General features: G+C 43.2%; 1 protein-coding gene and 1 long non-coding RNA gene across 3 annotated transcripts; both read right to left on the reverse strand.

The window, feature by feature from the left end:
• Positions 1–32815: 32815 nt before the first annotated feature.
• LOC127317514 (uncharacterized) lies at positions 32816–36667 on the reverse strand. 2 transcript variants are annotated; one of them, XR_007861240.2, is made up of 6 exons: positions 36205–36667; positions 34893–35063; positions 34632–34724; positions 34119–34188; positions 33481–33556; positions 32816–33017 (listed from the first exon to the last, which is right to left on the reverse strand). It is a non-coding gene; the product is annotated as an uncharacterized lncRNA (long non-coding RNA). The 2 variants fall into 2 exon arrangements; XR_007861239.2 differs by having other exon boundaries at positions 33957–34188.
• A 16005-nt stretch (positions 36668–52672) lies between these two features.
• Positions 52673–54304, reverse strand: LOC127316040 (F-box/LRR-repeat protein At4g14103-like). The gene has a single exon (XM_051346462.1). It carries the CDS (start codon positions 54302–54304, stop codon positions 52673–52675), a length of 1632 nt encoding a protein of 543 aa, XP_051202422.1.
• Positions 54305–72089: the final 17785 nt, after the last annotated feature.

The raw sequence follows: 72089 nt of genomic DNA on the forward strand, positions 1-72089 counted from the left end.
CCACCAAATCTTGCATGTGGGCCTATGCTATGTGTCAAAGTGTGATGCAAGGTGTAATTGTGCAAAAGTAGCTCCCCTAAACCCTATACCCTACCCCTAACCCTACGCCGAACCCTAATTAACCAGTTGATCAGGCAGCGCACCCTCGATCGTGTGATAATGGCTCGAGCTGCGGGTGTATGTGCCAAAGGGTCCCAATCTTGGTTCTCCATGTGTATATGTCCTAAACAAACCTAAAAGAATGAAAATGTACATTGGTGCACCCTCGCGCGGAGAAATCTAGGGGGGTAGACCCGCCGGGGCACACATTCCGCTGTTTTGGGGGGAGGAGGGGGAGAACGACCGCCGGAACACCGGAACCCCACCAAATCTTGCATGTGGGCCTATTCTATGTGTCAAAGTGTGATGCAAGGTGTAATTTTGCAAAAGTAGCTCCCCTGAACCCTAGACCCTACCCCTAACCCTACGCCGAACCCTAACCAGTTGATCAGGCAGCACACCCTCGATCGTGTGATAATGGCTCGAGCTGCGGGTGTATGTGCCAAAGGGTCCCAATCTTGGTTCTCCATGTTTATATGTCCTAAACAAACCTAAAAGAATGAAAATGTACATTGGTGCACCCTCACGCGGAGAAATCTAGGGGGTAGACCCGCCGGGGCACACGTTCTGCTGTTTTGGGGGGAGGAGGGGGAGAACGACCGCCGGAACACCGGAACCCCACCAAATCTTGCATGTGGGCCTATTCTATGTGTCAAAGTGTGGTGCAAGGTGTAATGGTGCAAACGTAGCTCCCCTAAACCCTAGACCCTACCCCTAACCCTACGCCGAACCCTAACCAGTAGATCTCAGGCACACCGTCGATCGTGTGTTAATGGCTCGAGCTGCGGGTGTATGTGCCAAAGGGTCCCAATCTTGGTTCTCCATGTGTATATGTCCTAAACAAACCTAAAAGAATGAAAATGTACATTGGTGCACCCTCGCGCGGAGAAATCTAGGGGGGTAGACCCGCCGGGGCACACGTTCCGCTGTTTTGGGGGGAGGAGGGGGAGAATGGCCGCTGGAACACCGGAACCCCACCAAATCTTGCATGTGGGCCTATTCTATGTGTCAAAGTGTGATGCAAGGTGTAATTGTGCAAAACTAGCTCCCCTAAACCCTAGACCCTACCCCTAACCCTACGTCGAACCCTAACCAGTAGATCTCAGGCACACCGTCGATCATGTGATAATGGCTCGAGCTGCGGGTGTATGTGCCAAAGGGTCCCAATCTTGGTTCTCCATGTGTATATGTCCTAAACAAACCTAAAAGAATGAAAATGTACATTGGTGCACCCTCGCGCGGAGAAATCTAGGGGGTAGACCCGCCGGGGCACACGTTCCGCTGTTTTAGGGGGAGGAGGGGGAGAATGACCACCGGAACACCGGAACCCCACCAAATCTTGCATGTGGGTCTATTCTATGTGTCAAAGTGTGATGCAAGGTGTAATTGTGCAAAAGTAGCTCCCCTAAACCCTAGACCCTACCCTTAACCCTACGCCGAATCCTAACCAGTTGATCAGGCAGCACACCCTCGATCGTGTGATAATGGCTCGAGCTGCGGGTGTATGTGCCAAAGGGTCCCAATCTTGGTTCTCCATGTGTATATGTCCTAAACAAACCTAAAAGAATGAAAAGGTACATTGGTGCACCCTCGCGCGGAGAAATCTAGGGGGGTAGACCCGCCGGGGCACACGTTCCGCTGTTTTGGGGGGAGGAGGGGGAGAACGACCGCCGGAACACCGGAACCCCACCAAATCTTGCATGTGGGCCTATGCTATGTGTAAAAGTGTGGTGCAATGTGTAATGGTGCAAAAGTAGCTCCCCTAAACCCTAGCCCTAACCCTACGCCGAACCCTAACCAGTAGATCTCAGGCAGCACACCCTCGATCGTGTGATAATGGCTCGAGCTGCGGGTGTATGTGCCAAAAGGTCCCAATCTTGGTTCTCCATGTGTATATGTCCTAAACTAACCTAAAAGAATAAAAAGGTACATTGGTGCACCCTCGCGCGGAGAAATATAGGGGGGTAGACCCGCCGGGGCACACGTTCCGCTGTTTTGGGGGGAGGAGGGGGAGAACGACCGCCGGAACACCGGAACCCCACCAAATCTTGCATGTGGGCCTGATACGTCTCAAACGTATCTATAATTTCTTATGTTCCATGGTACTTTTATGATGATACTCACATGTTTTATACACATTATATGTCATTATTATGCATTTTCCGGCACTAACCTATTAACGAGATGCCGAAGAGCCAGTTGCTGTTTTCTGCTGTTTTTGGTTTCAGAAATCCTAGTAAGGAAATATTCTCGGAATTGGACGAAATCAACGCCCAGGGGCCTATTTTCACACGAAGCTTCCAGAAGACCGAGGGGGAAAGGAAGTGGGGCCACGAGGCGCCGACACAACAGGACGGCGCGGCCTGGCCCTTGGCCGCGCGGCCCTGGCATGTGGGGCCCTCGTGTGCCCCCCCGCATTGCCCTTCCGCCTACTTAAAGCCTTCATCGCGAAACCCCCAGTACCGAGAGCCACGATACGGAAAACCTTCCAGAGACGCCGCCGCCGCCAATCCCATCTCGGGGGATTCAGGAGATCGCCTCCGGCACCCTGCCGGAGAGGGGAATCATCTCCCGGAGGACTCTACACCGCCATGGTCACCTCCGGATTGATGAGTGAGTAGTTCACCCCTGGACTATGGGTCCATAGCAGTAGCTAGATGGTCGTCTTCTCCTCATGTGCTTCATTGTCGGATCTTGTGAGCTGCCTAACATGATCAAGATCATCTATCTGTAATGCTATATGTTGTGTTTGTTCGGATCCGATGGATAGAGAATACTATGTTATGTTGATTATCAATCTATTACCTATGTGTTGTTTATGATCTTGCATGCTCTCCGTTGTTAGTAGAGGCTCTGGCCAAGTTTTTACTCTTAACTCCAAGAGGGAGTATTGATACGTCTCCGACGTATCGATAATTTCTTATGTTCCATGCCACATTATTGATGTTATCTACATGTTTTATGCACACTTTATGTCATATTCGTGCATTTTCTGGAACTAACCTATTAACAAGATGCCGAAGTGCCGATTCTTTGTTTTCTGCTGTTTTTGGTTTCAGAAATCCTAGTAACGAAATATTCTCGGAATTGGACGAAATCAACGCCCAGGGTCCTATTTTGCCACGAAGCTTCCAGAAGTCCGAAGAGGAGACGAAGTGGGGCTACGAGGCGCCCAAACCCTAGGGCAGCGCCCCCCCCCCCTTGGCCACGCGGCCCTGTGGTGTGGGGCCCTCGTGCCGCCTCCTGAATTGCCCTTCCGCCTACTTAAAGCCTCCGTCGCGAAACCCCCAGTACCGAGAGCCACGATACGGAAAACCTTACTGAGACGCCGCCGCCGCCGATCCCATCTCGGGGGATCCAGGAGATCGCCTCCGGCACCCTGCCGGAGAGGGGATTCATCTCCCGGAGGACTCTACGCCGCCATGGTCGCCTCCGGAGTGATGTGTGAGTAGTCTACCCCTGGACTATGGGTCCATAGCTGTAGCTAGATGGTTGTCTTCTCCCCATTGTGCTATCATTGTCTGATCTTGTGAGCTGCCTAACATGATCAAGATCATCTATCTGTAATTCTATATGTTGCGTTTGTTGGGATCCGATGAATAGAGAATACTATGTTATGTTGATTATCAATCTATTGTCTATGTGTTGTTTATGATCTTGCATGCTCTCCGTTATTAGTAGATGCTCTGGCCAAGTTGATGCTAGTAACTCCAAGAGGGAGTATTTATGCTCGATAGTGGGTTCATGTCTCCGTGAATCTGGAGGAGTGACAAGAACCACTAAGGTTACGGATGTGCTGTTGCCACTAGGGATAAAACATTGATGCTATGTCTAAGGATGTAGTTGTTGATTACATTACGCACCATACTTAATGCAATTGTCTGTTGTTAGCAACTTAATACTGGAGGGGGTTCGGATGATAACCTGAAGGTGGACTTTTTAGGCATAGATGCAGTTGGATGGCGGTCTATGTACTTTGTCGTAATGCCCAATTAAATCTCACTATACTCATCATAATATGTATGTGCATGGTCATGCCCTCTTTATTTGTCAATTGCCCAACTGTAATTTGTTCACCCAACATGCTGTTTATCTTATGGGAGAGACACCTCTAGTGAACTGTGGACCCCGGTCCAATTCTCTATACTGAAATACAATCTCATCGCAATACTGTTTTACTGTTTTCTGCAAACAATCATCTTCCACACAATACGGTTAATCCTTTGTTACAGCAAGCCGGTGAGATTGACAACCTCACTGTTTCGTTGGGGCAAAGTACTTTGGTTGTGTTGTGCAGGTTCCACGTTGGCGCCGGAATCTCTGGTGTTGCGCCGCACTACATCCCGCCGCCATCAACCTTCAACGTGCTTCTTGGCTCCTCCTGGTTCGATAAACCTTGGTTTCTTTCTGAGGGAAAACTTGCTGCTGTGCGCATCATACCTTCCTCTTGGGGTTCCCAACGAACGTGTGAGTTACACGCCATCAAGCATATTTTCTGCCGCCATTGCCGGGGAGATCAAGACACGCTGCAAGGGGAGTCTCCAATTCTCAATCTCTTTACTTTGTTTTTGTCTTGCTTAGTTTTATTTACTACTTTGTTTGCTGCACTAAATCAAAATACAAAAAAATTAGTTGCTAGTTTTACTTTATTTGCTATCTTGTTTGCTATATCAAAAACACAAAAAAATTAGTTACTTGCATTTTCTTTACTTGATTCATCATGTTTCCTTTTAATTTTACCACGAAAGACATACTGGTAGGACGTGGGTCTATAGTTGGGAGAAATAATATAGAAGAATTTTTCAATCATGTTAGTACCATTGAAGACTTTGAAGATAGACACTTGGTAGACCTTGCGCCTACTTATGAAATTGCTGCTGCTTCTTTAGTTCACATGTTGGAAACTAAATTTGTTAATCTTAATCCTATAATCCAACACATGTTTCTCACACTTGGTGATATGGAAGAAGGGGAAAAGAAAGATTTTGTTTTAGAAACCCTTCTTAGAGAATTTGGTGGTATAGCAAGAGAGGCTAGAAAGGTCTTTGCTAAATATAATATGCTTGGTTCATATACCAATTTTGTTAGTCTCCTTGAAAAGATGGATATGGATAGAATAAAGTACACTAATAATATTAATGATGGAGGGGAGATCAAAGCACCAATACCATGTAAACTCTTAGCTATGAATGATGCACTAGAAAATAACTATGCTTGGCTTGTTCCTGAAAATTTGTTTGATGAGAGTAGCACGCCTAAGACTAATGAAAAGGGAGATGCTAAAACTTATGTATCTAATATACTATGCCTGGTTGAGAAAACTCCACACCCCGCTGAGAATGCACCACCCTTTGATAATACTTGAGACACACTTTCTGCGCCTAGCTGAAAGGCGTTAAAGAAAAGCGCTTATGGGAGACAACCCATGTTTTTACCTATAGTACTTTGTTTTTATTTTGTGTCTTGGAAGTTGTTTACTACTGTAGCAACCTCTCCTTATCTTAGTTTAGTGTTTTGTTGTGCCAAGTAAAGTCGTTGATAGAAAAGTTCATACTAGATTTGGATTACTGCGCAGTTTCAGATTTCTTTGCTGTCACGAATCTGGGCTAAATTATCTGTAGGTAACTCATAAAATTAAGCCAATTTACGTGAGTGATCCTCAGATATGTACGCAACTTTCATTAAATTTGGGCATTTTCATTTGAGCAAGTCTGGTGCCATTTTAAAATTCGTCAATACGAACTGTTCTGTTTTGACAGATTCTGCCTTTTATTTCGCATTGCCTCTTTTGCTATGTTGGATGAATTTCTTTGATCCATTAATGTCCAGTAGCTTTATGCAATGTCCAGAAGTGTTAAGAATGATTGTGTAACCTCTAAATATGTTAATTTTTATTGTGCACTAACCCTCTAATGAGTTGTTTCGAGTTTGGTGTGGAGGAAGTTTTCAAGGATCAAGAGAGGAGTATGATGCAACATGATCAAGGAGAGTGAAAGCTCTAAGCTTGGGGATGCCCCGGTGGTTCACCCCAGCATATATCAAGAAGACTCAAGCGTCTAAGCTTGGGGATGCCCAAGGCATCCCCTTCTTCATCGACAACATTATCAGGTTCCTCCCCTGAAACTATATTTTTATTCCATCACATCTTATGTGCTTTGCTTGGAGCGTCGGTTTGTTTTTGTTTTTGTTTTTTGTTTTGTTTGAATAAAATGGATCCTAGCATTCACTTTATGGGAGAGAGACACGCTCCGCTGTTGCATATGGACAAGTATGTCCTTAGTTTCTACTCATAGTATTCATGGCGAAGTTTCTTCTTCGTTAAATTGTTATATGGTTGGAATTGGAAAATGATACATGTAGTAATTGCTATTAATGTCTTGGGTAATGTGATACTTGCCAATTGTTGTGCTCATGTTTAAGCTCTTGCATCATATACTTTGCACCCATTAATGAAGAAATACATAGAGCGTGCTTAAATTTGGTTTGCATATTTGGTTTCTCTAAGGTCTAGATAATTTCTAGTATTGAGTTTGAACAACAAGGAAGACGGTGTAGAGTCTTATAATGTTTACAATATGTCTTTTATGTGAGTTTTGCTGCACCGGTTCATCCTTGTGTTTGTTTCAAATAACCTTGCTAGCCTAAACCTTGTATCGAGAGGGAATACTTCTCATGCATCCAAAATACTTGAGCCAACCACTATGCCATTTGTGTCCACCATACCTACCTACTACATGGTATTTCTCCGCCATTCCAAAGTAAATTGCTTGAGTGCTACCTTTAAAATTCCATTCTTCACCTTTGCAATATATAGCTCATGGGACAAATAGCTTAAAAACTATTGTGGTATTGAATATGTACTTATGCACTTTATCTCTTATTAAGTTGCTTGTTGTGCGATAACCATGTTTCTGGGGACGCCATCAACTATTCTTTGTTGAATATCATGTGAGTTGCTATGCATGTTCGTCTTGTCTGAAGTAAGAGAGATCTACCACCTTATGGTTAAGCATGCATATTGTTAGAGAAGAACATTGGGCCGCTAACTAAAGCCATGATCCATGGTGGAAGTTTCAGTTTTGGACAAATATCCTCAATCTCATATGAGAAAATTATTAATTGTTGTTACATGCTCATGCATAAAAGAGGAGTCCATTATCTATTGTCTATGTTGTCCCGGTATGGATGTCTAAGTTGAGAATAATCAATAGCGAGAAATCCAATGCGAGCTTTCTCCTTAGACCTTTGTACAGGCGGCATAGAGGTACCCCTATGTGACACTTGGTTAAAACATGTGCATTGCGATGATCCGGTAGTCCAAGCTAATTAGGACAAGGTGCGAGCACTATTAGTATACTATGCATGAGGCTTGCAACTTGTAAGATATAATTTACATGATACATATGCTTTATTACTACCGTTGACAAAATTGTTATGTTTTCAAAATCAAAGCTCTAGCACAAATATAGCAATCGATGCTTTTCCTCTATGGAGGACTATTCTTTTACTTTCAATGTTGAGTCAGTTCACCTATTTCTCTCCACCTCAAGAATCAAAAACTTATGTGAACTGTGCATTGATTCCTACATATTTGCATATTGCACTTATTATATTACTCTATGTTGACAATATCCATGAGATATACATGTTACAAGTTGAAAGCAACCGCTGAAACTTAATCTTCCTTTGTGTTGCTTCAATATCTCTACTATGAATTATTGCTTTATGAGTTAACTCTTATGCAAGACTTATTGATGCTTGTCTTGAAGTGCTATTCATGAAAAGTCTTTGCTTTATGATTCACTTGTTTACTCATGTCATATACATTGTTTTGATCGCTGCATTCACTACATATGCTTTACAAATAGTATGATCAAGGTTATGATGGCATGTCACTCCAGAAATTATCTGTGTTATCGTTTTACCTGCCCGGGACGAGCAGAACTAAGCTTGGGGATGCTGATACGTCTCCGACGTATCGATAATTTCTTATGTTCCATGCCACATTATTGATGTTATCTACATGTTTTATGCACACTTTATGTCATATTCGTGCATTTTCTGGAACTAACCTATTAACAAGATGCCGAAGTGCCGATTCTTTGTTTCTGCTGTTTTTGGTTTCAGAAATCCTAGTAACGAAATATTCTCGGAATTGGACGAAATCAACGCCCAGGGTCCTATTTTGCCACGAAGCTTCCAGAAGTCCGAAGAGGAGACGAAGTGGGGCCACGAGGCGCCCAAACCCTAGGGCGGCGCGGCCCCCCCCTTGGCCGCGCGGCCCTGTGGTGTGGGGCCCTCGTGCCGCCTCCTGACTTGCCCTTCCGCCTACTTAAAGCCTCCGTCGCGAAACCCCCAGTACCGAGAGCCACGATACGGAAAACCTTACTGAGACGCCGCCGCCGCCGATCCCATCTCGGGGGATCCAGGAGATCGCCTCCGGCACCCTGCCGGAGAGGGGATTCATCTCCCGGAGGACTCTACGCCGCCATGGTCGCCTCCGGAGTGATGTGTGAGTAGTCTACCCCTGGACTATGGGTCCATAGCTGTAGCTAGATGGTTGTCTTCTCCCCATTGTGCTATCATTGTCGGATCCTGTGAGCTGCCTAACATGATCAAGATCATCTATCTGTAATTCTATATGTTGCGTTTGTTGGGATCCGATGAATAGAGAATACTATGTTATGTTGATTATCAATCTATTGTCTATGTGTTGTTTATGATCTTGCATGCTCTCCGTTATTAGTAGATGCTCTGGCCAAGTTGATGCTAGTAACTCCAAGAGGGAGTATTTATGCTCGATAGTGGGTTCATGTCTCTGTGAATCTGGAGGAGTGACAAGAACCACTAAGGTTACGGATGTGCTGTTGCCACTAGGGATAAAACATTGATGCTATGTCTAAGGATGTAGTTGTTGATTACATTACGCACCATACTTAATGCAATTGTCTGTTGTTAGCAACTTAATACTGGAGGGGGTTCGGATGATAACCTGAAGGTGGACTTTTTAGGCATAGATGCAGTTGGATGGCGGTCTATGTACTTTGTCGTAATGCCCAATTAAATCTCACTATACTCATCATAATATGTATGTGCATGGTCATGCCCTCTTTATTTGTCAATTGCCCAACTGTAATTTGTTAACCCAACATGCTGTTTATCTTATGGGAGAGACACCTCTAGTGAACTGTGGACCCCGGTCCAATTCTCTATCTTGAAATACAATCTCTTGCAATCTTGTTTTACTATTTTCTGCAAACAATCATCTTCCACACAATACGGTTAATCCTTTGTTACAGCAAGCCGGTGAGATTGACAACCTCACTGTTTCGTTGGGGCAAAGTACTTTGGTTGTGTTGTGCAGGTTCCACGTTGGCGCCGGAATCTCTGGTGTTGCGCCGCACTACATCCCACCGCCATCAACCTTCAACGTGCTTCTTGGCTCCTCCTGGTTCGATAAACCTTGGTTTCTTTCTGAGGGAAAACTTGCTGCTGTGCGCATCATACCTTCCTCTTGGGGTTCCCAACGAACGTGTGAGTTACACGCCATCAAGTATTTATGCTCGATAGTGGGTTCATGCCTCCATTAAATCTGGGACAGTGACAGAAAGTTCTAAGGTTGTGGATGTGCTGTTGCCACTAGGGATAAAACATTGATGCTATGTCCGAGGATGTAGTTATTGATTACATTACGCACCATACTTAATGCAATTGTCTGTTGTTTGCAACTTAATACTGGAAGGGGTTCGGATGATAACCTGAAGGTGGACTTTTTAGGCATAGATGCATGCTGGATAGCGGTCTATGTACTTTGTCGTAATGCCCAATTGAATCTCACAATACTCATCATGTCATGTATGTGCATTGTCATGCTCTCTTTATTTGTGAATTGCCCAACTGTAATTTGTTTACCCAACATGCTATTTATCTTATGGGAGAGACACCTCTAGTGAACTGTGGACCCCGGTCCATTCTTTTAATCGAATACAATCTACTGCAATACTTGTTTTACTGTTTTCTGCAAACAATCATCATCCACACTATACATCTAATCCTTTGTTACAGCAAGCCGGTGAGATTGACAACCTCACTGTTTCGTTGGGACAAAGTACTTTGGTTGTGTTGTGCAGGTTCCACGTTGGCGCCGGAATCCCTGGTGGTGCGCCGCACTACATCTCGCCGCCATCAACCTTCAACGTGCTTCTTGGCTCCTACTGGTTCGATAAACCTTGGTTTCTTACTGAGGGAAAACTTGCTGCTGTACACATCATACCTTCCTCTTGGGGTTCCCAACAGACGAGTGCTTTACCGTCACAAGGAAGCTACTACGCCCACGTCAACTACACGCTAGCAGCATATTTTCTGGCGCCGTTGCCGGGGAGATCAAGACACGCTGCAAGGGGAGTCTTCACAATCCAATCTCTTTACTTTGTTTTTGTCTTGCTTTATTTTATTTACTACTTTGTTTGCTGCACTAAATCAAAACACAAAAAAATTAGTTGTTAGTTTTACTTTATTTACTATCTTGTTTGCTATATTAAAAACACAAAAAAATTAGTTACTTGCATTTAATTTATCTAGTTTACTTTATTTACTATTGCTAAAATGAATACTCCTGAAAATACTAAGTTGTGTGACTTCACAACCACAAATATTAATGATTTCTTATGCACACCTATTGCTCCACCTGCTACTACAGCAGAATTCTTTGAAATTAAACCTGCTTTACTGAATCTTGTTATGCGAGAGCAATTTTCTGGTGTTAGTTCTGATGATGCTGCTGCCCATCTCAATAATTTTTTTGAACTTTGTGAAATGCAAAAGTATAAAGATGTAGATGGTGACATAATAAAATTAAAATTGTTCCCTTTCTCACTAAGAGGAAGAGCTAAAGATTGGTTGCTATCTCTGCCTAAGAATAGTATTGATTCATGGACTAAATGCAAGGATGCTTTTATTGGTAGATATTATCCCCCTGCTAAAATTATATCTTTGAGGAGTAGCATAATGAATTTTAAACAATTAGATACTGAGCATGTTGCACAAGCATGGGAAAGAATGAAATCTTTGGTTAAAAATTGCCCAACCCATGGACTGACTACTTGGATGATCATCCAAACCTTTTATCCAGGACTGAATTTTTCTTCGCGGAACTTATTGGATTCAGCTGCTGGAGGTACCTTTATGTCCATCACTCTTGGTGAAGCAACAAAGCTTCTTGATAATATGATGATTAATTACTCTGAATGGCACACGGAAAGAGCTCCACAAGGTAAGAAGGTAAATTCTGTCGAAAAAACCTCTTCCTTGAGTGATAAGATTGATGCTATTATGTCTATGCTTGTGAATGATAGGACAAATATTGATCCTAATAATGTTCCGTTAGCTTCATTGGTTGCACAAGAAGAACATGTTGATGTAAACTACATTAAAAATAATAATTTCAACTACAATGCTTATCGGAACTATAGGCCATATCCTTATAATAATGGTAACGGTTATGGTAATTCTTATGGGAATTCTTACAACAATAATAGGAATACACCCCCTGGACTTGAAGCTATGCTTAAAGAATTTATTAGTACACAAACTGCTTTTAACAAATCTGTTGAAGAAAAGCTTGGGAAAATTGATATACTTGCTTCTAAAGTTGATAGTCTTGCTGCTGATGTTGATCTTTTGAAATTGAAAGTTATTCCTAATAGGGATAATGAAAATAAAATTGTTACTACAGCAAATGCCATCCAAGTTAGAATTAATGAGAATATAAGATTAATGGCTGAATTGCATGCTAGGTGGGAAAGAGAAGAAAATGAAAAACTAGCTAAAGAGAATAATATAGCTAAAGTTTGGACTATTACCACCACTAGCAATGCTAATGCTACACATGTTGCTGCACCTCCTACTAATAATGGTAAAAGAATTGGTGTTTGCAATGTTTCCACTTCTAATGCAAAGCGCCAAAAACTGCCTGAAGCTGCTAAAACTGCTGAAACTGCCTGTGATAAAACTGCTGAAATTTTTTCCAACATTGGGGATAATGATCCCATTGCTTTAGATCATAATGGTTTAGATTTTGATGATTGCCACATCTCTGAAGTTATAAAGTTCTTACAAAAACTTGCTAAAAGTCCTAATGCTAGTGCTATAAATTTGGCTTTCACGAAACATATTACAAATGCTCTCATAAAAGCTAGAGAAGAGAAACTAGAACGCGAAACTTCTATTCCTAGGAAGCTAGAGGATAGTTGGGAACTCATCATTAAGATGAAGGTCAATGACTTTGGTTGTAATGCTTTATGTGATCTTGGTGCAAGTATTTCCGTTATGCCTAAGAAAATCTATAATATGCTTGACTTGCCACCATTGAAAAATTGTTATTTGGATGTTAATCTTGCTGATAATGCTATAAAGAAACCTTTGGGGAGAGTTGATAATGTTCGCATTACCGTTAACAATGTCCCCGTTGATTTTGTTGTCTTGGATATTGAATGCAATGCATCTTGTCCCATTATATTGGGAAGACCTTTTCTTCGAACTGTTGGTGCTATCATTGATATGAAGGAAGGTAATATTAAATATCAATTTCCTCTCAAGAAAGGTATGGAACACTTCCCTAGAAAGAGAATGAAGTTACCTTTTGATTCTATTATTAGAACAAATTATGAGGTTGATACACCATCTCTTGATAATACTTGATACACACTTTCTGCGCCTAGCTGAAAGGCGTTAAAGAAAAGCGCTTATGGGAGACAACCCATGTTTTTAATACAGTAATTTTGTTTTATATTTGAGCCTTGGAAGTTGTTTACTACTGTAGCAACCTCTCCTTATCTTAGTTTTATTGCATTGTTGTGCCAAGTAAAGTCTCTAATAGAAGGATGATACTAGATTTGGATTACTCCGCAGAAACAGTTTTCTTTGCTGTCACGAATCTGGGTCTAATTCTCTGTAGGTAACTCAGAAAATTATGCCAATTTACGTGAGTGATCCTCAGATATGTACGCAACTTTCATTAGTTTTAAGTTTTCTCATCTGAGCAAGTCTGGTGCCTGTTAAAAATACGTCTTTACGAACTGTTTTTTTGACAGATTCTGCCTTTTATTTTGCATTGCCTGTTTTGCCATGCTTGATGGATTTTTCGATTCCATTGACTTTCAGTAGCTTTGTGCAATGTCCAGAAGTATAAAGAATGATTGTGTCACCTCTGAATATGTGAATTTTTATTATGCACTAACCCTCTAATGAGTTTGTTTTGAGTCTGGTGTGGAGGAAGTTTTCAAGGATCAAGAGAGGAGGATGATATACACTATGATCAAGGAGAGTGAAAGCTCTAAGCTTGGGGATGCCCCGGTGGTTCACCCCTGCATATATCAAGAAGACTCAAGCGTCTAAGCTTGGGGATGCCCAAGGCATCCCCTTCTTCATCGACAATATTATCAGGTTCCTCCCCTGAAACTATATTTTTATTCCATCACATCTTATGTACTTTGCTTGGAGCGTTGGTTTGTTTTTGTTTTTGTTTTGTTTGAATAAAATGGATCCTAGCATTCACTGTGTGGGAGAGAGACACGCTCCGCTGTTGCATATGGACAAATATGTCCTTAGGCTTTACTCATAGTATTCATGGCGAAAGTTTCTTCTTCGTTAAATTGTTGTATGGTTGGAATTGGAAAATGATATATGTGGTAATTGGTATAATATCTTGAATAATGTGATACTTGGCAATTGTTGTGCTCATGTTTAAGCTCTTGCATCATATACTTTGCACTTATTAATGAAGAAATACATAGAGCATGCTAAAATCTGATTTGCATGTTTGGTCTCTCTAAGGTCTAGATAATTTCTAGTATTGAGTTTGAACAACAGGGAAGACGGTGTAGAGTCTTATAATGTTTACAATATGTCTTTTATGTGAGTTTTGCTGCACCGCTTCATCCTTGTGTTTGTTTCAAATAAACTTTGCTAGCCTAAACCTTGTATCGAGAGGAAATACTTCTCATGCATCCAAAATCCTTGAGCCAACCACTATGCCATTTGTGTCCACCATACCTACCTACTACATGGTATTTCTCCGCCATTCCAAAGTAAATTGCTTGAGTGCTACCTTTAAAATTTCCATTCTTCACCTCTACAATATATAGCTCATGGGACAAATAGCCTAAAAACTATTGTGGTATTGAATATGTACTTATGCACTTTATCTCTTATTAAGTTGCTTGTTGAGCGATAACCATGTTTCTGGGGACGCCATCAACTACTCTTTTGTTGAATATCATGTGAGTTGCTATGCATGTCCGTCTTGTCTGAAGTAAGGGCGATTTACCACTTATTTAATGGTTAGAGCATGCATACTGTTAGAGAAGAACATTGGGCCGCTAACTAAAACCATGAATCATGGTGGAAGTTTCAGTTTTGGACATATATCCTCAATCTCATATGAGAACATTAATTGTTGCTACATGCTTATGCATAAAAGAGGAGTCCATTATCTGTTATCTATGTTGTCCCGGTATGGATGTCTAAGTTGAGAATAATCAAAAGCGAGAAATCCAATGCGAACTTTCTCCTTAGACCTTTGTACAGGCGGCATAGAGGTACCCCTTTGTGACACTTGGTTAAAACATGTGTATTGCGATGATAATCCCGGTAGTCCAAGCTAATTAGGACAAGGTGTGGGCACTATTAGTATACTATGCATGAGGCTTGCAACTTGTAGGATATAATTTACATAACTCATATGCTTTATTACTACCGTTGACAAAATTGTTTCTTGTTTTCAAAACCAAAGCTCTAGCACAAATATAGCAATCGATGCTTCCCTCTGCGAAGGGCCTTTCTTTTACTTTTATTGTTGAGTCAGTTCACCTATCTCTCTCCACCTCAAGAAGCAAACACTTGTGTGAACTGTGCATTGATTCCTACATACTTGCATATTGCATTTGTTATATTACTTTACATTGACAATATCCATGAGATATACATGTTACAAGTTGAAAGCAACCGTTGAAACTTCATCTTCCTTTGTGTTGCTTCAATACCTTTACTTTGAATTATTGCTTTATGAGTTAACTCTTATGCAAGACTTATTGATGCTTGTCTTGAAGTACTATTCATGAAAAGTCTTTGCTTTATGATTCAATTGTTTACTCATGTCATTTACCATTGTTTCAAATCGCTGCATTCATTACATGTGCTTACAATAGTATTGATCAAGATTATGTTGGTAGCATTGTCACTTAAGAAATTATCTTTGTTATCGTTTACCTACTCGGGACGAGTAGGAACTAAGCTTGGGGATGCTTGATACGTCTCAAACGTATCTATAATTTCTTATGTTCCATGCTACTTTTATGATGATACTCACACGTTTTATACACATTATATGTCATTATTATGCATTTTCCGGCACTAACCTATTAACGAGATGCCGAAGAGCGATTCTTGTTTCTGCTGTTTTTGGTTTCAGAAATCCTAGTAAGGAAATATTCTCGGAATTGGACGAAATCAACGCCCAGGGGCCTATTTTCACACGAAGCTTCCAGAAGACCGAGGGGGAAAGGAAGTGGGGCCACGAGGCGCTGACACAACAGGGCGGCGCGGCCTGGCCCTTGGCCGCGCGGCCCTGGGGTGTGGGGCCCTCGTGTGGCCCCACGCGTTGCCCTTCCGCCTACTTAAAGCCTTCGTCGCGAAACCCCCAGTACCGAGAGCCACGATACGGAAAACCTTCCAGAGACGCCGCCGCCGCCAATCCCATCTCGGGGGATTCAGGAGATCGCCTCCGGCACCCTGCCGGAGAGGGGAATCATCTCCCGGAGGACTCTACACCGCCATGGTCGCCTCCGGATTGATGAGTGAGTAGTTCACCCCTGGACTATGGGTCCATAGCAGTAGCTAGATGGCCGTCTTCTCCTCATGTGCTTCATTGTCGGATCTTGTGAGCTGCCTAACATGATCAAGATCATCTATCTGTAATGCTATATGTTGTGTTTGTTGGGATCCGATGGATAGAGAATACTATGTTATGTTGATTATCAATCTATTACCTATGTGATGTTTATGATCTTGCATGCTCTCCGTTATTAGTAGAGGCTCTGGCCAAGTTTTTACACTTAACTCCAAGAGGGAGTATTTATGCTCGATAGTGGGTTCATGCCTCCATTAAATCTGGGACAGTGACAGAAAGTTCTAAGGTTGTGGATGTGATGTTGCCACTAGGGATAAAACATTGATGCTATGTCCGAGGATGTAGTTATTGATTACATTACGCACCATACTTAATGCAATTGTCTGTTGTTTGCAACTTAATACTGGAAGGGGTTCGGATGATAACCTGAAGGTGGACTTTTTAGGCATAGATGCATGCTGGATAGCGGTCTATGTACTTTGTCGTAATGCCCAATTGAATCTCACAATACTCATCATGTCATGTATGTGCATTGTCATGCTCTCTTTATTTGTCAATTGCCCAACTGTAATTTGTTCACCCAACATGTTATTTATCTTATGGGAGAGACACCTCTAGTGAACTGTGGACCCCGGTCCATTCTTTTAATCGAATACAATCTACTGCAATACTTGTTTTACTGTTTTCTGCAAACAATCATCATCCAAACTATACATCTAATCCTTTGTTACAGCAAGCCGGTGAGATTGACAACCTCACTGTTTCGTTGGGACAAAGTACTTTGGTTGTGTTGTGCAGGTTCCACGTTGGCGCCGAAATCCCTGGTGTTGCGCCGCACTACATCTCGCCGCCATCAACCTTCAACGTGCTTCTTGGCTCCTACTGGTTCGATAAACCTTGGTTTCTTACTGAGGGAAAACTTGCTGCTGTACACATCATACCTTCCTCTTGGGGTTCTCAACAGACGAGTGCTTTACCGTCACAAGGAAGCTACTACGCCCACGTCAACTACATGCTAGCAGGGCCTATTCTATGTGTCAAAGTGTGGTGCAAGGTGTAATGGTGCAAAAGTAGCTCCCCTAAACCCTAGACCCTACCCCTAACCCTGCGCCGAACCATAACCAGTAGATCTCATGGCACACCCTCGATCGTGTGGGTGGCTCGAGCTGCGGGTGTACGTTTGTGCCAAACGGTCCCAATCTTGGTTCTCCATGTGTATATGTCCTAAACAAACCTAGAAGAATGAAAAGGTACATTGGTGCACCCTCGCGCGGAGAAATCTAGGGGGGTAGACCCGCCGGGGCACACGTTCCACTCTTTTGGCGGGAGGAGGGGGAGAACGACCGCCGGAACACCGGAACCCCACCAAATCTTGCATGTGGGCCTATGCTATGTGTCAAAGTGTGATGCAAGGTGTAATTGTGCAATAGTAAACGGAGCCAAAAAGTCGAGCGCGGAGACGACATTATATTCTAGGAGAATCCTTCACGATCGAACTACCACGTTCGAAATCTTGATGTATATAGAATGGGATAAAGCTTGCATATTCCTTATGATAAGCATATAATTAGTGTGTGCAAGAGACATATATAATTTGACCTAATTAACCAAACATTTTTTGATTTTATATATATAATTTATTAAGGATTCTAGAAGTTTCATATATCCCTATATTATTATCATTAAAGGATGAAGGTGACACACGTTTAATTACATGATATTATGTTTTTAAAAATATTTTAACCTACACCAAATTATATGCATTATTGCGCATTTAATTATTATTGTTTTGCACAAAAAAGCCGCAAAAATTCCCTCCTACTTAAATAAATTGATAGATCCAAAACCCTCCCAAACCCCAAAACTCTCCCGCCCAGCTGCTTCTCCCGCCAGCTCCAGCGAAATGTTTTGAATCCACCCGCCACTAACCTAAGCTGGAAAGGAGGGCAAATGTCCGAAACGCCACTAACCTAAGCTGGAAAGTAGGGACATTTCAGTCAAATCCCGTACGAGCTACCTCAATTCCCCTCCCACTCCGGTGCGATACGAACCCCAATTCCCCTCCCACTCCGCTCATCCCCACCCGCCGACGGCCACCGACGAGCGGCGCTCCGACGAGCGGACGAGCGGAGATCTACCCGCCGACGACGGCCGCGCGTGCGTAGACGCTCGCCACAAGATCTACCAGCCGACGACGGCCACGCGTGCGAGTTCCCTCCTGAACCCGACCACTCCCCCCTCTTCTATGGCCTTTTCTTGGCCTGCTTAGGGTTTCGTCGGCCATGGCTAGGGTTACGGTTTGCTTGGCATGGCATGGTTAGGGTTAGGGATTTCGTGGCATGGCTTGTTTCCTTGGCTTGTCCAGGGTCAGGGTTGCTCGGCCTGTCATGGTTCTTGCTGCAACCAGTCCATGGTTGCTTCGGATCTTGCTTGGCATGTTCTTGCTGCAACCAGTCGATGATTGCTACGGATCTTGCCTGGCTCAGGCTCTGTGGATTTTAGATTTGGTTTTCTGCAGTCCCTATATGATTACCTGCTGCCGATCTTGCTTGCTATATGCAACCAGCCCATGGTTGCTTCAGATCTTGATTGGCATGTGTCTTGCTGCAACCAGTCGATGATTGCTGCGGATCTTGCTTGGCTCAGGCTCTGTAGAATTTAGATCTGGTTTACTGCAGTCCCTATATGATTACCTGTTGCCGATCTTGCTTGCTGTATGCAACCAGTTAATTAGTGATGCGGATCTTGCCTGGCGTGGGTCTCGCTGCAACCAGTCCGTGATTGTTGGGGGATTTTACTTGGCTTGGGCTCTGTAGATTGTACATCTAGTTTACTGCAGTCCATATATGATTTGCTGCTACAGATCTTTCTTGCTGCAACTAGTACATAATATGATTACCTGCTGCGGATCTTGCTTGGTATAGATCTTTACCAAGGCATGCCCTTTTATATTTCGTCGATGAACATTTATATTGCCCTTTTATCCCGTGTTGATGAAACTTCTCCCAAACAAAGTTTGGTTTCCCTGTTTATCTGTACATGCCTACAGCTTTATCTGTGTACATGTCTATTGTTGTATGAAGGGATATGCCTAATGATTATAACCTGTTATCTTCTTAGGTAATACTATCAAGGTCTGACCTACTTCAAGGAGCAAGGTGAACCAGGTGATTGTTGATCAACATGAACCTATGTTGCTTGGTTCTTTAATTGCATCCATATGTTGTATCTGCTGTCACTAATTGTTATTCTTTTCGTGCCAGCACATATCCAACCCATCAACATCAGGCATTGCAAAGACTGGGAAGAAGCAGCTGGCTGGTATGCGGCTTCATCCTAACATCATCGTGTCTAATTGATGCTTTTAATCGGGTGCTGGGGTTTTTTGGTTCTGTCTGAATATTTCTGCACCCTAGGATTAAATGAAACTATAAGCTGAAAATTGCTATGATTAAACAATTTACCTTAGTTGTTCGAGTTGGCTTGCTTCTATGCATTTCAACCATCAATCTAATGGTTACATATTTCTCCCATACATGTAAAGAAGCGCCCCTCACCGAGATAGAGAAGGAGAGGGCTAGGACAATGATGCGGAACAACCGTGTCTTGCAGTCCCTGGGTATTCCCGCCGTAGTGTCAATATTTAGGAAGTCACGTGGTGGTCGAGGTGGAGGTGGTTCCACACTTTCAAATGATGAGTCATCTGCAATAACACAAGGCGAGGGCTCGGATTATCATCCGAGCGATGACCAATCGGTTGACCAGGAGGATGGGGAGGTTGAAGGGAGTATAGGGGAACACATTGAGAAGGTGCATTCTGCTTATCATCTTTGGAGGGCTGGCATTACTTGTATCTGTTTTCTTATTTCTGTCTTGCTATAACCTGTGATGTAATGCCATTTTTGTTTTGCTATTTTTGCGAGGCATTGAAGGATCCCAAGAGTAGAAAGAAAAAGGCATCTGTTGGAAAGAGAAGCCCAGGGAGGAGGAGTAAGAGGTTGCAGAAGGAACAAAGTTCAATGCCTTCTGGTAGAGTGTTTGCTGATGCTCCAGGAGGGATAAAGAGGCATCTGGAACCTGTTGCTGAGGCTCCTTCCAAAAGAGTCACCAGGAGGACATCAAGTGAAGCGTCTCCAACCAACAATGAAGATACTCCGCCCCGCAACAATCGCAGTAGCTCGCCGCAGATTGATGAAAGGATCAATGAAGGAAGCACTGTTCGCAGGGACATAGGTCCTACTGCATCTGATGTCATGGACCATCAGCACTTTGATTCTGATGGTTTTCTTGATCCTGAGGTTGATGAAGGCAAGTTTTTGTTGGACAGCTATCCTCACTGTCTACTGCCTTTTTTGTTTATCTTTATAAACTCTTTTGGATGTGGGTGCTGCTTTCTGACATGATCTTTGTATGTATGCTATTCAGGTGGAACCACTACTTCTGCAGGTGGTAAAGTAAAAGGAAGGGCACCTTAGGGCTGGGCAATTTGCAAGGGGATGGGAGTCAAGCTTACCATTGAGATTCCTCCAGGGCTGAAACGTCCTGAGAAGCCTTTGCCTGCTGCCAAGTTTGCATCGGAGGGTGGAATGCTTGCAAGAGGCCAGATGCCACTCCTTCCGCATTTCAAGTTGTACAAGAGGGATGAGAATTTGTTGGCCGACTTCGTTGGAAAGATGGGGGTAATCTTCTTCATCACCAGTTCATTAGTTAGATGATAGGAGTGCTTGCTTGATTGTTCATAGTTCATGATAACTAACCTCATCCTTGCCCTTGTTTGCTTTGTAGGCAAATTTCAACATGGACACAGAGTCGGAAGACATCCAGAAGGCTTGCTATGACGTACTGCGGAAAGTGTCGAAGAACAGGCGCTACATCCTGAAAAGGGACTACTTCGACAAAGTACCAGCAAATGAAGTCAGCATCAAGTCCCCTGTTAAGGATGTCTCAGATGAAGAATGGGAAGCTCTAACTGCTCTGTGGGTAACCCCAAGACACATGGTATGTTTTTTGCTTCGATTACGAGTCATTAGTGCTTGCATGGTAGACATGATGCTCATCGTTATAGTGTGCACATTGCTGAATATCATGATTGTGCCCTTCTGCCAGAACACATGTACCAAGAACAAGGACAGTCGTCTTTGCGGTCAAATTTGGCCAAAAGAGCGGCTCTCGTAGCTATCTTTGCTCATACGTATGCAACTGTAAGAACACTCTTACAGAATTTCCTTTTGCATCTTACTCTTGTCTCCACAAGCTTTATGTTCTGATTCTTGGTGAACATCATTTCCAGAGGGAGGAGCGCAGAGGTGAAGAGCTAGATGCAGTTGACATCTTTAAGGCGACCCATCACAGCAAGAAGGATGGTTTCTCTGAGGAAGCTCTAGCTGCAATAGTAAGTGCTTGTTCATTTCACTTTTGTGAACCATTCTTGGACCTGTGCTTTTCATGAATTGATGAATCTTTTGGAAACGGATCTCCGGCTGATATGGAAGTGAGATGGCTACTCCTGTGCCGAGAAGGTGCACCGCCAAGGTCTGCAGTCGCTGTTGTTGCAAAGGTTCTTAGCAAGGAAGCCAAGCACAGCACTTTCCTGAAGAATGCTGGACTTCAGCCCAGTTCCACTGTCAAGCTCAACAAGCCCACCGCAGCTGCTTTATCGGCGCATGTTCATGACCTGGAAGCACAGCTCAAGAGGTCCCATGAGGAAGCTGAACAGATGAAGCAGCAGTTTGCTGCCATCATGGAAGAAGCAGCTGCCCAGAAGGAGAAGCAAGCGGCAAATGAAGCGGCACAAGCTCAGCGTGACAAGGACTACATGGAGCTCCTCAAGCGGACTGAGGAAAGTGATAGGAGGCTTGCTCACATGATGTCCATCTTCGGAGCTTCTGCGAATTAGCTCCTGCTGCTGGTGCTATCCCTTTTTTGTGTCCCGCCATGGAACTTGGTCACATCCTGGCAGCGTGACAATAACTTGGTCATATCTGTGAACTTCTTATTGGTGAATCTGTGAACTTTCTTGACATGTTGGTGAATCTGTGAACTTTCTTGACATGTTGGTGAATCTGTAAACCTGGTCATTTTGCTGCTGTAACTCTGCTGTGAAATTTGCAGATTTGAAATGTTGTCTTTTATATTTTGCTGTTGAATTTCCTAATTTAATATATGCACTGTTGGGCTATTGTGGGCTCTTAAAAGGCCAAGGCCCAAAGTAGCGTAGAAATATATGGGCTCTTGAAAGGCTACAGCCCAACAAATAATTGACCCTAAAAAGGCTGAGGCCCAAAACCTTTGTGGACCCTAAAAAGGCCTAGGCCCAAAATCTTCATGGACCCTAAAAGGCCGAGGCCCAAAACCATAATGGACCCTAAAAAGGCCAAGGCCCAAAAGTGTAACGGACACTAAAAAGGCCAAAACCCAAAACTGTAATGGGTCCTAAAAAGGCCACGGCCCAAAACTGTAATGGGTCCTAAAAAGGCCAAAACCCAAAACTGTAATGGGTCCTAAAAAGGCCACGGCCCAAAACTGTAATGGGTCCTAAAAAGGCCACGACCCAAAACTGTAATGGGTCCTAAAAAGGCCACGGCCCAAAACTGTAATGGATCCTAAAAAGGCCACGGCCCAAGACTTTAAACAGGCCAGGCCCAGTAAGTACAGCAGCTAAAAAGGTCGTTGAAAAAAAAAGCTAAAAAGGCCGAGGTAATAAGCTAAAAAAAACTAAAAAGGCCAAGGCCCAACAAAGCCGAAAAAGATAATCAGTACTAATGGGCTCAGCCCACATAAGGAGATGAATGGACCGGGCTGAATTCAGATAATGACATTTCTAATTCGTCACAATTTTGCCACGTCGGATTGCCACGCTGGACTCGGGGGCAGGTGCCCATGACGTTTTGGGAACGTCATGCCATCAATGACGTTTGCAAACGTCACAAAGATCTACGACGTTTTCAAGTGGAACGTCGCAAGCAGTCACTGCTGACTCCCAGCTTTCGACGTTTTGAAATGCGTCACTATAACGTCACAAGTAACCATCAGTGACGTTTCAGTGACACCTTTTTTTTGTCAACTTATGGCAGATTTCTTGTAGTGGCGGCAGCCATGGCAGCACGGTGGCACGGCCAACCACGGCGGCGCCTGACCGTGGCCAAGCCGTGCCAGGCCACGCACAACACCAGAGAGGGCGGCGAGCATCCAGGGTTGGCGAGGAACCCTAGATCGACGGAGATCGCCATGAGTTCATCAGCGACTGCGGGCGTCACACACGCGCTCGAGCTACAGAGGACACAATCGACGAATCGACGCAGATGAATCGACGCGTCGTCGCGCGCTGATTCATCTGAGCACCACGGCGAGCCCTAGCTCGGCCGAAGATGGCCGGAGCAGGCGGCGGCGCCACCGAATCGCCAGGGGAACTAGGCTTTCGCGGGTGAGCGGTGAGAGAGAGAGAGAGAGTGAGGTGGGCCGAGTTGGTTCGATTCCGCCGAACCATTTTTGGACAAGCCCTTGTGGGCTGTCCAAATGGGCCAAGTTGGTGGGCCGGCCCAATTGGGCCAGGGGTATTTTTGTCTTTTAATATTTGTAAATAACTTGTGAGTTCTACCAAATAAAAATAAATGAAAATACCTCTAAAAATCCAAGAAAAATAGGTTTAATGAATGAGAAATTATTCTTAACAAGAATAAAATAAGAAATGGAATTTACTACAAAATTTCCAATTTTGAAATTTTTGAATTCAAATTTAAACTTTAAATTTTAAATTGCAATTTTCCTTGGATTTAAAAATCAAGGAAAATTCTTAATGAATTCAAATAATAGTTATTCAAGTAATTCAAAAAGGAATTCTATTATTCCAAGTCATTTATTTTTAAGATTAAGATTTTCCAAAAAAGGAAAATATCTTAATAATTCAAAATTAATTAACAATTCCAAAATGAGGAAAACCCTATTTTTCAAATTCCTCATTTGAAATAAATATTTTCCAAAGGAAAATATATACTCCTTTTCAATTCTTTTCCTATTAGAAAAGAGAAGCAAAGTCTAGTACTTAAAGATTTATAAAGTACCGCCAAAGGCACCAATAATTAACTCAACCCTAAATCGTAATAATCATGTCGGGGTAAGGGATTCAACATGAAATAATACATACATTCATGCATCATTTGGCACAATGATGCTTCTTTACAGAACCCGAGCTTCAGGTTCAATCCAACACATCGAACTGCAATATCTCGCAATCACCAGGCAAGTTCACTCTTGCTCATGTCACCTTGATTATTTTATATCAATTTACCGCAAAAAGTACTATACTTATCATTCCTGCATTGAAAAGCAAATGTGTAACATCCCAAGTTTCAACAATAATAAAATCAAGAGAGAGTTTCCATTACTCAAAATTTGCAACAAACAAAAAAAAATTTATATGCATATAGTGCCACATATAGTTTCATGCATAAGTTGGATTCTCTTTTGTGCAATTGCCATGATGAGTGTTGATATGTGAATCACTTGCTACTAAACCCTAAATCAAGATCACAAAACCCTAAGTTGAGGAGAATTGAATAAAATGGGAAAAACCCATAATTCACTTACATACACAATATGCCAAATTGCAAATACTCACCCTAGGCCATAATTGCTTGCTCCCTTGCTTGTAAAATACTTCAATATGATAACTTAACACAATTGCATCATTGGATCAAGAATCAAACACAAGGAAATCGAAATTCTTACATACATATGATAATGGTCACTTGTCACCAAAATAATTTCTTCACTACTTTACCCCTCTGGCTTTCTCATTTCTTAAACTAAACTTGGTCAACCAAAGCCATGTCATCCAAGAACATGTCAAGGTGAGTAACTTTGATGTTGACCACCATGGCTAGAGTTGACTAGGTTGACCAGTATAAATGTGACAAGTAGGGATGCTGAAATAAAGTGAAGATCATGTCACATTTGCCATTTTGCAAAACAACTCCAAATTGAACCCCACCACCACCATTCTAACCCATAATTAATATGTTTAAGATCCACCAAAAAGAATTTCAAATTTCAAAAGTTTTGCTCATGCGGCCATTGTGTCGAACACATGGCAGGCAGCATCTGGGAATGGTGTTACATGCTATTATCCAGCAGGTTTTGACCTAAACCACTTTTGGTTTGTGATGATCACACTCTCCTACCTCCCCTGCACCTCTACTCGTCCTTGCGCCGACGATTAAAGCATGGCAACAAGCTTAAACAATGCAAAACCTTGCAATGCCGGCCACCTTTGGCCACCACACCTCACTTTCTCTCTGGACACCATCTCGCCCCATCTCCTTGTCCTGGAGCTTCTCTGTCACTCAAGGAATCGAACGGTACATAGCCCATGCTCGCCAAGGCTCGGCATTGGTCAGAACCAGCGCGTCCAAACCGTGCCAGAGTGTGCCAGTCGACGCGGTGAGCGCGCCCTGGACACGCCGGTACGTCACGCGCTCGAGCAGCCTACGCCTCCCCTGCAAAGCCTACCGCTGTAACGAGCACCGCCTCTGCGCCCTCTAGCCACTAGACGTAATCGATCGACTGCGGCCGCCTTGTCACCGTTGTCCTCACCGGCGAAGTACCGCGGGTACTGCCGCACTCGAAACGAGTTCCTGAACGATTCCTTCACCCTTTCGCTGCGCCAGCTAGTCCTCGAGCATCGCCAGGACGATGCCTACAAGATGCTGTCCTCGCCTTGCCCTTTCGATCGACGGAGAGGCCACGCCGTTGATGCGCCCTTGCAGCACCTCACGGCCACCCTCGCCCGCTATAAATAGAGCACCTCAGCCCGCAACTTCTTCACACCATCTGCTCTCCTCCCTTCACTGATCACTCTCCCCACCTCAATTTAGCACCACCTCGCCGGAGCAGCAGCAATTGGAAGCTGAGGTCCGCCGGAGCCCGCGGAAGCCCTGCTTCGATTGGAGCCTCCCCGAGCGCCGCCGCTGCCCCAAGCTCTTCCTCATCTACTTCCACTTCTCCGCGCACACTGCCAGACTCCTGCAACGGCCTGGTAGGCTCTCCGACCCCCTCGGCTCGCCGCCAGTATGCCCGCCTCTCGCCGGAGACGACGACGCTCACACGCCGTCGGATCTCGTTCTAATCCTACGGTCTAGTTTGCAAATACCGTTTCGCTGTGTTAAGTGTCGCCGACAGGTGGCCCCCACCTTGTCAGGGCAGCCCACCCGCACCAGTTGCTTGTTGGGCTGTGCAGTAATTTCAAAATACCGTTTCGGCCCGTTTAGTTTTCCCGCCTAAGCCCAGGATTCAAATTCAGAGTTAATTATTATTCAAAATTGTCCTGCTGATGGTTTAGTTAAGTTTGAATAGTTTGAAATCTGCCAAACCAAATTCCGCAAACTTTATACCATTGGAAAGCCCATGAATTTATCTATCCAATGCCACTGGCCCCACCTCCAAATTCGTAGTAGAATTAATTTGATAAAAAAGACAAGACAGGGACTTTTGAACATTCAAATTTTATTTAAAATTTAACCAGAATAGATTTTGAATTGAGTCCAGTTCTAATAAATCACAAATGATGTACTCTAATTGATTATGCAATAATATAGACATGTTATTTGTATGATCATGGACTAGATCAAATAAAATGGCTATGTAGTCAACTCTAGAACAATTCAACTTGGAATTCAAATTTAACAAATACTATGAGAGCTACTCTCTCATTTAAATCTTGATCCTAAGTGATATAACCAGGGGGAATGACTTAGGCTAATAAACCCTTGAGAAGTATTACTTAGAGATTTTAATCCATTTAAATGTTAAGTTTTAAAACTATGTGAAGTGTAGCACTTCAATTAAATTATACTCACATATAATAGATATGAAATGTTGACTTTTGGTCAACCTATATTTCATACCTTATTATTATATGAAGAGATTAAATCTTAATAAGATGTAATGAGAAGAAATGAATGCCTCTAAGGATCTACATACCAAATTTAAGAAATAGGAATAATGAGAGGAAATTATTTTCTCCTAAATAAAAATTTATCAAATAACCCACCATGCCATGTTTGATTGATAATAGGACTAGAGTGTGAACTCTTTTGAGTGTTTCTAGTTTAGTATGTGAGTTTGGTTTAGTATTTATACCTCGTATTCGTATATAGACGCTAGTAACGAGGAATACCAAGAGGAGGAGGCCTACTCTCAGGAAGAAGAAGAGAACTTCGATAACTACTCAGCTCAAGGCAAGCTAACCCTTGCTAAACACAAGTGCTTAGCTCTACAAGAGCAAAGGCACCATCACACTTTACTTTTATGTATTACCTATCCCATGTTTTTACTTACATTTACTTTTGCGTATTTATTTCAAAGTACTTTTTGATTTATGACTCACTTGGTCTAGAGTAGAACAATACTTGGAATAGATTAGCACAACTCAAAGCTAGATAGCACCCCTCATATAGTTGCTAGTGCTAATCAACTAAAATTGACTACTCTAGATGGGAACATGGTGAAGTGAAATGACTTTGAAAGAAAGTAAAAGTGGAGGTGGATTTGAACAAGAGAAGATGGTGATTTTTGATAAAATTGATGATTGGGTTTGAATGCGATACCCTTCCAATTATACAAGTACCCCCACAATACCTGATTATGGGTAGGGCTTAACTAGAAACTTGTGTATTCTAGTATGGGTTCCCTCTAAACAAACATCATAGGGGTTACGCCGAGGCTGCCTCCGTTAAGTGTGGAATGATGTTAATATGAGGTGAATGTACAGCCCAAGCCCTGTGCAGTTCCCGGGTTATTTGCGGTTTTCACTTAGGAGGCCAAGCTCATGGGGAGAGGTGCTCATACTAGCATATATAAGTGAAAGGTTATGGTTGATGATCCGCGTACTGTGTTACGATGATTCGGGGTTATCCTCGACGGATGTAATCAAAAGTTGTGGCACAAGAGTACAACCTCTGCAGAGTGTTAAACCTATTCGAATAGCCGTGTCCACGGTTACGGACGATCGGAAAGGCCATACTATCTCCGTCATCATTACTATGTTTTGATCTTAAAAATGAATGGTGAATTGAAAGGTGATATTGTGGTGAATCAATATGAGTTGTGGGAATGACACTAATGTTCCCACTTGAGTTAGTCTAGCACATGATAAGGCTTTACTAAAGGTTTACTAAACTAAAACTTGGCTTCATGCAATACTACTCGCTTCCGCTACTATCTGTGATGTGAACAATATATTCGTGTAATATTGGATCATGTGATCTATGGTTGTAAGACAATATGTGTTGTAATAAATGATGACTCTATGCTACTTACTATTATGTCTCGCAAAAACATTATTCCTGGGATTGCGATGTACGGCATAATAGGCATCTGGACTTAAAAATCCGGGTGTTGACAAAATGGTACTTTTCCAATTATGAATATGACTATGTGGTGGGCAATGGAACCATGGTATGTGTTGATATGGTGGAGGTTCCATTTCAAGGGTTCTATAAATCTAGGATTAATCACCAATGTTGTCTAGTGGTTCTAGCGCCGTACAATTCGCGTTAACCATAAGATCTATAATGGCTCTGGGAAAGTCAGCTGTATCTTTTCCCTCTTGCATATCAACGAACTTGATAGGGCCTGGCTGGGTGTTGGGGATAACACTACAGTAGGTTGGGAAATCCTTTAAAATCCCCATCCGTGTGGATGAGAGGCTCTATCGTCTATGAGGGATTGTCCATAGTGCACCGGGGGTAAAGCCGTATGATCGGGAGATGTCTACCGGGGGTGCACGGATGACCAAAAGGGTGGGTATGCACGGTCGCGGAGAAGGCAGTGATTGGCTTGGATCTTACACCCGGCTCCACACCAAGGAAGTGTGGACGAGAAGCGCGTCTCGGTTGGTATCAAGGATAAGGTCTCTTATGGGAAAAGTAACGCACCTCTGCATAGGGTATCAAATTTGTGGCAGTCACTCCCTGTTCTGGGAAGGGAACTACGAACGCGGCAGGAAAGAAACTCCGTGAAGTTATGTTCAACCTATGAAGACTGGCTGATACGTCTCCGACGTATCGATAATTTCTTATGTTCCATGCCACATTATTGATGTTATCGACATGTTTTATGCACACTTTATGTCATATTCGTGCATTTTCTGGAACTAACCTATTAACAAGATGCCGAAGTGCCGATTCTTTGTTTTGCTGTTTTTGGTTTCAGAAATCCTAGTAACGAAATATTCTCGGAATTGGACGAAATCAACGCCCAGGGGCCTATTTTTCCACGAAGCTTCCAGAAGTCCGAAGACGAAACGAAGAGGGGCCACGAGGCAGCCAGAGCATAGGGCGGCGCGGCCCCTGCCCTGGCCACGCGGCCCTATGGTCTGGGCCCCTCGCGCCGCCTCTTGACCTACCCTTCCGCCTACTTAAAGCCTCTGTGACGAAACCCCCAGTACCGAGAGCCACGATACGGAAAACCTTACTGAGACGCCGCCGCCGCCGATCCCATCTCGGGGGATCCAGGAGATCGCCTCCGGCACCCTGCCGGAGAGGGGATTCATCTCCCGGAGGACTCTACGCCGCCATGGTCGCCTCCGGTGTGATGTGTGAGTAGTCTACCCCTCGACTATGGGTCCATAGCTGTAGCTAGATGGTTGTCTTCTCCCCATTGTGCTATCATTGTCGGATCTTGTGAGCTGCCTAACATGATCAAGATCATCTATCTGTAATTCTATATGTTGCGTTTGTTGGGATCCGATGAATAGAGAATACTTGTTATGTTGATTATCAAAGTTATATCTATGTGTTGTTTATGATCTTGCATGCTCTCCGTTACTAGTAGATGCTCTGGCCAAGTAGATGCTTGTAACTCCAAGAGGGAGTATTTATGCTCGATAGTGGGTTCATGCCTGCATTGACACAGGGACGATGTGAGAAAGTTCTAAGGTTGTGTTGTGCTGTTGCCACTAGGGATAAAACATTGATGCTATGTCTAAGGATGTAGTTGTTGATTACATTACGCACCATACTAAATGCAATTGTCTGTTGCTTTGCAACTTAATACTGGAAGGGGTTCGGATGATAACCTGAAGGTGGACTTTTTAGGCATAGATGCAGTTGGATGGCGGTCTATGTACTTTGTCGTAATGCCCAATTAAATCTCACTATACTCATCATGATATGTATGTGCATGGTCATGCTCTCTTTATTTGTCAATTGCCCAACTGTAATTTGTTCACCCAACATGCTGTTTGTCTTATGGGAGAGACACCTCTAGTGAACTGTGGACCCCGGTCCAATTCTCTTTCTTGAAATACAATCTCTTGCAATCTTGTTTTACCGTTTTCTCGCAAACAATCATCTTCCACACAATACGGTTAATCCTTTGTTACAGCAAGCCGGTGAGATTGACAACCTCACTGTTTCGTTGGGGCAAAGTACTTTGGTTGTGTTGTGCAGGTTCCACGTTGGCGCCGGAATCCCTGGTGTTGCGCCGCACTACATCCCGCCGCCATCAACCTTCAACGTGCTTCTTGGCTCCTCCTGGTTCGATAAACCTTGGTTTCTTTCTGAGGGAAAACTTGCTGCTGTGCGTATCATACCTTCCTCTTGGGGTTCCCAACGAACGTGTGAGTTACACGCCATCACTGGCATGCCTAGTTTTCAGAATAAAATCAACCTTTTGAAGAAATGTTTGTGAAACATGCATTGACCTGAGATTTTCTGATCAATGGTCGTAGCTAGTGCATCAAACACATTTTTCCTTTTGAGCTTGCTGAGTACCTATGTACTCACTTTCTTTCCACACCCTTGCTAGACTGTGAGAATGAAGTGGAGGCCACCGAGGGAGCACCGGAAGGAGACTACGAGATGGTCTACGAGGAACTTGATCTATCCGGAGGAGTGGAAGGCGTCGACTATGGGATAGTCTACGGGCCCGACAACAATGAGGCAGAGGAGTAGCGTCTTACCCTAGTATCATAGAGCCGAGCAGCGTAGTAGCTTACCTAAATAAGTTGATGAGCTCAGTTTATTATTTATGTTGGTTTGTAATGAAACTTAAGTAGTATCTGAGGGTGTTCTCATCGGACCTGTGAGAATACCAACTTGTTAAGACTGTGATTGTAATATAATCTCGAGTGTTATGACCTGCAATGTTTCTGTTGTACCACTCTGAGGGATGTGAGATTTGTGAAGAAGTCCCTTCATGAAGATCATATCAACGACTTGTATACTACAACATGCAGTGGTATGCTGGATCACCGCAGTAAGCCAGCGTGGGCCTGACGCGGTAAGAGCCATCATTGCGTCATCCGCCTTCTCCTTATTTCCTCTATATCTTCCTTCCTTCTCTCTGGTTTGAACCAGCTCGCCCGAAAACAGCTAAAACCTCTAATTTTTGCTGCTCAAATCAGGCACTCAAACTAGAAAATAAATCCGCCTTCTCCTTATTTCCTCTATATCTTCCTTCCTTCTCTCTTGTAGGGTTAGGAGGAAGTGTGAGGATGCCATGGTCTGTTGATGGGGTGGGTGGTGGAGGTGTTTTGGATGAGCTTGTGTGGAGCAATGGTAGCCAACAATGGTGGTGGAGGTTGGAGTTTGTTGAGTGGGTTGCGTTGGTGGTAGCGGTGTCCGGTTGAAGCAAGGAAGCGGGGCTTCACACTCAGCAAGGAAGTGGTTTTGTTCTTGTTTAACTCATGTTACGTCATGACGCTCGCTCTGGCGATTCCGACCGAGCGCCTTGTTCATGGCGGGACCTCCTCGATCCCCTCCCATGGCGGGCCTCGACCGCTAGCGTGGAGTCCACACGCATCGTGCGGAGAGCTCCTTAGACACTTGCCTCCTTCCCGGTTCACCACACCACCTCTCGCAACATCTTCACAGACCTTTGCTCGCTAGCTTCTACCACCTAGATCTACGGCGAGCCGGCGATTAACTCTGGCGACGACGCTGACAGATGGTAGAAGGTTGGGAACTTTCAACAGTTAGTTCCCTGGCAGGAACTGCCTCAGGTGGTGCACAATCTCCTCCAGGTACCTGGTGTGATAGCTGAACTGAATCCACCTTCACGGATGGTGTTCCTTCAGTTGTCCACCATCCGTACGATTGATCGAGGAACCTTCACGGATGGTGTTCCTTCAGTTCAGTTACCTCCAATGCCTATGGTTCACAAAGATTCTAGAAGGATGGGACAACTGTAGCTCAAAGCATCAAGATTAGCGCTGTGAAGGGGTCTAGAGATTAGTGAGCTGCACCATGTGTGTGGTGAGGATTCACTACAAGAAATATGCTAACTTGCGACCATCCATATTGGTCAATAGATGGTCATTGTCCACCATTAATGACCTTGTTGTGACCAATAATAGTTGGTCGACAGTTGAGCGCCACTAACGGATCACAACGACCTTTTGTTTTGATTGGTCGTAGAGGAGTATGACCAAAATCGATGGTCATGGATTCTACGACCAATATTGTGGTCACAGGCAATCTGTCTTGTCCACGTCAGATCTGACGTGGCAAATCCTACGTGGAAGATCTATGACCAAGGCAAATGGTTGTGGATTAAAATCAGCCCAGTCCAGTTCGGTGCTTGTCATGGGCCTAGCCCAACAATTCAGCCTATTATAAAGAAAAAATCTGATATTTTTTGTCGGCTTCATGGGCCCTTTTTTATTTTCTTGTTGTTGCGTTTTCAGCCCACCAATTTCAGTTTTTCGTTTTTTTTTTCACAATTGGTCTAGTAGTCAGGTGGGTATTCCAGTTTTAGATTTTTCATTTTTTTTGTGTCGACAACACAGTTCCATCAAATTAATTCCAGAAATGATTCATTCAATATATTCAGAAAATTAGTAGCGACATCACACATTAAGTTACAGCAGAAACCAAGAACAGTTATATACACACAGGCATCAAAAGATGATGGCCTTATCAACTAAAAACTGCAGTGCACCATCTTCACGCATCTTCCCATCCTTTGTCACAACAGCTATCTCCAAACCCCCATTCACATCCTGAATGATTTCCTAATACAGATAAATGACAATATGATAGGAAAGTGAGACAAATGGCAGGGCCACAAAAGTAGTCAGATGAGAGTAAGCTAGTTCACATATTTTTTATTGCTGCACATTTTTCTTAACTTAACAACGACCTGCAAAGTATTTCAGATTCAAGATCACATCAATTATACCTCTTACCTGTGTTCAAAGAAAATTATTGTAGAAGATGGACTGCATATATGACATAGATTCAGAGAGGGGAGGGATCAGATGACCTCATTGAAACCACTTCAGCAGATGTTTGGCAATAGAATATCTCTTTTAGACTTTCTCCTATGTTTCTTTACTTTGTGCAGTTGCAAAGACAACTAAATGTGATTCAGTTTATTGTTTCCATGTTGTGCAAACAACACAACTCCAAAAGAGCAAATGTTACAGATTATGCATCTCTAGTACTCTAACAGGGAAATGGACAGAATAGCCTCACCTTGTTGCTTGCCAGTAGGGCAATAGAACAGGGGTTGACAGAAGGAGGTCCCGGGCTGCGCATAGTGAAGTCTCATCTGCATCAATATAACTATGAGTAGCAAGTACCTCGGATCATATTACTTCTCAGAATATACCAATAATTATATATACTATTTCATGCATGTATGGCTATGCACTAGCATCTTGAAACAAGAGTTATGTGTATTGTTAAGCCAAAACCAAACAAGACTTATGCTTCTTGGTCACCTTGGCGAGCAGCTTGTCATGCTCAGAGAGGACGGAGGGGAAATCTAAATGCATGGTTGATGAATAATAATCTGCTAACAAACAAATGCATGGTTGATAAACAATAATCTTCTAACAAACAGGATTAGTGTCCATGAAAAAAATATAGTGTTATGGCAGTAGAAAATACACTTAGAGATATCAGGACATTTGGTTTCATGGAACAAAATACCCAAACAACAAACATACCATTTAGAAAACATAGTACATCCATGGTTCCTGCAGTACACATGCCCGAATCATTCTAACCAACAAACACAGATAGCAACAGACACTTAAACTTATGAGAAAGCAAGGAATGAACCTAGACAATGTTGGCAATGTTAGCTAGTTCTTAAGGTTGATCTTCACCTAGTTCTTCTTGATCTTGTCGTTGAAGTTCCCCAGCTCCAGATTGTTCAACTACAGCTCACTGCTCATCCTACACCGCCCGCAAACAAGCAGCCATATCAGACTACTGTAAACTCACGTACAAAGAAATAGACTACAAGTATACGTAAGAAAAAATTTATCATCTGAATTTAATATACTACCAGGAACTAACTACCACATACTGAAGCTAGATCTGTGGCATTTGTAAAGCACTCAAATGGATATGGCACAAACTGTATGTTGATGGATTATTCATGTAATGTATGAGCTATACAATTTCTTGCTAATGTATGAGCAATACAAAAAAAAACAGTAAGTTAGATTAGATACATGCACTGTTAGACACATGCACTGTTCACTACACTTGTTTATCTTGAACATGCTTTGATTATCAGAAGTAGTAAAGCTCAGCTATCTCTACTGTACTCCCAAGAAAATGAAACTACAGAACATGCAGAAACTTAAAGTGGGACCATGTCGCAGAACACCAACCTAAAAATGATTACTCTTTCCTTAAATGTCTTCAAACGGAAAGCAAGCAGAACAGCTTGATTTGGTTGACATGGTCATCTTATTCTAACTACCCTGTAAGAAATGGAGAATAATGAGAATGAGTAAATTATATATAGTTCTGGCAATAGACAAATATTGAGCTAATGGAAATGTTGTTAATCACAAGATAGCCTATCGAAAATATTGAACATGTGAGAGAACAAAAAAGAACAATCAAGAGAGGGATGAGAAAGAGCATACTCTTCAGTCAATGTTGCAGCAACAGCAGGGCGGTTCAGCGATGGATCGGCTTCAAGACGAAGTTTGTTTGTTTAGCGAAAGTTTCATATGTTCATCAATTTGCTCTATAATTGTAGCAGAATAGACCATCGTCTGCCTTCTTTTAGGACACATGTGAATCTGTGATCATCACTAAACAAAAGCAGATTATGGACAAACCTATTGAAAAGGTTGTAGATTTTCAGAGTAAGAGCAGAACTTAATATGCAGTGTCCGCCACCCATCGCTCCACCACATCACACTAGGGGCATAATTCTGCAAGGGTCACTACTCACTACTACATGGCATGTACATATAGTAGCCGGAGGATGAGCACTCATAGCAACATGTACTAGGTATTTTTTAAAATTTTAGGAGTCGTGAACAGAGTGTTGATGCAACGGGGGAGAAATATATACTTGGAGGAATCATAATAAGCAGACTAATCAACTTTACCTCAATAAAATACATACTTTATGTCAGTCGACGCTTTTATATCATCTAATTTCAAACAAATCATCTACTATCACAACATAAACAAAGCACATCAGCAGGAATGCATTGAACTGTATCACATCCAACTATACCCAGTTATGAAACAATAATGGAATCTATGCATTTTTTCTTTCAACACAAAGTTGTTTTTCTTTCATCTGCTTAGGACATTAACATCAATGGCAGCATTCTTTCATCTGTAATTCAGTAGCGGGGTAGCAATTTCAGAAGACAACATCATGCAGAAAAGTATCTATGAATGACAGGATTGTTGTAGAGCTCCGTATATCTCCCTTGGGGAAATATGAGCTACTGGCCTAGAAAAAAAAAACGATAACAGCTAGTCATCTGCCTATCAGTGTACCGATCCAATGGTCGGGTGGGAGACTTGCTATCATGAATGATTCATTTTAACAGTTGGTTTCATGTTTCAGTTATCAAGCACATGCATTAATTTTTTTTAGTAACTCTTACAGAGAATCACAGAAACTTTGTTGACTTTTTCTTTTCATCGTGAGAAGCAATAAGCTCACGTGACCACCATTCAAATAACTAGCTAACTGTCGGTTAACTTATTACAGGTCATGTCGAAGAACTAATAACCTGAAACTGATCAGCAAGGCAAAGCAGTAGCTACCAGAGGACTGTTCGAGTAACCTGAAAACGTTTTATACAGCATGTCTACACAACTAAACTACAGATCAATTTCCAGACTTCCTGTGTGCAAACCAAATTCCAATCCCTAATTATCACCCACGGACAGAGAGGATCGGGAAAGGGGAGTTCAGTTATGACTCACGTCGATGTTGGTGATCCACGGAGCACGGTGGCGAGATCCTGGTGCATGGTGACGGCCTGCAGATTCTGAATCATGGTGACGACGCGCCCCTGACATCGACTTATCAAGGTAGCGAAGGCGAACGCGACCATGAGGGAACCCGCGGCGGACGACAGCTACCGCCCAGATCTGGATCTCGCGGAGTCGCACGAGGCCGTGGGGCGGATGGAATTACGAGCGCCACCGTTCGCGAACGACATCGTCCGAGCTTGCAAGCACCGCCGCATCTCAGATTTGCATGGGTGCTTCCGACCTTGGTGCCATGGCGGCGCGGTGGTGGTGGGGGGAGTCCAGGGCGGCGTAGTGGTGGGGGCTAGGCAATGGCGGCGCGGTGGTGGTGGAAGGCCACGGAGAGGTGGGGGCTAGGCAATGGTTGTGGAGCGGGAGAGATCGAACTGGTGATGGGGATTAGGGTTAGCGACTCCGTGCGCGGAGATTAGGGTTAGCGACTCCGTGCGCGGAGGAAGGAGTGTGGCGGTCATACCTGGCCAACGGGCCGGCACGGCCCGGCACTGGTCCGGCCCCAGCTTCACGTGCCTGGCCCGGCCCGGCACGCAGGCGGCCCGTGAACTGGCGGGCCGTGCCGTGCCGGCCCACGTGCCCCGCCTCCCCGGCCCCCGGCACGGCTACAGAAGCTAAGCGGGCCGGCACGGCGGCCCGTTTGGCACGCGGGCTCGGGATCGCCCGCAAAATATACATTAAAGGATCACCGAATCACCCCCACACCAACATGGTTTCCCTGGTCTGTTGGTTAGCTGGTCGTGTGAGAGGGCAGAGGTTGCGGGTTCGACCCCCCTCAGACCCTATTTTGCTGAAAATTACGTGAGTTGTGGCGTGCTCACGGGCCGGTCGCGTGCCCTCACGGGCCATGCGCCTAACGGGCCGTGCCGGGCTGGCACGCGTGCCCCGCCCTCCGGCCCAGGCACGGCACCTGAATTTCGCGGGCCGGCACAGGCCCGGCACCTCACGGGCCGGGCTGGACCCGTGTCGTGCTTTTTTCGCGTGCTGCGGGCCGGCACGCCAAAAAATTCTCGGATGCCGCGCGCATTCTCGGATGGTGGCGGTGCGAGGAGGAAATGAGGGGGGTATTTGGGGCCCGGGCTGCCGCGTCGCGTGTCTAAATTCTCGGATGCCGCGCGCATTGCGTGTCTAAATTCTCGGATGCCGCGCCCGTGTTGCTCATACTCCGTTTTTGGTCAACTCGCACATTACAGCCATATAAGATTCCTACCAAGTTTCTAAAAAATAAAGGTAAATACAAGATTTCTACCAAGCGTCTAAAAAATAAAACTAAATACATGGTAGTAATAATTATAATAATAAGAGGTTCACCTAGTGTTAAATGTGTAGAAAGAATAATATTTTTCAGCAACTCATACCACTAATGGAATAAGAAAGCAACTTCATAAAATAAAGTAATTAAGTGTCAGTCTAGTCATCAGTGCTAAGTATCTTATAGATGGTATGACCATCAAAATTGGTCGTCGTTGGCCAGAATTAAGGTCGTGGACCATATCATTTTCACTATGACCAATTCTTCTCAGAAAACTATGACCTTCCTAACTAGAAAGGTCGTAGAAAATTAGGGTTTGGACCCTCCCATACGGCCTACGACCAATTGCTGCAAAATGGTCGTAGAGTTATGACCAATATATATGTGGTCATTGTCAGAAGGTCATTAGTTAACACATTTCTTGTAGTGATTGCATAGATGAGGTGGAAAGCTTTTTTCCAACAGCTCTGCATATTCCATGGCATCCCACCTGCCCCCCTCCTTGCAAGCTTAGTATAAAAAAGCAAGCCCAGCTCCTTTAGGGTTCCTCTTTTGGTCTCTTGGGTGGCGGCGGAGGAGAGCTCAGGGGAGAGCTGTCTGGGGTAGAATTTAGCATTGTTAGTGTACAAAAAACCATGGCTGGTCGTGGAGGTTACAAGGGGAGAGGTAGAGGAGGGAATGGAAACAATCAAGAGTAGTGGTAGCAGACTGGGTAGATGCAACCACAATTCCAACAGTAGCCTCAGATGCAGATAGAATTTGGTTAGCCACGTGCCTTTGGTTTTCCTTAGGAACAGTTTTGCTTTGTTCTTGGTCCTATGCCTCCACCATGGGCTTTTAAGGATCTTAACACAATTTCCTCCAAACCCTGCCTTTGGTATGTAGTCGAATCAATGGCTTGCTTCTTAGCATCCTAGTTTCCAACAGCAACCCCAGCAACATCAAGTGCAACACGACATCAAAACATGGGAGGTGGTGATGTGGCTAGCAAGCCTAAAAATTCAGCTAAAGGGAAGAAAAAGTTAGTGGCAGCCCAGCAAAATCAATCCCCTTTGGCTGTCTCTACAACTGCTGCTCAGATGAGTTATACTAGCTCTATTTGTATGTGTTGTGGGGAGCCAGGACACCACCAAGCCTCTTGTGTGAAAACTCCCATGTGCTTCATCTGTAAGGCCACTAATCACCTAGTAGGTGATTGTCCTGTAAGGAAGAGGCGTCATCAGATGGCAAAGTATATTGGAAGTGGAGCACTAGGTTTAGATTTTTATCACATTGAGATGCCTGAAGCTGTGATCAACCCAGTTGGATCTACGAAGAACTGTGGAATTGTGATCATATAAGTTGGTGAGTTATCTAGAGAGAAACTGTATTCTTAATTTGCCCAGATCTACAAAACCAACTACCATGAAGGATTAGGGAATTGGTACAATCAGATGTCTATCTGGTCCAATTCCCTCCTCACCTCAAAGTGGCGGAAGTCATTGGCTATCCAAGGTTTGGCCTCAAGAAGAAGGGGATTTGGGTTAAATGTAGAAGCTTGGAATGATGATCCTGAGCATGTAGAAGTCCTCAAAGAGTTTTAGATAAAAGTCACTGGCCTACAAACTAAGTGGTGTGAGTGGAACATCTTAGACCAAGTTGTTTCTGACTGGGGGCTGTTGCTATATGTAGATTGGCTTAGTGTGTTCAGGAACAATGCCTATGAAGTCAGAGTGAAGGTGAAATGTAGGGATCCTTCCATGATACCACCTGACAGATTGTTTTGATACCATGGTAACTTTTTTCACCTTGGGTTCACTCTAGAAAGTGTGGTTCCAACTGGTGATGATAGTGATGATTTGTTGGGGGAGGAGTTACAAGATCAAGGAAAGAAGGATAATGAGGGGAGTAACCAAGGTGGCCAAGACAATGGAGCAACTAATGGCCCTCCTACCAGATCACAATCTTTCTCACTTGGTAATTGATACGTCTCCGACGTATCGATAATTTCTTATGTTCCATGCCACATTATTGATGTTATCTACATGTTTTATGCACACTTTATGTCATATTCGTGCATTTTCTGGAACTAACCTATTAACAAGATGCCGAAGTGCCGGTTCTGTTTCTGCTGTTTTTGGTTTCAGAAATCCTAGTAACGAAATATTCTCGGAATCGGACGAAATCAAGACCCAGGTTCCTATTTTCACCGGAAGCATCCAGAACACCCGAGAGCCGCCAGAGGGGGGCCCTGTGGGCTCCAGATGATAGGGTGGCGCGGCCTGGGCCCTGGCCGCGCCAGCCTATGGTGCCACCGCCTCTTCGACCCTCCTGCGCCGCCTCTTCGCCTATATAAAGCCCCTGGATCGAAAACCCTGATGCGAAGAACCACGATACGGAAAACCTTCCAGAGCCGCCGCCATCGCGAAGCCAAGATCTGGGGGACAGGAGTCTCTGTTCCGGCACCCTGTCGGAGCGGGGAAGTGCCCCCGGAAGGCTTCTCCATCGACACCGCTGCCATCTCCACCGCCATCTTCATCACCGCTGCTGCTCCCATGAGGAGGGAGTAGTTCTCCATCGAGGCTCGGGGCTGTACCGGTAGCTATGTGGTTAATCTCTCTCCATGTACTTCAATACAATGATCTCATGAGCTGCTTTACATGATTGAGATTCATATGAGTTTTGTATCACTACTATCTATGTGCTACTCTAGCAAAGTTATTAAAGTCGTTCTATTCCTCCTGCACGTGTGTAAAGGTGACAGTGTGTGCACCGTGTTAGTACTTGGTTTATGCTATGATCATGATCTCTTGTAGATTGCGAAGTTAACTATTGCTATGATAATATTGATGTGATCTATTCCTCCTACATATGCATGAAGGTGACAGTGTGCATGCTATGTTAGTACTTGGTTTAGTCTATTGATCTATCTTACACTATAAGGTTACTTAAATATGAGCATTATTGTGGAGCTTGTTAACTCCGGCATTGAGGGTTCGTGTAATCCTACGCAATGTGTTCATCATCCAACAAGAGTGTAGAGTATGCATTTATCTATTCTGTTATGTGATCAATGTTGAGAGTGTCCACTAGTGAAAGTGTAATCCCTAGGCCTTGTTCCTAAATACTGCGTTACTACTGCTTGTTTACTGTTTTACTGTGTTACTACTGCTGCAATACTACCACCATCAACTACACGCCCGACAAGCTATTTTCGGCACCGTTGCTCTTGCTCATATATATTCATACCACCTGTATTTCACTATCTCTTCGCCGAACTAGTGCACCTATTAGGTGTGTTGGGGACACAAGAGACTTCTTGCTTTGTGGTTGCAGGGTTGCATGAGAGGGATATCTTTGACCTCTTCCTCCCTGAGTTCGATAAACCTTGGGTGATCCACTTAAGGGAAAACTTGCTGCTGTTCTACAAACCTCTGCTCTTGGAGGCCCAACACTGTCTACAGGAAAGGAGGGGGAACGTAGACATCAAGCACTTTTCTGGCGCCGTTGCCGGGGAGGAAAGGTAAAAGGTACTCACACTCCGGACCTCGGCTACCAAGCTATTTTCCGGCGCATTGTAAGTACTCGAAGCTATTTCCTTTAGATCCTGCAATTGCATCTTTTTGTTTCTTGTTTACACTAGTAAGGCATAATGGACAACAATGAGCTTTTTACTCTATTTCCTGATTTAAGACATGGATGGTTTGATCCGAAAATTAAAAAACCCATGGAACATATTAGTATGAACACTTTGAACACCATTGTTGCTAATGATATAGAAAGTTCTAAGCTTGGGGAAGCTGGTTTTCATGATCTATTTAGTCCCCCAAGCATTGAGGAGAAAATTTTCTTTGATGATACTTTGCCTCCCATATATGATGATTATAATGATAGTGGTCTTTTGGTGCCACCTACTATGGAGAGTAAATTTTGTTGTGATTATACTATGCCTCCAACACTTGATGAGAATAATAATGATAGCTACTTTGTTGAATTTGCTCCCACTATTACTAATAAAATTGATTATGCTTATGTGGAGAGTAATAATTTTATGCATGAGACTCATGATAAGAATGCTTTGTGTGATAGTTACATTGTTGAGTTTGCTCATGATGCTACTGAAAGTTATTATGAGAGAGGAAAATATGGTTGTAGAAATTTTCATGTTACTAAAATACCTCTCTATGTGCTGAAATTTTTGAAGCTACACTTGTTTTATCTTCCTATGCTTGTTACTTTGCTCTTCATGAACTTGTTTATTTACAAGATTCCTATGCATAGGAAGCATGTTAGACTTAAATGTGTTTTGAATTTGCCTCTGGATGCTCTCTTTCGCTTCAAATACTATTTCTTGCGAGTGCATCATTAAAACTGCTGAGCCCATCTTAATGGCTATAAAGAAAAGAACTTCTTGGGAGATAACCCATGTGTCATTTTGCTACAGTACTTTGTTTTATATTTGTGTCTTGGAAGTTGTTTACTACTGTAGCAACCTCTCCTTATCTTAGTTTTGTGTTTTGTTGTGCCAAGTTAAGCCGTTGATAGAAAAGTAAGTACTAGATTTGGATTACTGCGCAGTTCCAGATTTCTTTGCTGTCACGAATCTGGGTCCACCTCCCTGTAGGTAGCTCAGAAAATTAAGCCAATTTACGTGCATGATCCTCAGATATGTACGCAACTTTCATTCAATTTGAGAATTTTCATTTGAGCAAGTCTGGTGCCATTTTAAAATTCGTCAATACGAACTGTTCTGTTTTGACAGATTCTGCCTTTTATTTCGCATTGCCTCTTTTGCTATGTTGGATGAATTTCTTTGATCCATTAATGTCCAGTAGCTTTATGCAATGTCCAGAAGTGTTAAGAATGATTGTGTCACCTCTGAATATGTTAATTTTTATTGTGCACTAACCCTCTAATGAGTTGTTTCGAGTTTGGTGTGGAGGAAGTTTTCAAGGATCAAGAGAGGAGGATGATATACTATGATCAAGAAGAGTGAAAGCTCTAAGCTTGGGATGCCCCGGTGGTTCACCCCTGCATATATCAAGAAGACTCAAGCGTCTAAGCTTGGGGATGCCCAAGGCATCCCCTTCTTCATCGACAAATTATCAGGTTCCTTCTCTTGAAACTATATTTTTATTCGGTCACATCTTATGTGCTTTACTTGGAGCGTCTGTATGCTTTTGTTTTTGTTTGTGTTTGAATAAAATGGATCCTAGCATTCACTTTATGGGAGAGAGACACGCTCCGCTGTAGCATATGGACAAGTATGTCCTTGGTTTCTACTCATAGTATTCATGGCGAAGTTTCTCCTTCGTTAAATTGTTATATGGTTGGAATTGGAAAATGATACATGTAGTAATTGCTATAAATGTCTTGGGTAATGTGATACTTGGCAATTGTTGTGCTCATGTTTAAGCTCTTGCATCATATACTTTGCACCTATTAATGAAGAAATACATAGAGCATGCTAAAATTTGGTTTGCATATTTGGTCTCTCTAAAGTCTAGATAATTTCTAGTATTGAGTTTGAACAACAAGGAAGACGGTGTAGAGTCTTATAATGTTTTCAATATGTCTTTTATGTGAGTTTTGTTGTACTAGTTCGTGCTTGTGTTTGCTTCAAACAACCTTGCTAGCCTAAACCTTGTATCGAGAGGGAATACTTCTCATGCATCCAAATCCTTGAGCCAAACAACACTATGCCATTTGTGTCCACCATACCTACCTACTACATGGTATTTTCCGCCATTCCAAAGTAAATTGCTTGAGTGCTACCTTTAAAATTCCATCATTCACCTTTGCAATATATAGCTCATGGGACAAATAGCTTAAAAACTATTGTGGTATTGAATATGTAATTATGCACTTTATCTCTTAATAAGTTGCTTGTTGTGCGATAACCATGTTCACTGGGGACGCCATCAACTATTCATTATTGAATTTCATGTGAGTTGCTATGCATGTCCGTCTTGTCTGAAGTAAGAGCGATCTACCACCTTATGGTTAAGCATGCATATTGTTAGAGAAGAACATTGGGCCGCTAACTAAAGCCATGATCCATGGTGGAAGTTTCAGTTTTGGACATATATCCTCAATCTCAAATGAGAAAATTATTAATTGTTGCTACATGCTTATGCATAAAAGAGGAGTCCATTATCTGTTGTCTATGTTGTCCCGGTATGGATGTCTAAGTTGAAGAATAATCAATAGCGAGAAATCCAATGCGAGCTTTCTCCTTAGACCTTTGTACAGGCGGCATAGAGGTACCCCTTTGTGACACTTGGTCAAAACATGTGCATTGTGATGATCCGGTAGTCCAAGCTAATTAGGACAAGGTGCGGGCACTATTAGTACACTATGCATGAGGCTTGCAACTTGTAAGATATAATTTACATGATACATATGCTTTATTACTACCGTTGACAAAATTGTTTCATGTTTTCAAAATCAAAGCTCTAGCACAAATATAGCAATCGATGCTTTTCCTCTATGAGGACCATTCTTTTACTTTCATTGTTGAGTCAGTTCACCTATTTCTCTCTACCTCAAGAAGCAAACACTTGTGTGAACTGTGCATTGATTCCTACATATTTGCATATTGCACTTGTTATATTACTCTATGTTGACAATTATCCATGAGATATACATGTTACAAGTTGAAAGCAACCGCTGAAACTTAATCTTCTTTTGTGTTGCTTCAATGCCTTTACTTTGAATTATTGCTTTATGAGTTAACTCTTATGCAAGACTTATTGATGCTTGTCTTGAAGTGCTATTCATGAAAAGTCTTTGCTATATGATTCAGTTGTTTACTCATGTCATATACATTGTTTTGATCGCTGCATTCACTACATATGCTTTACAAATAGTATGATCAAGTTTATGATGGCATGTTACTCCAGAAATTATCTTTGTTATCGTTTTACCTGCTCGGGACGAGCAGAACTAAGCTTGGGGATGCTGATACGTCTCTGACGTATCGATAATTTCTTATGTTCCATGCCACATTATTGATGTTATCTACATGTTTTATGCACACTTTATGTCATATTCGTGCATTTTCTGGAACTAACCTATTAACAAGATGCCGAAGTGCCAGTTCCTGTTTTCTGCTGTTTTTGGTTTCAGAAATCCTAGTAACGAAATATTCTCGGAATCGGACGAAATCAAGACCCAGGTTCCTATTTTCACCGGAAGCATCCAGAACACCCGAGAGCCGCCAGAGGGGGGCCCTGTGGGCTCCAGATGATAGGGTGGCGTGGCCTGGGCCCTGGCCGCGCCAGCCTATGGTGCCACCGCCTCTTCGACCCTCCTGCGCCGCCTCTTCGCCTATATAAAGCCCCTGGATCGAAAATCCTGATGCGAAGAACCACGATACGGAAAACCTTCCAGAGCCGCCGCCATCGCGAAGCCAAGATCTGGGGGACAGGAGTCTCTGTTCCGGCACCCTGCCGGAGCGGGGAAGTGCCCCCGGAAGGCTTCTCCATCGACACCGCTGCCATCTCCACCGCCATCTTCATCACCGCTGCTGCTCCCATGAGGAGGGAGTAGTTCTCCATCGAGGCTCGGGGCTGTACCGGTAGCTATGTGGTTAATCTCTCTCCATGTACTTCAATACAATGATCTCATGAGCTGCTTTACATGATTGAGATTCATATGAGTTTTGTATCACTACTATCTATGTGCTACTCTAGCAAAGTTATTAAAGTCGTTCTATTCCTCCTGCACGTGTGTAAAGGTGACAGTGTGTGCACCGTGTTAGTACTTGGTTTATGCTATGATCATGATCTCTTGTAGATTGCGAAGTTAACTATTGCTATGATAATATTGATGTGATCTATTCCTCCTACATATGCATGAAGGTGACAGTGTGCATGCTATGTTAGTACTTGGTTTAGTCTATTGATCTATCTTACACTATAAGGTTACTTAAATATGAGCATTATTGTGGAGCTTGTTAACTCCGGCATTGAGGGTTCGTGTAATCCTACGCAATGTGTTCATCATCCAACAAGAGTGTAGAGTATGCATTTATCTATTCTGTTATGTGATCAATGTTGAGAGTGTCCACTAGTGAAAGTGTAATCCCTAGGCCTTGTTCCTAAATACTGCGTTACTACTGCTTGTTTACTGTTTTACTGTGTTACTACTGCTGCAATACTACCACCATCAACTACACGCCAGCAAGCTATTTTCTGGCACCGTTGCTACTGCTCATATATATTCATACCACCTGTATTTCACTATCTCTTCGCCGAACTAGTGCACCTATTAGGTGTGTTGGGGACACAAGAGACTTCTTTCTTTGTGGTTGCAGGGTTGCATGAGAGGGATATCTTTGACCTCTTCCTCCCTGAGTTCGATAAACCTTGGGTGATCCACTTAAGGGAAAACTTGCTGCTGTTCTACAAACCTCTGCTCTTGGAGGCCCAACACTGTCTACAGGAAAGGAGGGGGAACGTAGACATCAGTAATGTTACTCAAGCCTCAACAAGTGATCAATATATTCATAAAGATCAAAGTGTGGATCTTCCTCCTAGTGATGATTGCTCTCCTGAGGTGCAAAAGCTTTTGTTGTCTTCCAGTTGCTGGTAAAAAAGGCTTGGTAGACACTAAGGGTGCTTTTGTTTGGGACAAAACCCCATCAACTGCCACTGTGAATTAGGAAGTGAAGAAGTTTTGGTACAATGAGAAGATGCTCAAGAAGAACATTAACCAGATGATTGAAGAAGCTTATGAGCATGATTTTGAACTTCCTGATGATATTATCCTAGATATTGAGATTCCTTCCAAGATTCTTGTGCAAGAGACAAATGTGCCTGCTAAGAAGAAATCCAAATGGGGACCTATGCAACCTGTCAGACATAGTAGCAAAATTGACAGATCCAAGAACATTTTGTAAAAAGCACAAGAAATGAAGAAAATCAACAATCAGGAAATCCCCGGGATCAAAGGTATAATGTCTAGTAATCCTTTCAATGTTTTACAATATGATGAACTAGATAATGTTGCCCAAATAGTTGGTGTTGATATTAGTCATGATAATGATAGCATGTACTCAACATGTTCTTCCTCTAGAGCTGATTCCTTGTCTGATAAGTACCATCATGAATAACTAGCTGAGGGATGTATAGATCTGATTAGGAAATCTCGGGGCAAGCACCCCAAGAAATTCTATCCATGATATGTGGTTTCTAGAATAACATGAGTATTTATGCTCCTGGTAGGAAATTATTCATTGATGAAAATCTAGTGCCTTTGAATTTAGATTACATTGGCTTCCAAGAAACTAAAAAGGAAGATTTTACTAATTCTTTCCTGAAACAATTACTAGGGAATAGGAATTTTGTTCACCTGCGAGCTATAGACACTGCTGGAGGTATTCTAGTAGGGGTTAATGCTGATCTCCTTGAGATTTTATCCTAGGGGATCCAAACCTTTTCTATTAGTGTTGTAGTTAAAAATAGGAGAAATGATTTGATATCTAGAATTACTACTGTTTATGGTTCTTCCTATGAAGAGAAAAATCACGAGTTTATCTCTGAACTTCATGAGCTTTTTCTTAATTGGGAGGGACCTGCACTTAATGGTGGAGACTTTAATTTAGTAAGATTTGCCGAAGATAAAAATAATGACAATGTCGATTTTAGATGGGCATACAAATTCAATGTCTGGATAGAGATGTGGGCTCTATTAGAAATAGGTGTCTCTGGTAGAAGTTATACTTAGGGGAACAATCAACAAAATCCTGTCATGTGTAAACTGGATAGGATTTTCTGTACTACATCCTTTGATGCAAAATTCCCTTTAGCTAGTGCTAGATCTTTGTCTAGATCAGGTAGTGATCATACTCCCCTTTTTTGGGATTCTGGTGAAACTACTATTCCTAAGAAAAGGGGGTTTAAATTTCAAAAGTGGTGGCTAGTTATCCCTCGGTTCAGAGAGCTGGTTATGAAATCCTACGCTCTAGAGGTTAATAGTAATAATATAGTAGATGTTTGGGAAGCAAAAGTTAGGATGTTTAGAAGACTTGCAAAAGGTTGGAGCAGTAATTTTGAAGCTGCAGCTAGAAAACAGAAAAAGAGTTGATGTTAGAAATATGATGCTCTTGATATTAAATCTGAAACATGTGTACTTTCCACAACAGAGAGATAGATTAGAATTTATCCTTAGAGGATTCAATACTTTTTGGATTCTTGAGGAAACTAAAGCTAGACAGTGGTCTAGAGATATGAATATTCTAGAAGGAGATAAGAATACTGCTTATTTTCATGCTATTGCTAATCAAAGGAGAAGGAAAAAACTAATTCATGTTTTAGATGGACCTGAAGGCCATATTACAGATAATAAAGAGATGCTTAAAGTAGCTAACGATTATTACAAGGATATGTTTAAATTTCAAAATAGACCAGATATTAGAGTCCAAGATAACTTCTTCTTAGATAATGAGAAAGTGTATGTGGAAGAAAATATAATGATAGGAAGTGCTTTTACTGACGAGGAAGTTAGAGAAGCCGTGTTTGGATCTTATGCTGATGGAGCACCTGGTCCAGATGGCTTGTCCTTTATGTTTTAACAGAAATTCTGGGATATCATTAAAGAGGACTTAATAGCTATGTTCAATGTTTGGTTTAGTGATGATCTAGATTTATATAGATTAAACTTTGCCATGAAAACTCTTATTCCAAAAGAGAACGATGCTAGATCTATGAAGAAATTCAGGCCTATTAGTTTATTGAATTTCTCTTTCAAGATTTTTACAAAGGTCTTAACAAATAGATTAACTAAGATAATTGATAGCCTCATGTCTTATCATCAATCTGCCTTTATCAGAGGGAGATTTATTTTAGAAAGTGTTGTCACTGCACATGAGGTTATTCATGAGGTACATAGAAAAGGAGATAAGCATTTAGTGTTGAAGCTTGATTATGAAAAAGATTATCACAAAGTTAATCTAGAGTTTCTCTATGAAGTTCTAGACCTTAGAGGCTTCAATCCTATTTTCATTCGTTTCATTAAACAAATCACCTAGGGGGATCTGTAGGGGTAAAAGTAAATGATATCGAAGGTTATTTCTTTTTAACGGGAAAAGGATTGAGGCAGGGGAGCCCATTGCCCCTCACTTGTTCAATTGCATTGTTGATGTTTTCTCTAGAATGTTAGTAAAAGGGACTGAAGGAAATTTAATTAGTGGGCTCTGGCCCTACTTTCCTTCCAGGGGGTGTAGTAAGCTTACAATATGCTGATGATACTTTACTGTTTCTGAAATATGATCCTAGAGTTGCTCTAAACTTGAGGTGGATCCTCGCTTGTTTTGAACAGATTTCAGGGATGATGATAATTTTCCATAAAGTGAGCTTATCCCCATAAATATGGATGTTGTAGAAACCCAACCTTTCCTTGATATATTCCAATATGTCCTGGGTAAATTCCTGTTAAATATTGGGGAATCCCTCTGCATTATGATAGACTTGGGAGAGAAGACCTGCAACCTCTTATAGAAAATATTGTCAAAAGAATCACTGGGTGGATAGAGAAACTCTTATCTCCTGCTACCAAAAAAAATCTTATACAAGCTTGTTTACCTAGTATTCCTATTTATTTGCTTTCCTTTTTCAAATTTCCAAAATGGGATTTTCATTTAATAGATACACATATGGCTAACTTCATGTGGAATGGTGAGGATGTCAATCATAAAATTCACCTAGCCAATTGGCCTTCCATATGCATGAAAAAAGATTTTGGAGGTTTGGGAATCCCCAACCTACAAGATTTAAACATCCGCTTAATTGGATCTTGGATCAAAAGATACATCCAGAGTGAGGGAGCACTCTAGAGATAAGTATTAGATGCTAAATACAACACAAAAAACCCAAATATACTAGCACGCCATGATCTCCAACCTTCCACCTTCTGGAAGGGAGTTATTTGAACATCAAAAGCAGTTCAATTTGGATATAAATGGAAAGTTGGTAATGGCAAATCCAAAAATTTTGGGAGGACATCTAGTTTGGGAATTCTCCTTTAGCTACCCAATATTGGGATTTGTATTTTGTTTCTAACCAACAAAATAAAACCATTTTTTAAATTTGGGATGGCCATGAGATTAGGGGAAATTTTAGAAGGACTTTCACTGGAGATATGATGATTCAGTGGCATGAATTGATGGAAGTGGCTAGATCCATTTCCTTCTCCAATGAAGAGTATCAATTAATATGGTAGTACAATTCCTCTGGAGTTTATTCATCTAGTTCCTTATATGATGTGATGAATTTTAGAGGGATTACCCCTGTTTATGTTCCTGCTATTTGGAAACTCAAGATTCCACCTAGGGTTCAAGTTTTTTCTCTGTCTCTTCTCCCAAAACAAGATTATGACTAGAGATAATCTTAGGGATAGAGGACTTCCAAAACCTATGGAATGTGAAATGTGCACTGAACTTGAAATTGTGCAACATCTCATGTTTGAATGTATTGTTTATAGAGCCCTTTGGGATTTGGTTGAAGAGGTTTTTGATGTGCATGTGTCAAATTTTGAATCCATTGCTACTAAATGGCTTTGTAACAAAAAAAATCATGCATTTCAATGTAGTTTCCTCTGCTGTCCTCTAGGGCTTGTGGTTGAAAGTTGAATAGAAATAATCCTGTGTTTAACAAGGTTACTTGGGTTGATCTGAAACAGGTGTGGCCACTGGTTTACTTCCTCCTTCGGGATTGGAATAAACCTTTGAAGGATCTAGAAAATGGAAAAAAATGTTCAATTCATGGACCTGCTGCTGGCCAATTTGAAATCTCCACTCTGCCTCCCTGTGGGGTGAGATGCCCCACCTTCGACTGAATTTCTTCCTGGAACTCGAGTTTTGAAGGAAGGGCAACACTGACGTATCTCCTGGAAAATCCTTGCAAATCTCACAAAATCCATGTGGTGATGTGATCCTCAGAAAAGCGCAAAAAATTGAAGAAATGCCTCCGGGAGTCATCGGTGAAGGAGCAATTCAGATGGAAGAGCTGAAGGACATCCTGTCCTTTTCCTGTTTTCTGGACCATTTTGAATTGTAGCTTTAAATAGACTTGTTCTAAATTTGCGTTTAATCTGTACTATTGCTACTGGTTTTAGAGTTAGCTGGTATTTCAGAAGCAGCTGGGATGGCAGCTGCTTCCCCAGCGACTCTGGATGCAGGCAGTTTCGGCTTGTGTTTCAGTTCTTCTTTTCCTTTTAGCAAACTTTTAAACTTCCTGTAAGAGAATTTAGCTTCATTTCAATGAAATAGAGCTGGGGAGTGATCCCTGTTGATCTAAAAAAATAATGGTTAGTGTAATTAGACGTGTGCATTAGTGTGTTAGTATATCGTAGGTATAAGGTAGGGTTTGATAGGGATGGGTGTGTAGTATTAGCTTAATTTTGTTTAGTATTTGTTTAGCACGATGTATTCCATTATGTGACGTGCAGGGTTTCATTAGTTTAGTATTTGATGGTATTGATTTTTTTTTTGAGTCAGGTGACATGTCTGAGCTAGTAAATTTTGTTGTTTATTAGGTACATGGTATTGTCCGTGCAAATGAGATGGTGGTCAATCTTAGTGAGTTTGCATGCCTAGGTTTACAATTGACATCCCCATAAAAAGTTAGAATTAATGATTTGAAGTTCTGGATGACAGCAAATTTCTCGCTCAATACTGATATTACCATTGTGAGTATCCTATCGTTGTGGAGCAAATCAACAATCAAAATTTTTGGGTGCTCAAGCCGATAGAGGGTGTACAATAGGGTGACGTCATCCTTCTCTTATAGTTGTTGCCAAGTCGGATTTTTTGCTGTGTTGGAGGAGAGAAAAAAGAAGAAAAAGAAGGTTGCCTTTCCTTAGCTAAGGGTGATCTCTTATGAAATAAGAGAAGATTATTTTCTCCATTGTACTACTTGTCTTCCCTTAGACACATAATTTTCTAATACTAAAAATAATTAATTCTCATTTATTGCAAGGGATGACAATATGAGATGATGCGTTGTACACCTTATATTTATCGTCTTCTCTAGATAACGTGGATTACTAAGAGAAGACATGTCTTTTCTACCATTTTACATGATGAACTGGTTGGAGCCGTGCCATCAGGTGACTCGGTGATTTCCGCGAGTTTTGCCTAGTGGGCTGTTGTTTCTGTTTTTAGGACACAAGACCCTCACAATATGTTTTTTCTTCCATTGTTGGTGTATGTTGGCGTTGAGTATGGCTTCAGGTCAGGTTTTATGAGATATTCTTGATAAGTCTTTATTATAAATAAAATTTAAATAAATACCACTACGGGAAAACTTGTCGCTGCCTTGTGACAGATCGCACAGCAAAGACCCTTTTTTTGCCCGGCAAAGGCTTTGCCGTGCGTGGACGCACGACAACGTCTGCACGGCAAAGGTTCCGACGGCAACGCAAACATTGCCGTGCGCATGGCCAAACTGCACGGCAAAGGCCTTTGCCGTGCGTGCGCTACGTTGCCGTGCGGCAGATGCTTTGCCGTGCGTGCGCTTCTTTGCCATGCGTCAGTTCTTTGCCGTGCGGCGAGGCACTGCCGTATGCCAGACGCTGCCGTGCATGCTTCCTTTGCCGTGCGGCTACACCCCAGCCCGCACGGCAAAGCCTCCTCCAGGCACTCCCCAGCAGCGTACCAGGAGCACAGGTGAGCCTTTTTTCCCGTGCAACTAGGCTGCCCTCACGGCAAAGGCAGCTGCACGACAACGTCCATAGCCATTGTCGTGCGGCTTGTAGGGTCTTTGCCGTGCGCTTTAGTTGGTCTTTGCCGTGCGGTGGTTCGTTGCCGTGCGCCACTGCTGACTTTGCCGTGTAGGTACGCTGCTCTCAGATTTTGTCGTGCTTGTAGTCTTTGCCGTGCGTGCTAGTTGCCGCTCACGGCAAAGATGTCTTTACCGTGCAAAGATGTCTTTGCCGTGCAGCAGTGCACGGCAATGATTTGCTGCACGGCAATGGCCTTTTTTGCCATAGTGTATTGTATACTCTTGGATGCAGAGCTCGGAGTCTCATTCTCTATTTCGAAAAAATAATACCGCGGCAACTTACATATCCAGTCAGGCGCTACCAGGACACGCCCGCGCGTAATTAGAATCCAAGGTTGCGTTTCTGTATTTTGTGTAAAGAAAAAAAAAGAAAAACGATAGGAACAACTAAAATTTAGCGAAAGACCGTGTTGGCATTCTTGTTCGTCACCCAGCTTTTCATCTCTCGCATCAATTCGGTCTGCATCCACAGGGGCCCCTCGGCGAACTGGCACCACAGCTCGTCCATGACCCAAGCGTTGCATAGCAAGAACTTAGCCAGCTTCCTCTGCGCCCTGCCTCCCTGGTAATGCACTAGGTTTATCTCCCTTACCCGGTTCGCCAAGCAAGGGAGCCTGGCACCGCCGGTCGGTGCGTCGAGGACACTGTACCGGTTGTACCGGAGACGGTGCGCGTCGAGGAGCTCCTCCTCCTTGCAATTGTAGCGGCCGTGTGGGAGCGGCCCATCCTTGTCGGCGTCAGTCCTAGTCCCCGTCTCGAAAACGAACGAGAGCACCTCCAGGTTTGGCGCGTGGCGGAGAATCCTGCTTGTCGTGCTGATGATGTCGGCTGCATCGTCGTCGGTCGGCAGGTGCCCCCAAAGCTCGAGGTGTTGGAGGTTCCGGAACGTCGGGAGCCTTGTGACGGTGTCGTCACCGATGCTGGGGCAAAGGCGCTCGGACCTCAGGCGCAGGTGCTTCGCAGACGCGAACTGGTAGAGGAAAGCCGTGAGCCTGGAGAGCTTCTCCGGGGCCGAAATCTCACCGCTGCAGATGTCGACGTTGCACGACGTGAGCGACGGCATGGTGAGGAACCAGCCATTGGCGCCGAACATGGTCAGGAACGAGACATCGGGAACGGCGCCGCGGTACTCGAAGGCGCGGAGCTCTGACACGTCGATGATGACGCTGGCCAGGTTGTGGCAGCATCGCAGGACGAGCCTGCGCAGGCGCGGCGCGTCCGGGAAGGAGAGCGCGGTTACCGTGCCGCAGGACTCGAGAGTGAGGTCGGCGAGGCGCGGGCAGGCGGAGATGAGCCTCCGCACCTCCTCTTCGCCGTCAGGGACGCGGCTGAGGAGGAGCTCGACGAGGGAAGGCAGACTGATGGCGGACGGCGGGGATAGCCTGCATGGCCCGATGCGGAGCGTTCGCAGCGCTGAGCTGGAGAAGAGACCCCTCGGGACGGTGTACAGAAAATAACTTTCCATGTGCACTTGTACTGAGGAATCTGGAACAACATTCCCGTATTTGGATGAGGCGGTGTCATCGTCACCGCCATCGTCATGGGCGCGGCGGCAGTAGATGGGCAGGCACCTGAGGCGGAGATCAAGCTCGAGCGCCGACCCTGCCTGCTTCAGGGCGTAGGAGATCCACTGGTCCACCGTGACGGAGTCACGGTACTTGTAGTCGTGCAAGGCGACGCGGAGCGCGCGCAGCGGCGGCGTGGCTGCCGGGCTGCGGTGACGGGCGACGATGGCGGCGGTGATCGTGGCCCCGAAGTGCGACGGCAGGTGGAGGTCCTTGTTTGAGCCGTGGTCGTGGCTGTAGCGGTGACGGTCGTCATCGTCGTAGGTGGGGACGGAGGCCTCCGGCTCCTCGATAGAGACGGTGTGGACGCCGGCGAAGGCGTCGCGCCACCGGGACGAGAGCGCGGCGGCGCGCGCCGCCTGCTTGGACGGGAGGAAGGAGAGGACGTGGCCGAGCACGGCGTCATCGAGCTTGCTGATGCGGTCCTCGCGAACCGGCTTGGCGGCGTGGCCGATCTCCATCGTACGCCGGCTGGACTCGCTCCCTGGAGATGTCGATCGGGATGAAAAGACGAACGGCCTACGTCGGCCTCGTTTAGATGGCTAACTATGTGGTACCGACCTGGGTTTACCGGCCTATGCGTGTCGATCTCGAATTCTCAACGAACAAGTTAGGAAGGCCTCCGCCTGATCGATCGCTCTGCAATGTCACGAACAACACTGAAATTCGATTTCGACGTACGTGCAAGCATTAGGCAGGCGAGGTAGCTTTGAGATTCGTACGAGCACTTATTTTTCACATGGCAGAAAACACCCTAATTGGACGGTCCTTTTTTTTCATGGAGCATAGCTGGTGTTTCTTATTTCTTTCAATATAAAGATTGTACGCCGCACTACGGGAAAATCAGGCACTGCCGTGCAGCCTATCTTTGCCGTGAGCCGCCGCACGGCAAATATTTCTTTGCCGTGCGCAGCAAGCAGACCGCACGGCAACGACAACAAGCACGACAAAGTCTGGGAGCAGCGCACGGCAAAGAAACCAAGCACGGGTAGTGCCGGGTAGTAGTGAGTGAAATTAGGGACAATCGGTAGTGAATGATTGAAAATGTTTTGTTTTCGATGGATGTGAATAGGGCTCCTGGTCCGGACAATATCTCCATTAAATTTTTCCAGCATTGTTGGCACATAGTAAAACCTGAAATTATGTACATGTTTCATTGCTTTTACCATGGGAAGTTGGATGTAAAGCGTTTGAACTATGGGGTTATTACTTTACTGCCTAAAATTGAGGGTGCTGATAGGATTACCCAATATAGACCTATTTGCCTCTTGCCCTGTATCTATAAGCTAATAACAAAAACTTTGACAATTCGGCTGGAACCTTTTGCTGATCAGCTCTTTAGTACCCAACAGAATGCTTTTATTAAAAAAAGGGAATATTATGGATGGTGTGCTCTTGTTACATGAGTTAATTAATTATACTCATGTGAAAAACAATGTGAGGCTGTTGTTAAGTTGGATTTTGAAAAGGCTTACGACAAAGTAAAGTGGGATTTTATTTTGGAGTGCCATAAAATTAGAGGGTTCCATGATCTTTGGTGTTCTTGGGTAAAACAATCTCCGTTTGATGTGAAATTGAACAATGAGATGGGACCCTATTTTCAAAATGCGAAAGGTGTTCGCCAAGGTGATCCGATGTCTCCTACGTTGTTTAATTTAGTTGCCGAATCCCTTACAAAAATGGTTCTAAAATCTCAATCCAATGACATGTCAGTTGGTCTTGCTACGGATTTGATCCCTCATGGAGTGGCTATTCTTCGCGGATGATATTGTGTTATGCATCTCACATGATCCTGATAAAGCTATGAACCTCAAGCTTCTTCTATATTCCTTCGAGTTGATGTCGGGGCTTAAGATCAATAATTATGTGAAAAGTGAAGTTTTCTTAGTCGGTGGGGATAATGATATTGCCAATTTTTATCTAACATGTTTGGTTGTCAAGTAGGAAAGATTCCTTTGAAATATTTGGACGTCCATGTCTCCTCTGGAGTTCTAAAGAATTCTGATTGGGATTTCATTGATGCCAAATTAATCGAAAAACTTGATTCTTGGATTGGTATCTCAACTTCATCTATTGGTAAGAAGATTATTATTGATGCTTTCTTATCCACAGTCCTTTATTATCCTATGTCCATGTTCCTTCTCAAGAAATCTTTCCTCGAAAAAGTTGATAAGTATAGGAAAAGATTTTTTTGGCAAAAATAAGGAAAGACGAGAAGAGCTATTATATGGTTAAGTGGTCAAAAGTTTGTAGATCGAAAAAGAAAGCAGGGCTTGGTATTAAAGATTTAAGGAGACGAAATATAAGTTTGTTAGTGAAGTGGTGGTTGAAGTTAGAAACCCAAAATGGGTTTTGGCAGGAAATTGTCAAGGCTCGTTATCTTTGAAATACGACTATCCCTACTGTGCTTCCTCGATTTTCGGATTTACCTTTTCTGGAAATCCTTGTTACAAGTTAAGGATGTGTACTTTGCTAGGAGAAAAGTGAAACATAACAAGGGTGACGTTGTGAGGTTTTGGAAAGATCCTTGGAACCATGGACCTATGCTAGCTGAGCAGTACCCTGAGCTTTTTAACATTTGCCAAATGCAAGAGTGCACTATCAAAAACTTTGTGGAAGGAGATAAGTTGATGAGAGGAGAAGGCTTAATACACATTTGACAGAACAATGGGCTGGGATTCTTATGAGATTTGATAATGTATGCTTGAATAATGATTCGGATAATGTTTTTGGGGGGTTCACTGCAAACAAAATATTCTCCACTAAGTCAGTGTATGAATTTTCGGAGAGTAATCTTTCTTGTTCTGACAATAAGATGATTTGGAAAGCTAATATTCCTCAGAAGATACAAATTTTTATGTGGCAAACTTTTTGAAATGCTATTTCTACAAAAGACAATATGAGACGTCGTATGGCTTGGTAATCATGTGTGTTCTTCTGCAGGCAAATTGAGACTGTGAACCATTTATTTTCACATGTCCTATTGCTCATGTTGTTTGGGGGTGATGGGTAACCTCTTTGGTACCAATACATGTCCAAAATCTCTCTGGCAGGCAATATTTTGGTTTTATGCCTTTTTACCTGGAGGGTCGGAAATGTATATGTTGGGAATAGCTTCTGTTTGTTGGGCGATTTGGACAATTCGTAACAAAGTTACGTTTGATGGGTATACTCTCAAATCCCCTACCGAGGTTTTTACCATGTGTTCTTGTCTTCTATAGTGGGTAGGTTTGCAAGCAAATGACGACAAGGAGAAGGTGGTGGCAGGGACTAGAAAGCTGATGAAGCTTGCTGCTGATGTTGCTAGGAGGACAAAGGTGGATGATGTACAAGATCCGGCCATGATCGGCGATTGAGGGGAAGTTTCGTGGGTGTTGGCTCTGTACAAGAGTCTTGAGTGATACTTGGTGGTGGCAGGTTTTTACCCCGTAGGGGTATTTCGAGATTCAAACATTCTCAACGAAGCTGCCCCAGCTCGTGTTCCTTTTTTTTGTCATGTTTTAGTTGGTTGCCGGTTGTTTGGTCTTTGTACTATGTATTTTCTCAAAACACTTCTTAGTTTTGCCCTCTTCCCTCTAGTTCAGCCTGATGATATCCACATAGACTCTTTACGTCGAGTCAAGGCCTTTAACCGTTGCTCTGCTAGCAAACTTATATTTACAAGTGGGACCATCGAACATGGAGATGGACCATGAGACGCACACCATCGCATCTAAATCTAATGGCTAGATGAATTCACTTAAATGTGGCAATGAAAAATGAATTGTTAATTACAGCAAAAGAGTTACGATTATAGTATTCTTAGTTCTGGAAGAACGAAACAGCATTTTTACTACTTATACGTTCTAGAAGGCAATTCTAATTGATCAATAAAAATACAATTCAATGGAATTCCTTTTTTGTTTTTCTTTAGATTTAGATTAGTTAATCTTTTTTGAAAAGTAAATAGATAGTACTGTTTCACCCTAATTCTTCTACTGTTTAGATGGCATTGTTGCACCTTTGTTCTCGTCATCCTCGTCCTGCTTGTCTTCGTGCTCCTTGTGCTCGTCCTCGTCATCATTAGCCTCCCAATCGAAGTCGCCAAAGAGCGGCTCCTCCGCCGCCAGCTTGGCCGTCGCCGCTTCCGCCTTCCGCGCCTCTCTCCACTCTTCCACCGCCTCCAAAGCCTCCAACTCTGCACACCGGGCCTCTTCATTGGCCTTGCCATTCTCGTGGGCCTCGATGTTGTCATTGACTTAAACGTTGTCATCGGCCTCGGCATTGTCGTCGTGAGCCAAGACATTATTGTCGGTGGGGCGGTGGGCTCGGGAGATCGATCCCACCATGGGCGCCACCGACACTACTAGGAAAAGGCTTATGTGACGATATTACTATGGTATCTGTGAATTGTTGATCATATATACGATTTACATGCTGCCGTAATATTGGATTTTTTTCCTGTTATTTAGCAAATCGGATATACGGCCTTAGCCTGCTATAGACTTTTATAGCTTCAGAAATATCTGCGGCTATAGGCTATATCCCGCTATTTTAAACAGAGATAATGGCATGCATTGCATTCCATCTTTCACTCGAGCTCAAACTAAAAAATCAAAAATCGAAACAAGAATAGTTCTCAGTTGCAAAGCAGACAAGAAATAATAGCTAGTAAACCCTTGGATTTACAACCTACCATCTTAATTTCACCTCTCAAGGGGCAAGACCACGAAGTTCATCTTCCTCTTGTTGGATGAATTAGCAATCCATTTCTTAACCTTGGAATTTATGTGCCCGCACATCTTCCCGTTTCCGGCGTCGATGTGCATCTCTTTAAGAAGCATCGCATTTTCAGCAAAGAATTCGATCAACTTCACTGCAAATCTGTTGGTCGCCTTAATCCCAAAGATGTTTGTCTCTAGCCGGAATTGCAGGCGCAAACAACTCAAGCTACTCTGCAAGCAGTGGAAAATATGCCCACTCAACGCAGGGAGTATGGGTAAATTGCCATATATAGCGTTGTCGTCATCATACTCTGAAGCCATGGGCTCTGTTCTACGGTTCTTGAAACCATGAATGGACTTTTGGAGATCGTGTCGACATTTCCTCTCCAAGTAGCATCTCCCCGGCTGAGCGGCTCTGTCAAAACTAGCATTCGCCGTGCTCAGATTGATCCGGAGGTCACGGAGCACAGGGCAGCACTGGAGCAGGTTTGCGATCGACGCCGCCGCGGCGTTTTCTTCCAGCGTGAGCCTTCCTTCCAGTATGAGGCGCTCAAGGCTGCGAAAAGAGCACAGGAGCTCGGCCTGGCTCTCCTTATCAACTAGAGCGATGCCCTCAAGCGAGTTCACCCTCAGCTTCAGCTCCTTGGCATTGGTGAAGTTCTGAGCGAGTTGCCAGAAGGTGACGAGGTCGCGACGGCCTGCAGCATCCCTCTCTCGATTGTAAAAAACATGTGGGAAAATGTGCAGGTCTACCCGTGCCAAATCTGGGGCCTGCGAACTCAGCATGAGCCGCCGCAGAAGCCCCTTGTACGTGAAGCTCCGCAGCCTCGGCGCGTCCATCTCCACTGTGGTGGTACCACCGCTGCCCCCGTATACCTTCTCCGCCCAGCAGCATCTGTCCAGCACGAGCGCGGTGGCTGCCGGGAAGTTGAGGCGGATGGTCAAGCCTTCTTCCGGCGGCGGTTTCTCATGGCCAGAATTACCTCCTTGGAACATGACGGACTCGAGGCGTACTGTGGCGAGCGCCGACGCGGCGTGGACGAAGTCTTGGAGATGCTCGGTCCGGACGCTGCACTGGCTTAACCGCAGCGATTGCAGTCGTGGAAACGCAACGCCGGACGACGGCTGGAGGTTTTGGCAGCTGGCGATGTCCAACACGCGGAGCGTCTCCGACGGGAGAGAGACGAACTTGAGGCAGGTGAGCCCCGCGGCCAGCGACGTGACCTCGCTGTCGGGGGACAAGCGATGGCCGGAATACTCAGCTACAAGCCGCAGCTCCTCGAGGCGACGCGCTGCCGGGTGGGAGAGCAATTCTGCGACCACGTCGGTGCTCCTCCGATAGTCCTCTTCGTGGTACAGGAACTTAGAGACTTCGAAGTTGCCGCCGGCCGCCTCTACGCAAAAGGTGATCCTTGTGACGGTGCTGCCGGCGGCGGCGGCCTCTAGGGAGAACCTGGCGGCAGAGACGAAGGCATCGCGCCGGGAGAAGAAGCTGCCGTCGTCGACGTCGTTGGGGACACGTGCATCGAGGTTCACGGCGCCGGAAGAGCTCCAGAGCCCGCGCCAGCGCTTTGAGAGCGCGCTGGTGGACGCGCCCTCTCGGGCGGGACTAAAGTGGAGGACGCGCCGGAGGAGATCGTCTGGGAGGAAGGAGAGGCGGTCGCCACCGGACATTGTACGTCGGCGGCGCGAGTTGCGACGCAAAAGGTGATCTTGTCGAAGCAAGTCCGATTCTCTCGATGGGATCGGAAAACTGGATGCTGCAAGAGATCACGGGAAGCGTAAGGCTTCTAGGGGTCGCATCGATCTCTGCTCAGCCGGCGGGATGAACTCGGCTGGGTTGGGCCGGGCTGTAGCATAAGGTCCTGTACAACCCTGAGCTCTTGGGCAGGGGAACCTGTAAAGAGTCTCGTAGTTTTGGTCTTTGGCGTTTCCTGCGTATATTTGGCGGAAGGCGGAGGAGAGCGTCAGGCAGGACCTGACGACGAGGTCGGTGTCGGGGTCAGCGACGCGCTTAGAAATCGTGTAGTAGACCCGGGCGAGTTGGGCCTCGGACCGGACAAGTCTTATTGGGGTCTTGGGATGGTTTAAGAACCTTCTATTTCCTTTCCCCCCCTCAGTTTTTACTTTTTTTCATTGTTCTTTTGTGTTTTTCGTGTTTCTTTTTCTTTTCTGTTTTTTTGTTGTTGTTTCCTTTTTAATAAAATATGAATATCTTTTAAATTTTGAACATTTTTAAAATCTAACAACTTTTTGAACCTGATTTTTTTAAAAAAATCCAACATTTAAATATAAATATTTTGAAGTCTTTTTTAAAAAAATCTGGACAATTTTCAAATATGAAAAACTTTCAAAATATGAACTTTTACAAAGCCGTGGACAGTTTTCTAACATGAACTCTTTCAGATCCACGATTTTTTAATTTTTTTGAATATTCTTAGAGCAAAAAATAATCTTAAATCCTTGAATATTTTTTGAATTCATAGAGAATAACAACAGCTAGTGAAGTGTAAAACTTCCTATCCCTAGCATGTAAGCATACAACCAAGCTAAGCTTTGCCAAAGGTTTGTAGGGCAAGATTTCGAACCCACAGAGGAACCCAACGCCCCCAAACCACTTTAGCCACAACACAAGAGAAGAAAAAGATGACTGTCACTTCCAATATTATCACAAAAGGAACAAACTGACAATCCAGTCTAGTTTCTTTTCCTTAGGTTGTCTCTAATTAAAATAACATCATAATGCAACTGGCGAAGGAAACCTTGATTTTTATAAAGGTAGTTTGGACTTCCAAATCCATTTGTTACGAGGGCCAACAATATTATTCTCTAACAACTTATAAATCGATAAAAACTAACTGAGCAACTCAAGTATTTATGCAGTTCCATTGGTTCAAAAGTTTAGAACACGGGCGTAGAGATACCAAACAACTGAGGAAATCTCCCATAAAGAGTCACATTATCCAACTAGGGATCCAACCAAAACGTAGTAAGGTCTCCTTCTTTCAAAATCACTTTCTTCCTTCAAAATAAGTACACTTAACTTTCATCAAACCTTTGCAATAAGGAGAATCATTTTGTTTTCACAGAAGCACCATATTTGTTCCTGGAATATTTTGTTTCACAATCCTCTACCAAATCTCATCTTTAGTTTCCAACTTCCATCACCACTTAGTAAGGAGGATAATGTTTTCTTTTCTAAGGTCCTTAACCCCAAGACCCCCTTTATTTTTAGATCTACAAACTCTTTTACAATTAACCATATAATAAAAAAATCCTTTTCTTTTCCAGCCCAAAGGAATCTCCTTCTGTGTTTATCCAATTTTGCTCAAATGTTTTGTTTAAAAGGAACATGGCCATATAATAAGAGGGTATACCCGAAGAAGTTGAATCAAGAAAAGTTAATCTAGCTCTGGAAGAGGCAGAATCATAGATCCAAGCATCCAATTTTTTTACCAACTCTGCAGCCAGGAAATCACAATCAATATTTTTCAAGTTAGAGAAAGTCAACGACACCGCTAAATATTTCAAAGGGGCCTACCAATTTGATAATTAAAAATATCGGAATACAAGGCCATAGTATCATTATCCCCACCAATAACAAAAATTTCACTTTTCATGTAGTTTATTTTCAAACCTGACATCATTTCAAAAATATACAGAAACAACTTTAGATTAATACTGTTGGAGATATGCCCAAGAGAAAATAATAAAAGTGTTTATTGTTACAGTGTTCATGATAAATGTTTACATCCCATGCTATAATTGTATTAACTGGAATCATTAATACTTGTGTGTTTTGTAGACATAAAGGAGTCCCTAGTAAGCCTCTTGTTAAACTAGCTTGTTGATTAATAGATGATCGTGGTTTCCTGATCATGAACATGGGATATTATTAATAACAAGATCACATCATTAGGTGAATGATGTGATGAACATACACCCGTAGTAAGTGTAGCATAAGATCAAGTCATTAAGTTCGTTTTGCTTCAAGCTTTAAGATACATAGTAACCTAATCCTTCGACCATGAGATCATGTTAATCACCTACACCGGATGGATGCTATGACATCAAACACTACTTCGTAAATGGGTAGTTATAAAGGTGGCATTAAGTGTTCTAAAAGTATAGGTTGAAGCACGTGGATCAATAGTGGGATTTGTCCATCCAAATGACGGATAGATATACTCTGGGCCCTCTCGGTGGAATTTCATCCAACTAGCTTGCAAGCGTGTGACTGGCTCACAAGGTATGACATATCACGGTATGAGTAAAGAGAACTTATTGGTAACGAGGTTGAACTAGGTATAGAGATACCAACGATCAAACTTCGGATAAGTAAAATATCGCGCGACAAAGGGAATCCGTATCGTATGTAAATGTTTCTTTCGATCACGAAGTCATTGTTGAATATGTGAGAGCTATTATGGATCTCCAGGTCCCGCTATTAGTTATTGATTGGAGAAGAGTCTCGATCATGTCCGCATAGTTCACGAACCGTAGGGTGACACACTTAAGGTTCGATGTCGTTTTAAGTAGATATGGAATATGGTATAGAGATCAAATGTTGTTCATAGTCTCGGATGGGATCCAGGACATCACGAGGAGGTTCGGAATGGTCCGGAGAATAAGATTCATATATAGGAAATCATTTTCCGGGGTTCGGAAAAAGTTTGGTGTTTTTACCGAAGGTTCTAGAAAGATCGGAAGGGTTCGGAATATAATGGAAGGTTCCGAAAGTGTCCGGGACAACCCGGGCTGTCTAACGAAGTCCGGAGGGTTCCATAATAGGTGTATCCACGTTTTCCTTAAGGGTTAAAGAGTTTCTGTAAGGGTATATCTCCCCTATGTGTGGTTTTGGTAATTAATGACAACCCCTATATGGACTAATGTTTTCATTGAGTTTATATGAAGAAATATTCCATAGGTACTACTTGTATTCCATGTGTTGGATTCAAGTATGGATGCAATGAAGATAAAGATATACCTTCTGTATTGGCATCAAGATCATCGATTTTAAGATATATATGTGATATGATCAAGAAGAAGAAATGAAGATGGAGTTTTTATGTGGAACTCAATATTAGCCATGCTCTAGCTTATGTGATAAGCAATGGATGATCAAGATCTTGAGTTCTTGATTTCAAGTGAAGAATTCAAGTTATGGCTCTAAGTCGGTTTCATGATAGTCTCATAAGTTGAGTTATGGTTGACTAAGATTTAGAGCATGCAAACAAATGAAGAATTATTTATACACCTCAAGATAGTATGATAGAGCATGAGAAGATACAAGGTTGACCAATACAAAGAGTGGAGAATGGATTCAAGTTTGGTCAACACATGAAGCATGAAGAATGTGCCACGTGAAGTCACGTGGTATGGTAAGCCTTGTCAATTATGCTTCATGAACTAACCCATCATATATGTGCCCTTGTGTTGTCTATGTGGGTTAGGTATCTTTCCATGGGCATGCATCAAAATTGAGATCTCATATAGCCCATGAGAGGATGACGTCAAGTGGTGATCGCCATCAAGGTTGGGTTGGGCAAGTTCAAGTTGAGCATCTCAAGAGGATCATATGCTTGAAGCTTGCCGTCCATTTGGTGATAATGGACATGTGAAGATGTGCATCAATGGAGCTTTCCCATCATGGTGTATGGGGGAGCATTTGTGAGTCTTCACGAAGCAACAATGATCAAGTGAGGCATTCCGGCTTGAGTGGAGCTTGAAGAGTTATCATCAAGATCAAGCGAGATGCGCAAGGCAAATGTATGACCTTGCTAGGTTTCCTTTTTACCGGTCTCAAGGTGGTTGTTGGGAGACCGGGTTATAGGATACATAGCCGCACTATCAAGAGGGGATTTCGGTTGGGTAACTTGATCACATCGTCTTAGGGAGCTCAATCATTTGCATACTTTGCATATCCCTATTGCTTCTTGGTGTTTCTCTGTGAGAGGTTCTTGAGCTTGTTTCTAGATTTACAACAAGCCCAAGTTCATCGAAAACGGAATCCGCATGTATCTTCTATTGCGTTTTTGAGTTTGGACGTATTCACCGTTTCTTGACGGTGGGAGACTCCCTCTCTAAAAACATCTAAAAATATCCTGTGAGGAGTCTCCATATTTCCAAAAAAATTGGTTTCATGTCAATCGGGGTCCGGACATAAAAGTTATCACAGTTTTTGTATAACATGTTTTCCTGCTGGCCCGGTTTCTCGCACGCGTGACCGGTTGTCCCACCGGATGGCCTGGTTCAAACCGGCCTGTGAACTGGTGCCAATCGGGGCCATGTACTGTAAGACACAGAAGTGTCCCAGTCATGTCCCGGTCACAGACCCGGTTTGGACCAGCCGGGTCGGGCATGTGGCCCGGTCTGACCGGCACCTGGACCGGATGGCCCGGCCCCAGGCCCGGTTAACCGGCCTCCTCCAGTGTGCTGAGCTGAAACTCACCCGACGGTTATATTTCTCCGTAGACTATAAATAGGACTTCTTCCACCTTGGGCTGGACAAGTTCTTCCACTCTCTCCTCCATTGTTGACTTTGAAAAACTTGCTCTCTCTCTCTTGATTCCCCCCATGATTTTTGCTCATTATTGAGGGAACTAAGAGAGGAGATCTAGATCTACAATCCCCACCAATCCATCTCTTCTCTAAGTGAGGGGAACTCTTTAGATCTAGACCTTGGAGTCATTTGTTGTTTTCCTCTTTGTTCTTCCTCTCTAATCTCATCCTAACATTTGTTGCTCGGGTGGTATTTGAGTGTGAAGAACTTGAACACCTCTAGTGTTCTTGCTTTGCATCATTGCATATTGTTGAGCTCTCCACCACGATTAGTTCGAGTGAGAGACTGTGAGCTTGTTACTCTTGGAGGGAGACCTCCTAGTTGGCTTGGCGGTTGGTGCTCCGGTGATCTCTTCAAGGAAGATTGTGAAGAGGCCCGGGCTTCTCCTTCGTGGAGCTTGTGAAGTGGTCTTGCAGCTTGCCATCTCCGGAGTGGAGGAAAAGCTAACCATAAGGAAAGGGCCATTATCCTTCGTGGGTTTGGCTCGGAGAATAGGGTGAGCCTTCGTGGCGTTGGGGAATCCTTCGTGGGACCTCCACCCCTCCAAACGTGATGTACCTTCGTGCAAAGGAAGGGAACACGGGAATACATCCTTGTCTCCACGTGCCTCTGTTATTTCTATACCCGAGCTTACTTTCCTTGTGATAGCCATCGTGCTTGAAGTATCTATTATATCTTGCTATCACTTGTTGTTCATATATATTGTGCCTATCTTGCTTAGCTCTAGTTGTTGTTGTTGCACTTAGTTAAGCCTAGCTTATTTAGGATTTGTTCTTGTGAAATAAATGTTAGTTTAATTCTGCATTCTTACAAGACAAATCCGTAAGAGTTTTTAAACGCCTATTCACCCCCCCTCTAGGCGGAATCTCGTCCTTTCAGTTTTCCCTAAGGTAGATTCGGATTTGACAAAAGAGTCCTAGTAGGTTTCGGCTGACAGAAACCTACCGGAACTCTCCCAAACTTTGGGGGCAGGTCTTCGACGACCCAAGGGCCTTTTCCACCTATAAAAGGAGGGCAAGGGGAGCCCCAATAGCAGTACAAGTCACAGCCCAAGATCCCTCTCTCCAAACCCTAGCCGCCCCTTCTTCCTCCTCCCTCTTGCACGGCTACGGCGAAGCCCTGCAGGATTTTCCCACCACCACCACCACCACGCCGTCGTGATGCTGGGATTCTAAGGAGGATCTACTACTTATGCTGCCCGCTGGAACGGGGAGAAGGACTTCGTCATCAACACCTTACGTGTGACCGAGTGCGGAGGTGCTGCCCGATTGTTGCACCGTCAAGATCTTCTACGCGCTTTTGAAAGCGGCAAGTGATCAACTACATCCACCACAAGATTTATCTCGTTAACGCTTAGCGATCTTCGAGGGTATGTTGATCTTCACCTTGTTGCTACCATCTACTAGATTAGATCTTGGCTTGTTATTCGTTATTGCGGTAGGAAATTTTTGTTTTATATACTACGAATCCCTACAGTGGTATCAGAGCCATGTTTATGCATAGATTGGTTGCACAAGTAGAACATGATGGTTTTGTGGGTGTTGATGCTTTTGTTGTCTCTTGTTTATCGTGTACTTTGCATCTTGCGGCATGGTGGGATGAAGCGGCCCGGGCTAACCTTACATGACCGCGTTCATGATACTTGCTCCACGCTTGACATGCAACTTGTATTGCATAAGTGACTTTGCGGGTGTCAGTTTCTCTCACAATAGTTAAGATCCAATTTACAATTTTCAATTGACAATACTTGTATCAACGTTGTGGTTCATGTTTGTAGGTAGATCGGATCTTACTTGTGTTTGTAGGTTTGGTGTGATATGGCCATGATGTGATTATGAATATATTTGATGTATGAGATGATACTTATGGTATTATGGCAACCGGCATGAGCCTTATGGTTGTCTTTATATTTGATGTAGTAGTTTTATTTCAAAGTAGTTGTAATAGTTGCTACACGTGGTGGACAACCATGAAGACGACGCCATGGACCTTGACGTCCCGCCGACGATGATGGAGATCATGCCCGTGCTTTGGAGATGAAGATCAAAGGCGCGAGATAAAAGGCCCATATCATATCACATTATGAATTGCATGTGATGTTAATCCTTTTTATGCATCTTTTATTCCTTAGATCTCGACGGTAGCATTATAAGATGATCCCTCTCACTAAAAATCAAGATAATAAAGTGTTCGTCCTTAGTTAGCACCGTTGCTAAGACTCGTTGTTTCGAAGCATCACGTGATGATCGGGTGTGATAGACTCAGTGTGTGCATACAATGGGTGGAAGCCAGATTTGCACATGCGGAAACTAAGGTTTAACTTGACGAGCCTAGCATGTACATACATGGCCTCGGAACATGGCAAACAGAAAGGTTAAGCATGAATCATATAGATGATATGATGAACATGTCGATGTTTGCCATTGAAGCTACATCATCTCTCGTGGTGATCGGACTTGGTGTAGTAAATTTGGTTCGTGTAATCACTAAGGCAACGTAAGGGATGTTGTTTTGAGTGGGAGTTCACCTAGTTAATTTAAGAATTAATAGTAAACTCAATTTATCATAAAGTTAGTCTTAATTGTATTTGAATTAAATTTTGTAGAACTGGCATCCATTTTCTACATTGCGCTAGGCTTGTAATTGAGATAGAAACAATGTTAAATATGACAAGTAACTTTACGGACTAGTACCGTATCGTTAAAGAATCAAGAAATGATTAATTCCTATTGCAAACTTTTGGTAATCCTCAAAATTGATGATTGATACGTCTCAAACGTATCTATAATTTCTTATGTTCCATGCTACTTTATTGATGATACTCACATGTTTTATACATACTTTATGTCATATTTATGCATTTTCCGGCACTAACCTATTAACAAGTTGCCGAAGAGCCAGTTGTTGTTTTCTGCTGTTTTTGGTTTCAGAAATCCTAGTAAGGAAATATTCTCGGAATTGGACGAAATCAATGCCCAGGGGCTTATTTTTTACGAAGCTTCCAGAACACCGAAAGGGAAACAAAGTGGGGCGACGAGGCGCCGCCACACTAGGGCGGCGCAGCCCAAGGGGGGCCCGCGTGGCCCTAGCGTTTGGCCCCCTCGTCAGCCCTCCGACTCCGCCCTTCCGCCTAATTAAAGTCTTCGTCGCGAATATCCCAGTACCGAGAGCCACGATATGGAAAACCTTCCAGAGACGCCGCCGCCGCCAATCCCATTTCGGGGGATTCAGGAGATCGCCTTCGGCACCCTGCCGGAGAGGGGAATCATCTCCCGGAGGACTCTACACCGCCATGGTCGCCTCCGGATTGATGAGTGAGTAGTTCACTCCTGGACTATGGGTCCATAGCAGTAGCTAGATGGTCGTCTTCTCCTAATTCTGCTATCATTGTTGGATCTTGTGAGCTGCCTAACATGATCAAGATCATCTATCTGTAATGCTACATGTTGCGTTTGTTGGGATCCAATGAATAATGAATGCTATGTTATGTTGATTATCAATCTATCATCTATGTGTTGTTTATGATCTTGCATGCTCTCCGTTATTAGTAAAGGCTCTGGCCAAGTCATTACTTGTAACTCCAAGAGGGAGTATTTATGCTCGATAGTGGGTTCATGCCTCCATTAAATCTGGGACAGTGACAGAAAGTTCTAAGGTTGTGGATGTGCTGTTGCCACTAGGGATAAAACATCAATGCTATGTCTAAGGATGTATTTGTTGATTACATTACGCACCATACTTAATGCAATTGTCTGTTGTTTGCAACTTAATACTGGAGGGGGTTCGGATGATAACCTGAAGGTGGACTTTTTAGGCATAGATGCATGCTGGATAGCGGTCTATGTACTTTGTCGTAACGCCCAATTAAATCTCACACTACTCATCATAACATGTATGTGCATTGTCATGCTATCTTTATTTGTCAATTTCCCAACTGTAATTTGTTCACCCAACATGCTATTTCTTATGGGAGAGACACCACTACTGAACTGTGGACAACATGCTATTTCTTTTACATCGAATACAATCTACTGCAATACTTGTTCTACTGTTCTCTGCAAACATCATCATCCACACTATACATCTAATCCTTTGTTACAGCAAGCCGGTGAGATTGACAACCTCACTATTAAGTTGGGGCAAAGTACTTTGGTTGTGTTGTGCAGGTTCCACGTTGGCGCCGGAATCCCTGGTGTTGCGCCGCACTACACTCCGCCGCCATCAACCTTCAACGTGCTTCTTGACTCCTACTGGTTCGATAACCTTGGTTTCTTACTGAGGGAAAAACTTGCCACTGTACGCATCATACCTTCCTCTTGGGGTTCCCAACGGACGTGTGCTTTACCGTCACAAGTAGCAAGGCTTTTTCTGGCGCCGTTGCCGGGGAGATCAAGACATGCTGCAAGGGGAGTCTCCACTTCCAATCTCTTTACTTTGTTTTTGTCTTGCTTTATTTTATTTACTACTTTGTTTGCTGCATTATATCAAAATACAAAAAAATTAGTTGCTAGCTTTACTTTATTTACTGTCTTGTTTGCCATATTAAAAACACAAAAAAATTAATTACTTGCATTTACTTTATTTGCTTTTTGTTTATTTCATCATGTTTCCTCCTAAGTTCACTCTAAAAGATGTACCGGTAGGTCGAGGGTCTATCCTTGGGAAAGATAATATAGAAGATTTTTTCACTCATATTAGTATGGCTGAAGATTTTGAAGATAGACACTTGGTAGAACTTGCTCCTACTTATGAAATTGTTGTTGCTTCTTTAGTACACGCTTTAGAAGCTAGATTTGTTAATCTCAATCCCGTGGTTCAACACATGTTTCTTACACTCAGTGATATGGAAGAAGGAGAAAAGAAAGATTTTGTATTAGAAACCCTTCTTAAAGAATTTGGGGGTATAGCAAGAGAAGCTAGAAAAGTTTTTACTAAATATAATATGCTTGGCTCTTATACCAACTTTGCTAGTATCCTTGAAAAGATGGAAAAAGATAGACAAAAGTACACTAATCAAGTTAATTATGAGGGGGATATTAAAACATCAATACCTTGCAAGCTCTTAGGAATGCGTGAGGCACTAGAAAATAACTATGCTTGGCTTGTCCCTGAAAATTTATTTGATGAGAATAGCAAGCCTAAGACTAATGAAAAGGGAGCCTCTGAAACTTACATAGATAAGATACAATGCATAGTGGAGAAAGCTCCAAACCCCCGCTGCCAATGCTTCATCTCTTGATAATACTTGATACACAATTTCTGCGCCTAGCTGAAAGGTGTTAAAGAAAAGCGCTTATGGGAGACAACCCATGATTTTACTACAGCACTTTTGTTTTATATTTGAGTCTTGGAAGTTGTTACTACTGTAGCAACCTCTCCTTATCTTAATTTTGTTGCATTATTGTGCCAAGTAAAGTCTTTGATAGTAAAGTTCATACTAGATTTGGATTACTGCGCAGAAACAGATTTCTTGCTGTAACGAATATGGGTTGAATTATCTGTAGGTAACTCAGAAAAATCTGCCAATTTACGTGAGTGATCCTCAGATATGTACGTAACTTTCATTCAATTTGAGCAGTTTCATCTGAGCAAGTCTGTGCCTCTTAGAAATTCGTCTTTACGGACTGTTCTGTTTTGACAGATTCTGCCTTTTATTTCGCATTGCCTGTTTTGCTATGCTTGATGGATTTCTTTGTTCCATTAACTTTCAGTAGCTTTGTGCAATGTCCAGAAGTGTTAAAGAATGATTATGTCACCTCTGAACATGTGAATTTTGATTATGCGCTAACCCTCTAATGAGTTGTTTTGAGTTTGGTGTGGAGGAAGTTTTCAAGGATCAAGAGAGGAGGATGATACAATATGATCAAGGAGAGTGAAATCTCTAAGCTTGGGGATGCCCCGGTGGTTCATCCCTGCATATTTCAAGAAGACTCAAGCATCTAAGCTTAGGGATGCCCAAGGCATCCCCTTCTTCATCGACAACATTATCAGGTTCCTCTAGTGAAACTATATTTTTATTCCATCACATCTTATTTGCTTTACTTTGAGCGTCTGTATGTTTTTGTTTTTGTTTGTTTGAATAAAGTTGGATCCTAGCATTCATTGTATGGGAGAGAGACACGCTCCGCTATTGCATATGGACAAATATGTCATTGGCTTTACTCATAATGTTCATGGCGAAGGTTAAACTACTTCGTTAATTGTTATATGGTTGGAAACGGGAAATGCTACATGTGGTAATTGGTAAAATGTCTTGAATAATTTGATACTTGGCAATTTTTGTGCTCATAAGGATCATGTTTAAGCTCTTGCATCATATACTTTGCACCTATTAGTGAAGAAATACATAGAGCTTGTTGAAATTTGGTTTGCATGATTGGTCTCTCTAAAGTCTAGATATTTTCTAGTAAGGATTTGAGCAACAAGGATGACAGTGTAGAGTCTTATAATGCTTGCAATATGTTTTTATGTGAGTCTTGCTGTACAGGTTCATACTTATGTTTGCTTCAAATAACCTTGCTAGCCTAAGCCTTGTATTGAGAGGGATTACTTCTCGTGCATCCAAATCCTTGAGCCAATAACTATGCCATTTGTGTCCACCATACCTACCTACTACATGGTATTTCTCCGCCATTCCAAAGTAAATTGCTTGAGTGCTACCTTTAAATTTCTATTCTTTGTCTTTGCAATATATAGCTCATGGGACAAATAGCCTAAAAACTATTGTGGTATTGAATATGCACTTATGTATCTTCTTTCTTATTAAGTTGCTTGTTGTGCGGTAACCATGTTCCTGGGGACGCCATCAACTACCCTTTGTTGAATATCATGTGAGTTGCTATGCATGTTCGTCTTGTCTGAAGTAAGGGCGATTTACCATGAGTTGAATGGTTTGAGCATGCATATTGTTAGAGAAGAACATTGGGCCGCTAACTAAAGCCATGATCCATGGTGGAAGTTTCAGTTTTGGACAACAATCCT

This window comes from Lolium perenne, chromosome 7 (assembly GCF_019359855.2).
Source record: "Lolium perenne isolate Kyuss_39 chromosome 7, Kyuss_2.0, whole genome shotgun sequence".
Lineage (NCBI taxonomy): Eukaryota > Viridiplantae > Streptophyta > Magnoliopsida > Poales > Poaceae > Lolium > Lolium perenne.

Excerpts from the sequence above, each read along its gene's own strand:
- LOC127316040 (XM_051346462.1), bottom strand. The coding sequence starts at position 54,304 with ATGGAGATCGGCCACGCCGCCAAGCCGGTTCGCGAGGACCGCATCAGC.